General features: G+C 41.8%; 1 protein-coding gene across 1 annotated transcript; it reads right to left on the reverse strand.

Annotated features, from left to right (window-relative positions):
- Nucleotides 1–983: 983 nt before the first annotated feature.
- LOC124620045 lies at nt 984–25,595 on the reverse strand. Its single transcript, XM_047146712.1, has 3 exons — nt 25,449–25,595; nt 14,113–14,320; nt 984–1,273 (listed from the first exon to the last, which is right to left on the reverse strand). The coding sequence occupies exons 1-3, from the start codon at nt 25,593–25,595 to the stop codon at nt 984–986; spliced, it is 645 nt and encodes a 214-aa protein (XP_047002668.1).
- Nucleotides 25,596–72,089: the final 46,494 nt, after the last annotated feature.

Below are 72,089 nucleotides of genomic sequence, written 5' to 3' on the forward strand. Positions count from 1 at the left end.
TCTTTGTTTTCTGCTCAGTTCCACGCGTTATTTTCAGCCGCCATCTAGAAGGGTGTTCGTCCTCTGCAGTCACTGGCCATTTTCCATGCGGATGTGTTTACGTCAGGTGACAATGACGACGAGAGAAGGGAGAGGTTGAAACTCTGTCAAGGCTCATAGCCAGCTCTTCCCGAATGGCACCTAAGGGGCCACCTGCTTCAAAGTCCCCGTACGACGGACGCATTACCATCAACACACAGTGTCACATACTTTCTCTTCATAAGACTCTGCCGAGAGGTTTGGGATGTAACCCAGAACACTCGCGAATCGACTGGTGAACATTAACTTTATCCAGTCCTTGGCGGTGTGATACACCAATCAGTGGTAACAATATGAAAGAAGAAACAATCTGGGTTACAAAACCGCTGTGTTCAGAATTTGATATTGATATCGATTTTAAGCACATGAGAAAGCCCACCTAAAACACGGCTTACCTCCTTGTCGAGCTCCATCATACATGCGTGCGTTAGCGACCCTCGTCTACAGAGGCGAGTTGTCTTTCCGAATCCTCTAATCGTCGTGTCCTTACCAGATACGCGGCGACATCCTCATCCATCCTTACCAGATATGCGGTGACATCCTCATCCACTAAAACGGAATCGAGCCTACATAGATGCATCTCACAGTGTAAATACCTTGGAGGCGCAAATGGAACGCTATAGTTTTGCAACCAAGATTGTTTTTGCTCTTTCATACTGATGATCAGGAACTTAACGCCACCACCAACCCCTTCCCTTTGCCGGCCAGATACTAACGGTGAACCGGCTTATCTCCGAGGTGAGTTCCCCCATACATCCGTGCGTTAGCGACCTCGAGTACAGTGGTGAGTTGTCTTTCCTAATCCTTAAGTTGTCGAGCTACATACAGCAATCATAACACAACATGTCTAGCTCACTGGCATGACTACCAACAATCAAAGCTGCTCATGTGTATGGTTAGTCGCCTTACTTGAGAATGTGGATTATTAGAGCAATATTGCGACGAGGAATCCGGATGACCTTGGGGTGTCCCGTGGTCCCAGACGTGAGGAGTGCGACCGCGGGGCTCGTGTTGTCTCCCTGCAGCCCCTGGGCACTCCTCAGCAGCAGCTGTTGGGCATCCGGTACGGCCTTGGCAGTCCCCAGCACCAGAAGTGGGCAACCAGTCGGCCTGGCGGCTGAAGCGGACTTGGTAGTCGGTGGTTCGCACATCACTGCTGCGGGGTTCAGCTCCTGTAGCACTCGGCGCAGGCTCTCTACCACAAAAAGGAAACTGTTACACCACAGATATTCACGGTAATGTCAAGAAGCAAGAGGAATCTACTAGACTGAGTAAAAAAAGTTGCCCTTAATTTAGAAAAAGTTTGATGTTCAGCTATCTATACAAAGGTGAAATATGAACACAACTAATCTTTGGCAGTAGCATGCATAGTACCACAAAGATTTTGATTTGATTTAGCACTCTTAGGAAAATGGCTTTCATTAGAATGCATGGACCAGAAGGGGGAAAGGGACGAATATTTGCGTTTATCTTACATCGACGATAAGTACCTCGAGAATGGCAAGGAGCACAGTATACCGTTCTGGGCCCAAAGAAGCCTAGGCATCACTGTGATACTTGAAAGGGCTATTAGACAATTTCAGTAGAGATGAATATTAATAATTTTCTTTGTTTCTTTGATCTTTAATTGAATGTAGTAGTGTGCGTGATGACATTATTTAAGAGCCCATACAAGGAATCACCACAATCGACCTTAGGTAAAAAAAGTGCCTTAGATTAGCATCGCACGACATCTGATTTTTGAAATAGTAGAGTACGAAACTGGCATATATGACCATTTCAGAAGGAACACAAATACAATAGTTGTTTCAGTAGATGTATGGGTGACACATGAAGTTGGAAGGTTGGATGCACTGGTTACTTGCACTACACAGCGCAATGTCGTTTCAATAGACTTTTAGTAGCGAACTGACAAGGAGTAAACGACAAAATTGTTGAAAAACTGAACATTAGTCATGGCTCTACCCACCACATCATTCAAAATATGCTGCGATGTCACAGATATTCTCCAAGCTGGATAACACATCACGTTACCCCTTCTAATAACCCTACCACAACAAAGGTCAGCATTTTAATAGCGATTGTGGCGTTGCTCACGCTGCTAAATACTGCATTTTCGGGCAACAACAGTCATATTATGTGGCAGGTGTCATTAGAGCACAGTTAATATAGTCATTTCATGTTATAATCAAAAAACTAGGCACTCATCTTTTTGTGTTTCCCACGCTGGTCTCGTCGTAAAATCATGGCTCAATCGTTGAAAACCTAAGTGGCTATGATTCCAAGCTCGGATGCAAAGAGGCCTAGGTTTTATTCTGCTATATTCAAAAGTTTTGAAGATGCGCTTCACAAACCATTCTTGAAGATAACACTTTTGCTGGACAATGGTGATGTAATAAAATAGTCAACACTCCGAAATTAAATTTCACTTCCTCTTAATTGCTTTTATTGCAATATCACGTAAACACAAAACATCACTTCACAATACAAAACATACTTGAAAACATCTTCCTCACAGTCACTGTTAAAGTTTAAATTTTATAAGTGGACTACAATACACGTCTTTCCAACATGACGTCCAAGACTTGACCTTCTCAAGGTCCGACTCTCTAGCAACTTAACAACTAAATAACTACCGCTTACGCGCCCAAAAATCAGAGTTACAAGTACGTCAAAGATCATAGTGACAAAAGAAAGAAGACACATAGGAATAATATTATTGGAATATAAACATATCGATGTATCACAAATGAAATCAAATCTGAATGTTGTCTCGTAAATATGTCACCTACTTTGCAGAAACACAGTAGAATATTACTGGTATCGAGAGGTTCAGGAGAGGTGCCGTAATGGTTACGTAATTCAAGTACCATTACACCCTGAAGTAAAAGGACATCATTTGGAGAATCATTAGGATGTCTGCGAAAACAAGTCCAACTTTATAAGACTAAAGACGATGACTTGAAAAATTGTCACAGGGGATATGTTCTGGTATGCAGTACTTTCAGTCGAAGATCACAGAAAGGTTAATAGCATTTATTATCACTGAGATTCAAGAAAAATCTTACAGCTTAGTCTCATTTGGGCCTAGAATAGTACACTGTGATTTATATGGAGAGGCCGGAAAACGTGCAGGTTGTAGTGTTCTGGCATTCCGTTATATTATAAGATTGTGGAACAACGCACAGTCGTATTAAGTTAGCGACCTTCCATTTCAGTATCTAACATGTCCTCCTTATTCAAGTGAGCTATCACAAAATAACAAAGGTGTACTGGGAATCTTGAAAAAGATTTGGAGTCTTGCGAAAGAGCAATAGGTGGTCCATAAGTCGTTATGCAATCAGCCTGAAAATTTTACATACGTTTGGAAGCCAGTAATCGAACTTCGGTACGCTAACTTTGATCACGTACGACTCAGCTTCAATGCAAGACCTGATCACTTTCAAAGCCTCACTTCAATTAGAGAATACCCATAAGCATGGAAAATAACTTTAGTTGCAGCTGTTTAGCTACATATTCCACCTTTATTTAACATTCGTTTAGTGTTCGTTCTTGTTTATCGCTATCATTGTAATCCATAACATTCCTATTTTCAGTTATTTCTATAGTTTTATACTGAATCAGTTTTTAGTGTTACCTCTACGAATGCACTTGCTTTCTGGAGTTTAAATTTTTAATAATCAATGGCTATGTGAATCTCAAAAACGACAAAAGTATCCAAAAGCGCAATTTTATTTTAGCGTAGGAAAGTAAATAAAAATGTTTGATTTCACCTTATTGGTAACCTCATAATTGATGGCTGACACATTCAGTGTTTTTAGCTATATAAGTGTTGGTGAAGTGAACCCAGCCACTGCATAGTTTAATCTGCTAATAACTATTCTCATTATTAAATAATAACACCCAGTATATAATGGTCCATTTCTACGAAAATACCACTGCACTATGGGCGAAATTTTTTGATATAAATTATATTAATTTATTTCTAGTACTTACGTGTCAAGCTGTCTGTATATACAAACATCAAAAACCATTTTACACCACCCCTGTTTCTAGAACTCCCGAAGACAGACGTTGTCTGTGGATATTGTTTCACAGAGACAGTCCCTTTGACTGTTCAGAGATGTCACTAAACCCACCGAAACATATAAACAACCACGCATGAGCTGAGCCTATTAGACGGAGGATGTCCTACAGCCGATCAGTTACAGTCATTCCTACAGGAAGGAGGTACACGACCCGTGTTGTCTGTAGTTCAATCATCCCTAGACAGTCAATGCTGCGGGTTGATTGCGTCCGCATTGTTACTTTGTGCCAGGAACGGCTATCAGCAAGGAAAGTGTCCAGGCGTCTCGGAGTGAACCAAAGCGCTGTTGTTCGGTCTTGGAAGAAATACAGAGAAACAGGAACTGTCATGAGATACCTCGCTCAAGCCGCCCAAGGGCTACTACTGCAGTGGATGACTGCTAACTACGGATTATGGCTTGGAAGCTGGAAATCTTATTGAGCCCAAACTGAGCAGAGCCCGTCCAGCATCCCGCCATTAGAGTGAGCGGCAGGCCTTTCCTAACGATAAACTGCGCAAGGGAAAGAAGGAAAGCAGGTAGAAGTTGGGAATGATCGATTGCATGTGGGCTGAACTCTGCGAAAGAGGCGCCATCTCTTTTGTGTTCCAAATGACGGAAAACCGTTGTATAGTGTGTTTGAAGTGGGAAGTCTGTTGGTGCTGTAAGAATACAATGGGGAGGTGCATGTTTCGCAGTGCCTCCCGTATGCAGGAAGCCTTAATTCTCGGAAACGTTAGGAGGAAAGTAGTGCAATGATATGAAAGTGGTGCAGTGAGATGGGAGGCCAGCCGGAGCGGTTTTTGTTTTAGAAGGGGGAATGTTTCACTACTAGAAAGTGCCTTATTGCTCACTACTCAGAACAATCACTGCCATTGGTGCTCACAACCATACAATAGGATTACACGCATCGTACAGCCTTCTATTTCCTGCACAGATCTTGAATAGTGCTGTTCGTGGGAAGTTTCCTACCAGGAGAGACAACTAGCCTCTATAGCCGAGGTCGCTAACACACGCATGTGTGATCGAGCTCGGAGATAAGCAGTGAACCGGCACACGCAAAAAATTCTGTTTCTTGCTGGGAATACTCTGTGGAACTTCTTTCCATCCAAGTCTTATCAGGGGACTTTCAGCTGAGAGAAGGACTTCATCTCTGAGCTCTAAGGGAGAAGAGCCTTAAGGGCGGATCAGATGACGTGGAATGTTCAGGCATCACAGCTGCCACTCGCAGGAAATAGCAACGCTAAGTACGACGAGCAATTGCAACATTCGCAAACAATATGATAGGAGCTGCAAGGAGTTTTCAGATTGTCATTAAAGCTTTCATGTTTCTGACTGAAGGATGTTTGTTATCTGAAACTCAGTGTGTGCTCAATCAAGACGGTGGGTGCTTGCCTGATTCTTTCTTTTTTCTTTCTGATAAATATCTGGCAATCGCTGAGCGATTTCATCTTGCCCCCCAAATGATATGTAGACTTTAACGCATTTACGTCATCTTATTACCCAACCATTGCCAAGGAGCTGGCATTTTAAGTCCGCTGCGAACTTGCATAAAACTATGTCAATGTAAAACTCTCGTTTTGTTGGTACTGGTATTAGTTGTGGTTTCTTAGTATTAATAAAAGTAGTTGCTTTCTTATTAGAGAGAGATTATCGAGATCGCTGTTGTTAGTTCTATAAGTAGTTCTACTTGTGTAACTGTATTAAACGAGGACGTTTAATTTTTTTCAGTAACTGTAAAATTTTACCGTGAGTGAAAAGTGGGGGCTCTGTCGTAGGTCTGTGAGCAGTGGCTTACAGTGTGGTGGATTTGTTCAAAGTATTTCCATTGGGGGAGGGGGGATGCAGTGGGGAAGGCAGTGAGCATTCTAGGGAGATCCCCTCCTGGGAATGCATAAAATGCAGTAGAAACAAGTTGAAAGAGGAGCAGGAGCGTAAAATCTGTGCCCTTCAGGTGCAGTTACAATACGTGAAAGAGGAACTAGATATGTTTAGGATGGTGAAGATGGTGGGGAATGGGAACCGGCAGTTGGAAAGAAGGCAGCTAAGAGGAGCAGGTATTCAGACAGTTGTATTTTGCGTATATGCAATAGATTTGACCAATTTTCAGAGTTCAGTGGAGAAGATCTTCTAGCTGTAGGTATAGGAAACATGCAGCAGTCCTCAGTATTTAGAAGGTCTAGGTCAATTGCAAAGTCTAACAGAAAAAAGAAGGTTCTGCTGCAAGGTAGTTAGCATGGTAGAAGCGTGGGCCAGCAGATGCAGGAAGTGTTGGGGGGAGGGGGGGGAGGGGGTGAGTACAAGGTCACCAGCATTTTGAAGCCTAGTGCAGGGTTGGCTCAGGAATAGTCTTGATAGAGACGGGGAATATGATGTAGGTGGTGACCTGGTAAAGATACATACTCAAACTGGTAGGACTAACGTGCATTTCGTGCAAATGTTTCAGTGCCATGATCGGCCTCATCTATGCAGCTGTTGGGGTCGTTTACGTAGGGCTGGAGAGGGCACTGATGGCAGAGGGCATGGTCATATTTTAGTGGTTCCAGCTGAGTCGGTTAGTTGATGTTTCGTTAGGCATGACCTGCACATCAATTGGTATGGGAAGGAGAGGCTGTCAAAGCTTATAGGTGACAGTGTAGAGGGTGGTGGTGGGATCAGTCATGGAAATATTCCTGTAGTAGTTGGTGTTAGAGCTGCACTTTTTTAGACTGAAGTCAGATGATAGGTATACCTGCTTAAAGGAAGTTCCTCTAACTAAGAGGTCACGTTAAGAGGACGTCATGTTTCATGGTAGAGAAGGAATTAGCTTACTTCATTAAAATATAAGCGGTATTGGAGATAAAGTTAGTGAACTGCTTATAGATGTTGACTCTCAAATTGTTGGCATATCGGAGCATCGCTTAAACACTTTGACAATTCGGAGACTTCTTTTATCAGGATACAGAATAGGTGGCCGTTTTTCAAGGAGTTCCTAGCAGAGGGGGCGAGAGGTCATGTATGTAAAAAACAGTATTCCATTTGAGCCCATAGACGTATCACGGCATGGCACTAAACAGGAATGTTGTGCAGGGGCAGTGGAATTAAGTGAAACTAAACCTCTAATTTTTGTTGTTTACAGGTCCCATAACTCTGACTTCAGAGCGTTTTTTATCATGCATGATAGGGTTCTTGATTCACTTTATACACTCCTGGAAATGGAAAAAAGAACACATTGACACCGGTGTGTCAGACCCACCATACTTGCTCCGGACACTGCGAGAGGGCTGTACAAGCAATGATCACACGCACGGCACGGCGGACACACCAGGAACCGCGGTGTTGGCCGTCGAATGGCGCTAGCTGCGCAGCATTTGTGCACCGTCGCCGTCAGTGTCAGCCAGTTTGCCGTGGCATACGGAGCTCCATCGCAGTCTTTAACACTGGTAGCATGCCGCGACAGCGTGGACGTGAACCGTATGTGCAGTTGACGGACTTTGAGCGAGGGCGTATAGTGGGCATGCGGGAGGCCGGGTGGACGTACCGCCGAATTGCTCAACACGTGGGGCGTGAGGTCTCCACAGTACATCGATGTTGTCGCCAGAGGTCGGCGGAAGGTGCACGTGCCCGTCGACCTGGGACCGGACCGCAGCGACGCACGGATGCACGCCAAGACCGTAGGATCCTACGCAGTGCCGTAGGGGACCGCACCGCCACTTCCCAGCAAATTAGGGACACTGTTGCTCCTGGGGTATCGGCGAGGACCATTCGCAACCGTCTCCATGAAGCTGGGCTACGGTCCCGCACACCGTTAGGCCGTCTTCCGCTCACGCCCCAACATCGTGCAGCCCGCCTCCAGTGGTGTCGCGACAGGCGTGAATGGAGGGACGAATGGAGACTTGTCGTCTTCAGCGATGAGAGTCGCTTCTGCCTTGGTGCCAATGATGGTCGTATGCGTGTTTGGCGCCGTGCAGGTGAGCGCCACAATCAGGACTGCATACGACCGAGGCACACAGGGCCAACACCCGGCATCATGGTGTGGGGAGCGATCTCCTACACTGGCCGTGCACCACTGGTGATCGTCGAGGGGACACTGAATAGTGCACTGTACATCCAAACCGTCATCGAACCCATCGTTCTACCATTCCTAGACCGGCAAGGGAACTTGCTGTTCCAACAGGACAATGCACGTCCGCATGTATCCCGTGCCACCCAACGTGCTCTAGAAGGTGTAAGTCAACTACCCTGGCCAGCAAGATCTTCGGATCTGTCCCCCATTGAGCATGTTTGGGACTGGATGAAGCGTCGTCTCACGCGGTCTGCACGTCCAGCACGAACGCTGGTCCAACTGAGGCGCCAGGTGGAAATGGCATGGCAAGCCGTTCCACAGGACTACATCCAGCATCTCTACGATCGTCTCCATGGGAGAATAGCAGCCTGCATTGCTGCGAAAGGCGGATATACACTGTACTAGTGCCGACATTGTGCATGCTCTGTTGCCTGTGTCTATGTGCCTGTGGTTCTGTCAGTGTGATCATGTGATGTATCTGACCCCAGGAATGTGTCAATAGAGTTTCCCCTTCCTGGGACAATGAATTCACGGTGTTCTTATTTCAATTTCCAGGAGTGTAGAATGTGCGAGAAATTTGTTATATGTGGTGACTTCCGTATTAATTTTGTATATGATGGTGGAAGGAAAAGAAAGTTGGTAGATCTTCTAAATTCATATGATCTGATGCAGACCGTTTTTCTTTTCAGCTAGGGTGCAGGGGAACAGTAGCACAGCCGTAGACAATACTTTTATTCATTCTTCATAACTAGATGGGCTTTCTGTTAGTAAAACGGTTAATGGCTTTTCAGACCGTGACGCACAAATTGTAGCACTAAAAGGCTTTTGTACTCATTCAAATGTCACATATAATTACAAACTATGTAGGAAATTTAATCCAATGGCAAAAGCTAGTTTTTTAAGCCTCTTCTAGGAGCAAGAGTAGCAGGATGTTTATAGTGCTGATAATATAAATGACAAACGTAATACTTTCCTTAACATATTCTCTTTGAGAGTTGTTTTCTATTTGAAGGGTATTAGCAGTACAAGGCAGCCTGTGTGGATGACTAGTGGGATAAGAATATCGTGTAGAACAAAGCAGGCATTATATCTAAACGTAAGATGTAGTAACAATCAAGCTACAGTAGCCCATTACAAACAGTACTGTAAGGTGCTTAAAATGTTATTAGGAAGGGTACGCAAATAGAATAACTAATTCACGGGATAAAATTAAAACCATACGGTCAGTTGTGAAGCAAGTGTCTGGTCAGCAGCACAAGATTGACGATATAAAGTAAGTTTGTAGTAAAAATATTTCTGTTACTGAAAAATCAGATATATTTACAGTATTTAACAATCTTTTTCTGAACATTGCTGGTGAATTAAATAAAAATTTATTCTGTACAGGGAATCATACAACTGTCTTGACAAATGCCTTTCGGAGATTGATCTCTGAAATATTCTTCTGTGATACTGATAAGGATGAGACTTAATCAATAATTAAATCACTGAAGACTAAGGACTCTCATGGATATAATGGAGTGCCTATCGAAATATGAAAGTATTGCCCTGCACATGTGAGGCCTGTGTGTAGCCATATTTGTAGTTTCTTTCTTTAGGAATGGTCAGTTTCCTGAACGATTAAAGTAGTGAGTAGTAAAGCCGCTTTATAAAAAGGGAGGAAGGGATAAAGTAGACAATTTTAGACCCATTTCTGTGCCATCAGTGTTTATTCAAGTTATTGAAAAGGTTGTGTGTGTATGGATAATTCATCGTTTTATATCACACAGTTTGCTATCAAATGTACAAGTCGGCTTTAGAAGTCATTTAACAACAGAAAATGCCATAGTCTCTTTTCTTTATGAGGTACTGGATGGGGTAAGCAAAAGGTTTCGAGCCCTAGGCATATTTTTAGATTTAACTGAGGTGTTTGTGTTGATCACAAAGTTTTGCTCCAGAAGTTGGACTATTACGGAATACGAGGAGTAGCTAACAATTGGTTCACCTCTTACTTTAGCAACAGACAGCAAAAGGTCATTATTCACAGTGTTGAGAATGGATGTTACGTGGGGTATGAGTAGGGTACAGTGAAATGTGGGGTGCCCCAGGGATCAGTGTTGGGGACACACCTATTCCTTATTTATATAAATGATATGCACTCTCTTATTATGGGTAACTCTAAAATATTTCTCTTTGTAGATGACACTAGCTTGGTAGTGAAGGATGTTGTGTGCAACATCGGCTCGGTTTCAAATAGTGCAATTCATGACACAAGTTCATGACTTGTAGAAAATAAACTAACTCTAAATCACAGTAAAATTACGGTTTTTACGGTTTCTAAAACACAGTTCAACAAAACCCGACTCCTTAATTTCACAGAATGGATATATGATTAGAGAAACTGAACAATTCAAAATACTAGGTGTTCACACAGTAAATTGTCATGGAAAGCCCAGATTCAGGATCTTGTTCAAAGTTTTAATGCTTCCATTCTTAGTATTCTAACGGTATCCGAGTGATAGCTCTGAACGAAATTTAGTCTACTTTGCTTATTTTCATTCGCTTATGTCGTATAATATTATATTTTGGGGTAACTCTTCCCATTCTAAAAGTATATTTTTGGCTCTGAAACGGGAGGTTGGGGCTATAAATGGTGTAAGTTCGCGGACCTCTTGTCAACCACTGTTCACTATCTGGTTATTTTTACATTGGCCTCTCAATACATATATTCCTTCTGTCATTTCTTGGTAACAATATCAGCTTATTCCCAAGAATAAGAAATTTTTACTCAGCTAATACTCAGCAGAAATCCAACCTGCATTTGGATCGGACTTCCTCAATTCCTGTGCAGAAAATTGTGCAGTATACTGCTGCATCCATTTCCAACAAAATACCACAAGAATTCAAAAGTCTTAGCCTTAATCCACGCGCTTTCAAATCGAATCTGAACAGTTTCCTCGTGGGTTACTCCATCTATTCTGTCGAGGAGTTCCTTGAAATATTAAGCTGATTCTTGTTATATTTTTGCTTGCGTTTACTTAAACTTATGGCGTGACATTTTTGGGACCATAGTCATTTTATTTTTATTTGTTGTTACTTTTACGTTGTAATTTCATGTACTGACACGTTCCATCACCTTGGAGGATTGCTCCTCAAGTTGTTCCTACGGAACTTGACGTTTAAATAAATAACTAAATGCAACAGTCCATAATATTGCTGCCACTGTTGGTCTGTCGTTCGGCAATCCTGCTGCTGACCCAGCAGCAGAGGAACAGAAGTCTGCCAAGAACTCCGTCAGTGTGCCGTGGATGACAGGGCTTTAATGTCGAGGATCATTGCCTGTGACTAAACGTAAGTGTACAGGCACGACCCTGAGACAAAGTAACAAACAGTTTTCACAGTTGAGGGGTCGATCATCTCCAAGACCGAATACTCGAAGCTGGTTCGCAGTGCGGCCAAATGAATGCTCATCGTCTTTTTGGTCATTCACAGTGTTGTGCATCAGGAAGTCGTCCCCACGGGCCAAACCATCACTACCGAGTTTTGCTACCGCCTTTTATTGTGTCTGAGGCAGGACTTTCGGCGAAAGCGCCTGGATCTTTGGCACGCGAAGAATTGGCTGCTCTATTGCGCCAATGCGCCCGTTCTCTGCATTCTTTCCAAATGTGTGTTTCTCACCTGAAATCAGATTATCGCACTTCCGCATACACCCTACTCGCCAGATTATGCCCCTGCGGACTTCACCATCTCCAGCCCGATGATCGCCGTTTCGGCGCCATTAAGGAGATCCAGCACGAATCGCAAAGTTGCCTAACACACAGCGGAAAAAAGATTTCGAGGACGCGTGTCAGCAGTGGCTAAAACGCTGGGAGTGGTGAAGTGCTTTACGAGGTGACTATTTCGAAGGTTACGGTGTGTTAATGTAGAAACATAAACCAAGTACATTCCCGTAAAGAGAACTATTTTGCATGTTCTTGACATGTGTCCGTTGTGCTCTAGTAATAGCTGTCAGCTGATCTCTATGGCTCCGCTTCACTGCGTAACCCTCAGCCTCAAATGAAAGACTGCTCCAGCCACGACTTATCGTCGAACATCTATAAAATCCCTTTTCATGTCTATATAAAAACTTCGTTTCCCCTGCCACTCCTCACGTAAAATCAGGACTATGTTTAGAATCATCGCAAATTGATGGAGTTCAATAGTCCGCCAAAATAATATCTTGAACCGTTAATCGTATGGTTCTTTTTACTGATGCCTAATGTTTTTGATCTGGAGATTTAAAGTCTGAAATTACTTTTGCTTTTAATGCTCTGGTTTCCATGCAATTTTGCTGTTAGATTAATTACTTAGAAAGACTATGGGACAAATAAATGAAAGCAGGTTGTTGCTGAAGTATTAAATGAGATTTTCCTGAAGTAGTGCACGAACGAAAGAGCGTGAGACGAATTTATGGTCTCTTTCCAAACTTGCTGGTGAAAGCCTCCAGATTGCAAGAAAAGTGTGCGATGAATCATAGTGTAATAGTGTCATATTACCGAAAGGCGGAAGAAGTCTTTCTCGATATTTTACAGAAGAAAATAAGTTTTTTTGTTTCTAAGATGTCTCAGGTCTTCTCCAGAAAACAGGCGTTTTATCGTACAGTCCAAATCACTGGCGCTTATATGTAGGCAGTTCAAAATGCAGTCCAAAGTGTGCCCTATTACATAATAGAAATGTCATGCACCGGGATCGAGATTGTCATAATGCGTATTTATGAGAGGAGCATAATGACATCAAGACTGTGGTTAAAATACTAAAATACCACAAGCTGAATGGTAATATGAGTAGATCCCAAAATGTTTAACTTACTGTTAGTCAACAGAGAAGATTTACAAAAATGGTTCAAATGGCTCTGAGCACTATGGGACTTAACATCTTAGGTCATCAGTCCCGTAAAACTAAGAACTACTTAAACCTAACTAACCTAAGGACATCACACACATCCATGCCCGAGGCAGGATTCGAACCTGCGACCGTAGCAGTCCCGCGGTTCCGGACTGCAGCGCCAAGAACCGCACGGCCACCGCGGCCGGCTGAAGATTTACAACTTATCCCTAGTTCATGTGCATATGGGGCAGCCGAGCCGGAGATATTCACTGGGACAGGGGGGAATGGCCCATACGTGAGACTCTTGAAGCTGGTATGACAAATGTTGTCAGTGAACCAACTTTCAGCCGAAGGAAAATACATTTATCTCTACTCCATATCAAACTGGGTTTTACTGTACGGTTTGACAAACATTACGTAAAGATGGTGAATCCTTCCAACATATAATCAGTGCTCTTCCTGCATTGCCGCTTGAGACTATCAAGGCAGCAGTAAGTGATAAACAATTTGTCACAAATATGTACATCAAGCAAAGTGCTGAATGTGAGTCTTCCGTGGTGGTAATCTGAAATTATCCGTCTGTTTCTTTTATAGATTTCCCCTTTTGGCTTTTGCCGTCAATTTGGAATGAAAGCGTCCCACATTTAGGGTACGTCAAAACTACAATTCATCCTCAAACCCCAGTCGCAATGTAACGAATTCAGTAGGAATTATATCAGCTCTTTCTATATGCCACACAGTACTATTTGCCTGAAACTGCACTCGAATACATTCCATTGTGGTTGAGGAGAGCACCACGCCTTCCCGTAGTGTGTCACTTGAACTTGCGAGTCGCCAGATGCGTAAAGAACTGTTTCAGGTGGTCTTCCTGAAATAGTGCCCCAGCCAGTAGGGGGGCTGGCGGCACTTGGGAATTCTGGAGACTCTGAAGAAGGCTTGTGTTCATCTCTTACAAAACAAAGGATGAATGAAAAGGGATTTGTTCCTATTCCTGTATGTGTAGCACACTTATGTAGCGCGTAATAGGCGATTGTGTGAGACCGAGTTGGCTGAGAGAAGCAGTTGAGGTGACGTGCTCACCGAGAGGGAGGTCGGCGTTGACGACTGCGCAGACGGCTCCCGAGCACAGTGTGGCAACCATGGCGGGCAGGAAGAGCGCCGACCTCCTGGAGCAGATGGCGACCGTGTGGCCCTCCCGCAGGCTGGGGACGGCTTTCTGCAGTGCCGAAAGCTCAGCCGCCGCCTGCCGCAGCACCCAGTCTGCCCGCGACTCCTGGGCCACCACCACCTGCACCAGAACATGTACACAAACGCAGTCACAGACCTCCCACCCACTAAACTCACTGGAATAATTTGTAAATTGATGAGTGAGAAGCGCTTGTGGTGCGAGAAGCGCCTTGCCAGGATGAATGTTACAGCTGGCGAAAAGGATGGCAAGGAATCAGCAAAATAATCTAGCAGTGTTATCCAGCGAGCGGTATTTGTCGAAGACTGTGTTTAAGTGTGTTCCTCCCACTTGTTATACAATACGTCGTCGAACATATTATAAAGTTACAGTCTCTCCTCCGAGATTCCTATCCACATGTGCAGACAAATCTCGGAATTTCCTTTAGGGATCTTATACAGTTTTCACTAATGAACAAAATTATTCATGGACAATGTTTGTGTATATACAGTCTGAAAACAGGAAAAAATTGGAATTATCCGAATAGAACAGAGATGAGTAGGTGTGATGTAAATGGACAAACTAATGATCATAATTCCAGAAAAATTACATAATTTCTTATGATTTATTCCAGAGAAAGAGCTCAAAAATTGAGCTACTCAGTAACGCAATGGTCCACTTCTGTCTATTATGCAACGGACTGATTCACTTATATAATTTATTACGGCAAGGCCAGACAAGTACACTTATTCCCACCCTTGAGAAGCTGACGCAGTTAGTTAATAATGCTGCATTACATATCATGCTAAAACATTCAATGGAAAGTAATCACTCTCTGGGAGACACGGATCTTAGGGAGGATCATGGGTGTCATGGCCCTTTTTCAGGAAATGTTTATCTAAAAGTGTTTCAGATTTTTTATGTGTTAGTAACCAAATTTATCAGCCAAGGCAGAGAAGGCTTTTCACTTTATCCATTATGGATGAGAACTGCAACTGTGATTTCAATCGGCGATTTATTGGGGAAAAATACCTAATGAGTTGCTTATTTCGATTTTTTCATAAGATTTATTTTCTGTACCATCAACTAGTTTTCGAGCCACTGGAAGCTCCGTCGTTTGATCCAGAGCCACGACTAAGAGGTCCTGCTGCATGTCATGCACATGAAGCTCTTGCAACACACACCTCAATTGGTGAGCTTCCAGTGCCTTTAAAAAACAGTTAATAACAAAAAAAACCAAAAGAAAACGAAGTGGTAGAGTATTTATACCCTAGTATACAGTTGTTCGGAAATTTCCATTACAAACTTCTAGGACGTGTAGAAAGGGTTGAGTGAATAATATTTCGAGTAGGAAACCGTGTCCGAAAACATCACTCAACGACGCTACAGAGTCTCAAATTTATAGGCGCCTGCGCCTGTAAATATATGTATATACAAGATGACTCGGTGATCATGTTACAGACCTTCCAGCATGGTGGAGAAGGATAACTGTATCAATATGAGGTAAGTGTCCCTCTACGGGAAACAAACGAGTCGAAAGTTATAATCGAAAACCGGTCCGATACCTCTCACAGTGGTATACATGTACTGGTGCTGTTGTTGCTAAGATTGTAGGATAGTCAACTTTTAGAAGTGATAGTATATACTTAAATAAGGAAAAGGTATGAGCAGTTGTTCAATGTGTTTCACAACAGCGAAGACGAACAAGTGCTCATATCTTTTAAGGTATACATTTTAGAGCCCATATTTACTAGGGTTTTTTCTGTCTTGCTCCATGCTACCACCCGTGGAATTTGCATACCCTACTTTCTTAGCAACAACAGAATTGGTACATGTATTTCAAATGTCAGAGGTAGCAGAATGATTTTGCTTGTTACTTTCGATTCGTTTGTTTCAAAACCAGGAATCCTTACGTCTCATTCATACATTTATCCGTCTCCATCTTTCTAGAAAGTTTGTAATATCATCGAGGTATAACTATACCTATGCATACATTTATAGGCGCTGGCGCGTATAACTTGTCACTCTGAAGCATTGCTGGATAACGTTTCCAGACGTGGGTTCTTATTCAAAATATTATGCGCTCACTACCCTCTACAAGTCCTAAATATTTGTAATGGGAATTTCCGAATAACCTGTATAGCTGAAGAAAGAAAAATGAAAACAAAACAAAGCGCGGGGCTCAGGTGGAGTGTTCGAATTCAAATCACACTGGACTCGCATTCGGAAGGACGACGGTTCAATCCCGTCTCCGGCCATCCTGATTTAGGTTTTCCGTGATTTCCCTAAATCCTTTCAGGCAAATGCCGGGATGGTTCCTTTGAAGGGGCACGGCCGATTTCCTTCCCCGTCCTTCCCTAACCCGAGCTTGTGCTCCGTCTCTAACGACCTCGTTGTCGACGGGACGTTAAACACTAATCTCCTCCTCCTCCAAATTCAAATGGCTCTGTGCATTTGAGGTCATCAGTCCCCTAGAACTACTTAAACCTAACTAACCTAAGGACATCACACACATCCATGTCCGAGGCAGGATTCGAACCTGCGACCGTAGCAGTCGCGCGGTTCCGCACTGAAGCGCCTATAACCGCTCGGCCACACCGGCCGGCAGGTGGAGTGTGGTTCCTACTGGGATTTCTGCGGCCATGGAGTTCAGTTTCACAATAGTTTATTCAACATCTACAGATTAACAAATACACTTCCAGCAAACAAAATATTGTGTAGCCTTGAAAGAACCTTAAGCAGGGCTCCACGCAATCAATACAACCAAGTTTCTTCAATTAAAGTGAAACATTTATAATAAAATCTTTGCCCTAATTAACGTAACAGGGCAATAGCATTAACTATTTACAGAGCTTGATTCTTGGCAAAAATCAGTTAATATATCTGGCACCCCTTCAGTAGTAAAATATGAGGTGGCAAACAACTGTCAACTTGGATCGTAACACACGACACGCCTTGGTATACTACTGCAAATGTTACCAGATAGCTATCAACACGAACTATACACAGTTCTCTACCAAACTACTTATGCATATGCTTAATAATTCTTATGCGATACCACGAATATGAGATTCCTCACAGAAAATAAATAACAAGATCAATTTATAGCAGAATGTCTCAGTAACTGAGTTCGATCACAGTGTATCTTAAGCAAAACGCTTTAGGATTCACTCAGTGGTGCTCACAGGTCGTATTACCAAATTTGAGCTGTCCCGCTCACCTCGCGCTCAACTATACTCTGTCTGCCATCCGTATGGACCCTAGCTTGTCATACGACAACTATGGACCTCTGTGCAGTAATTCTTGCTAGCACACACATGTTCGTATATCCCACAGTGCAGTGTATCAACCTTGAAACTACCTGTGTGCACACGTCAGCTGCAAAAGCAATTGGGTAGTGCTTACTATACGTGACATGCAGACCCCCTTCTCCGCATCGACTGAAGTCGCTGTCCACCCGACGGGAGCGAGACGCCATCCCCTACTCCAGGCTGCTGTGTTCACACAGCAGTCACGCCCGATGCCGACTTTAGAGAGGTCTGGCTGAGAGCGCGGCAGTGCACCAGCTTTCTCAGGCCCTCGCCGACGGTTCCGCCCAAACCTTAGATTGTTCGTCTCCGTCCAGCAACAGGCTACTACACATTCAGGTTCAGTTCGCCGTTTCATACATCTAGGCCGCCTCGCAAATTCGAACCCTGGAGACATGCCGCAGGTCTGTCCACCACTTCCACCACGGCGACGGCGCTGGGCTCAGAGGGTGTTGCTGCTTCTACGTTCTGCAGCTACCTGACCTCTCCGCCAGCGTCCTTACCACTAACTCAGCCACTGTGCCGCTCAAGCAATCATGTGTCCTCCCCATCCGCCCTCTCGTAGCCGCACCGTGAAAAATGATTCTCTGGGGGTAGGAGAAATAAATCGTGTAACTCGTTACTTAGAAGAAATTAGAAACACTAACTTCCCCGAATATAAGTGGAAACCACTGGAAAAAGTAGCATTCCCCACAACATACACATCGCACAGCCATGGTCTGCAGACGTGTGCTGAATGTCATTGAGCGAAGCAAAATTCTAATAGTAATTTTTATCAGGAAAACTCTACCACTGTCTAATTTCTGATAGTTCGTTGCGTTTGGTTGTTTTTGTGGCCTTCACTCCGAAGACTGATTTCACGCAGCTCCGCACGCTACTCAATCCTGTACCAACCTCACCATCTGCGAATAACTATTGCAGACTCCATTTTAAACGACTCTCTTGGTCTCCTTCTACAATTTAACCCCTCCACACTTTCCTTCAGTGGTAAAATAAAGATTCTTTCATGCTTCAGCATTTGTCTCATTAACCGATGTTTTATTTTAGTGAAGGTGTGCCACAAGTTTCTTATAACCATGATTCTATTCAGTTCCTCCTCATTAAATACGCGATCTACCCATCTTATCTTCAGCATACTTCTGTAGCACCACATTTCAAAAGCTTTTATTCTCTTCTTGTCAGTCTATCATCCAAGTTACACTTCGATAGAAGGCTAGACTCCAAACAAATACCTTCAGAGAGGAGTTGATAATATTTAAATTAATATTCTCGTTAAGAAATTTCTCTTCTTTCGATACGTTTTCTTGCCGTTGCCAGTCTACCTTTTATACAAGCTATAATTCGGTCATCATCAGTTATTTTGCTACTCAAATACGTAATGTCATCAACTAATTTTAGCGTCTCATTTCCACTTACATCTCCCTCGGCATAACCTAATTTCGTTCGACTACATTCCATTACCCTTCCTTAACTTTTTATCATGTACTGTCTTACACCCTCTTCTCAAGACGCTGCTCATTTTGTTCAACTGCCGGTCGCGGTGGGCTAGCTGATCTAGGCGCTTCAGTCTGGAACCGTGTGACTGCTGCGGTCGCAGGTTCGAAACCTCCGTCGGGCATGGATGTGTGTGATGTCCATAGGTTAGTTAGGTTTAAGAAATTCTAAGTTCTAGGGGACTAATGACCTCAGATGTTAAGTCCCATAGTGCTCAGAGCCATCTGAACCATTTTCGTTCAACTACTGATTCAAATTCGTCGCTGTCTCTCAGAGAATTATAATATTATCGGCAAACCCTAAAGTTTTTATGCCTTGTTCCTGGCCTTTAATTGCTTCTCCAAAATTTCCCTTTGTTTTCTTTACTGCTTGCTCATTGTACAGTTTGAATGTGATAAGCTAGAACACTGTCTCGCTCTCTTCTCAACCATGCTTCCTTTCATGTCGTCCAACACTTACGACAGCCGTCTGGTTTCTGTACAAGCTGCAACTAATCCTACCGCTACCTTCCACAGATCTACCTTCAGATTTTCAGAGAATTACTCCAGTCAACATTGCCAAGGGCTTTCTGTAATTCTTGAAATGCTATAAACTTACGTTCTCTTTCCCTTAGTCTATTTTCTAAGAGAGGTCATAGCGCGATTGTTGCTTCGGGTGTTTCGACATTTCTTCGGAACCCAAACTGATCTTCCCCGAGGTCAGCTTTTATCTATTTTTCCGTCCTTATTTCGATATAATGGTCTACTCCTGCTGTAAAAGTAAGACATTTTTTAACGAGAAGTGTTTGTCAAAACATTTTTGTCTTGTACTGGACACAGGTACTGTCGCTTCACTTGAATCTCTCGAAACGTCGCATTTACAAAGAGAGGTAAGCTGTTCAGTTGTGAATTCTCGCAAATACTCTAATCATTTAACGTTCCTCATTCTACTCCCTGCTACTGATATTAGCAGCACCATGGCTCGCAGTCACTCAATTGCTATCTTTAATTTTTCAAGATTACCTCTGACCGAGACAAGTTCAGATCGCCCCGGTTCTGTCGCCTCCGATAATGTTCGCTCCACCAGAACTATCACTTTTTGACTCGATGAAGTATTTGTTTATTCTCTCTTCTGCACACTTTGTGATAGTAAACTATTAGCTTCCTCTGCCTTCCGCAGTCTTGATTCCAGCTGTACCAGCCGGGCCACGACGCTTTACTCAGTTTTAGAAAGCAATTATCCATCTGCCCATTGATTTCAACTCTGAAAAACATTTCAATCTATTTATGTCAGTATTTTTTTCCAAAATTGGTTGTGTCTTCGTGGTTATTGTGCTGTCTGCTTCGTCTTTGTTATCGCTCTCCCGTTGTTCTATCCGCTCTGATTCTTCTTTACCTATCTCTCTCATGGGCTTTTCTATCTCTCTCCTGTGCTTCTTTCAATATTTTTTAAGCCAGGGAGGACCGTCCACCATATATCCTTAACTTGAGCTCCTCTACACTAAATTTGACTCCGTTACGCCAACAATGCCACTTCCACACTGCTTGGTTTTCGGTACGTTTTACTGGGTTTCAGGTAATGGAACAGCTGCTAACGCCTCTCCCTCAAAAGGTATCAACATAACATGTAACTAAACTGTTAAATCCGTTTGCCTAGTGATTCCTCAAGCTTCTCTAGAGTGCACTCTATCCGTTTTAAACAGCGCAGTTATGAAATCTGCTAATTTAGTGAACATGGGCAAGTACAAATCAGATATAAATTAACACCCCTTACAAATAAACAAATCATCCCACACAAGAAAGACAAAACTTCAACGCAACTCGTAAGAGTGAAATCCCACAAAATGCAATCACATAAGTAAAATAGAACACACTTTGTGTTAACGATGCTGTGCTTTCTGAACAGTGTGCAAGTGAGACAAAACTGGGACGATAAATGATCGCTGCAACTGACTTCTCATCCTAAAATGTGCCTCACTGTACCGTTCTGATTGCAAAACAAGAAACGGTTCCAGACGGAAGATCCTTAATAAGGGTCGCCAAAAACAACAGCTGCCTAGTAATGACTGTCATGGATCAGGGTCGACATGACCAATAATTGTCTGCCTACATTTACTTGGTCCTCGCAATGACCTGACTTTATGACTTCTAAGATGTACTCAGTGCGCAATGTTTTTAAATCATTATTGAGGATCACATTTCCATACACATCCATTTTCAATAATTAAACCAGTGGGTGGCACCTGCTTTGCAATGGGACACCTTCACATTGAGGAAAACAGATCAGGAATGCAGGAGCTATAATTGTCAATAACGTGTTGATCCAGATCTGTCCCGCATGCAAGCGTTTATTCTGGTTGGCATTGATTGAAGACTTGCTGGATGTCTCCCTGACGGATATCGTGCCAGATTCTGTCCCGTTGAAGAATAAACCGTAAAAATCCAGAGATGGTTGGAGGCACTTGCCCATATTGCTCCAAACATTCTCAGCCTACAAGATATCTAGCGACCTTGCAGGCTAAGGTAGTGTTTGACAAAAATGAAGACCAGCAGTGACAATGTTGCCGTGTGTGGGCGGGCAGTACGCTGCTGAGATGTGAGCCCGGGATGGCTTGCGATTTAGGGAACAAAACGGGGCGTAGAATAACGTCGGCGTACCGCTGTGGTGCAAGGTTGTCGACCAAAGAGCTCCTGCGATGAAAAGGAAAGACACCTCAGGTTATCACTCCTGGTTGTTGTTATCACTCCTGGTTGTTGGCCCGTATGATGCTAAAGAACATTTTCCATTGAACACACTGTTTTGTAGTTACGGCCACCACAGCTTAGATTATGAATTGTTAGTGTAAATATTTTTCTTAAAATTCTCCGAAGAATGTTAAGAAAGCTTTAAAAATTATTTTTAAAATAAATGAAAATTCTTCAATGCAATGTCATTACTGCCTTAGCATAGTTTTAGTGGTGACCAACACGAACTACGGTTCTATCCTCGTGACGGAGATGTTGTGCGTGTTAACTGCACTCCTCTTTTAATGGGAACTGCATTTTACCAGCAGTCTATTTTTAAACCCTGTGTCTGTTATAAGACAACTTTGGCACCGGCTTTGCTTACTTCTGCGGAATCCACTATCTTGGGATATGCTTAAACTACCGACGGAAGACAGCATCTTCACTGCCGAAGATTTTGCATTTCAGGAAGCCCTTCAATATGCGGCAAATCGGTTCGACAACATCCTTGTTGTCACGGACCCGTGGAGTACACTAGAAACTTAACAATGGGTCCCCAACAGTAACTACCATGTGCTCGATGCAACTAAGTTAATCTATCAGTGTGAAAATCGACATAAACTTCTTCAGTTATTATGGATCAAGGGACACTCTGGTACCTATGTCACGAGGTGGCGGACCACAAGGCCAAACAAAGTGTTATTAATGGCCAACCTTATTACATGTGCCTTCAGACACAGATTTTGTTCCTGAAGTAAAGAAGAAGATCCATCACACAGACATGGGAGGTCTTAAAAATGTTTAAAGCAAGATACTACGCCGCAGTACAGCCGAGTATGCCACTAAGCTATCTAGACGTTATATCACAACTATAATGCGCATCCGGTTGAGTCATGGTTTTTCACATCATTATGGGATGAAAGTTCAGCCATCTGTATACTGCGAAGGTCAGCGAACTGAGATCGTAGGCCTCGCCATGTGATACTAGAGTGTCCACGCTATGAAAAAGGCGTAAGTTGCCTAAGGCCTTGACCAAAGCATAATTTCGTCAGTCTACATCTATGACGGACCTGATTCGACAGCTGACAACACTGACTATCTTAACGTGGCCCAGTTTCTGTAAGATGCTGATATTCAATTATAATTTTTACGCAAATGTTCCAGCGTAAGAAGTTTTGACGTACTGACTGTTGTGTGTGTGTGAGTGAGCGTGTAGAGTGTATCATGACGTTTACCTGCAATTAATGTAATTTGTAATGTTTACGTCGTACGTGTTACATTTTATACCAAATCTGTGGTTACTCACTTCTCTGGCTAATGATTAATGCCAAAAGTCAATAAATTATACTAACAAATTAAGCAGTTTTGCGGTATTTTTCGAGCATGAATTTCGACGCTTCCGACGTCGTTCGCCTTACGATGTATAACTCCGACTTTAGCCTTTCAGTGATTATCGATTTAAGAGGTTACGCAACTAATCAGTTTACAACTTGTATGTTAGATTCTCTCTAGCCCTTTAAAGTGAACAGTGAATGTCACCTGAAGCCGCAGCTATAACGGTGTGCAATTGTAGCGGTGCCTAATAAAGGAGCCTCTAAACATCTAATGCGACGCTGATGAATTTGCATTCACTTCAAAGAAAAACTTTAAACAATTTTTCTTAAATTTTTTGGAAATTTTTTTTGACATTTCCTTACAGCATCAATGTCTTTTCTTTAACCGTATTATAAAACAGCAAATTATTTTGAAAATGAAGACTTGTAAACCCCTTACATGATACATAATCTTTCTTCTGCAAAGTTGTGATTAGTTAACGTATAAAAAAAAGTTTCATTACGATGTTACCTTCTTCCCGTTTTGGCAGCGTCATGATACAAAAATAAGTGCATTCGTTGCTCCGTTTTCCCAGAGGCAGTTGGGCCATTTTAATTTAATCTTTCTTTTATTTTGCAAAATGACAAACTCACATTTTCCTGTTTTAATTATATAACGCAAGTCCTTTGTGGCCTTTTAAATTAGGTTATAAGTGACTTGCTTAGAGACGCAAAGGTCGAGCGTCATCGGCGCGCTATCGTTAGTTAATTTATGGAAACAGCTTCTAAACTGGAAGCCCAGCTAGCGTATTGCAACGTGGTATCTCTTACATGAACATCAGCTACGTATGCAGTCATTCGTCACCAAGCACGTTCTCCACTAACAATGACCATCTTTGCTTGAATTTAATTTTGGTTGAAGCTAGTAAAGCCATTGAACCTGATTTGGAAAATAATGAGTATTAAAAGCAACTTCAATTGAAAATGAGGATAACAGCACCTTTTTTGGCGCCTTTGAAGGGGGCCCTTTTCTTTCTGACCTTACGGTACACTAGGGCACGGTACTTATTAAGCTGATACGAAAAGAACCACTTCATGCACCGTAAAAGCAACATAAGAGAAGTTAGATCTCGTGCGGAAGCATGTAGATAGTCGCTTTTCCCTCCATCCATTTGCGAGTGGAACAGCAAAGCAAACAATGGTACTGAGAAGTACAATTGTCATGATACATTGTTGTGTCAATTTTATTAAATATTTCTTGTAAGAACTGTAAATAAACAAATTAAACTCTGAGCGCATGCACTAAGATCACAATACTCGTGTTAACTGCCAGACAAACATTGTCAACTGCAAGAAAGAAGCTCTCTGCAATGTGAAGAATTGAGAGACGTTGTTGGGACGAGAAGAAGTGTAACGGAGACTGTAGCTATTGTGTTCATGTGATGGCGTGAACAGACGTGGAGACTTACGCGAAAATATTCCTTACTTTTTTAAAAGGTAGAAGCCTATTAGGCCCTGGGGCGTATAAAAATCTGCTTAAATGCGTTTAAATGTTAGTAAAGGATACAAGAAGATTAAATTAATAAAAGTTTGTGAAAAGGTGAGCTATTTTTCATTCGAAACGAACTTCACTGGAATGTGTGATTGTTGACATGTATTCGCACAGACAGTCGTCTCTCTTGCTGAAAGAGTGCCGCTTCGAAACGGCGCACGGAACAATTCCGTCGGAACAGGCCTCCTATCATCGAAACAGTTTTCATTTTGTCAAATAATTTTCCCTCAATCTGTCGTCAGCATTAAAGAATCATCGGAGTGTATTACTGCACCTACCCCGTAGTCAAGTCTGCCTATAGTGAAGCTGTGTGTACTAACATACACATAGAACTTTTAGTGAACGACGGAGTCTAGCAGCATCAACGGCGGGGAGCAGGAGAGAGCTGAAACTTTCCAGGTCACTTCTCTTTCATATTACAGTGACTGTGAAGATTCAATTAATGTAGATATACGTCCCGGTGAAGGATACTTCGGCATTAAAGAAGATTTTTAGTATTAATCATACCATACAAAAAAATGTTTAAAACTGTATTAATTTATGAACAGTAAGTAAATCTACAACCATTAAACTACCCCCCACCAAAACACCAAACGATGGATTGCAGAGTATATCTGTACACCACGTAGATGTACCTATAAATGTAGATTCACCTGGAATGTTTAAAATGGCTCATGGAGTCGCATGTGAACCGTCTACTTCCCGAGAACAAATGCGGTACCTCAGCCATTGTGAAGGCTCCAGTTCACAACCATTATAATTATGTTTTGATAGAAACGTTGGATGCTTCTGAAGCTTCTGTATTGTTGTTAGAAGTCCCCTGTACTCGCTCACTGTAAATGCTGGATAAGCAAGTGCTTGTGTAATCGCCCGTACACCAACCTGCAGAAGGCGGTCTCCGTAGGCGGCCAGCTTCTGGACGAGGGAGGGCGCCAGGGGCAGCTCCGCCCCCGCCTCCTCCGCCTCCGTCAGCGGCGGACCTCTCAGGAGCTGCAGTCTCTCCTGCGAGCCGCTCCCGACCGTGGTCATGCTGCACTACTAGCGATAGCGAGACTCTCCGGTCGCTGCAGCTGTGTTCTTATCTCGTGGACTTCGCTCTTATTTGGATAACGCAACAGCCTCCCACTAGCGGGAGTCGCTCATCCGTTAATTGCAGCACAGTAGTTATTACCTTGAAAGTCCTGTGCAGCGAAGAAGGCATCGGTGGAGAAAGATATTACAATTATACCACGTGAAGCGTCATTCCGCCAGTCCCACGATACTGAGCTTTGCCGGTTTGTTGGTTATTTCCACTTTAGTGCACATTTGTTGACAGCTATCTTATTCTGGAAGTACTGAGTGGTTATAATTAAACTTTCGCTAGTTGAGCCAGCCAGTATTGAATGAAAGCTACACTGTAAGTCAAAAAACCGACACACCACGAAGCAATGACTGGAATGGCACGGGAATTGGTAGATATGATGTACATGTACAGGCAAACAAATGACTACAATTTCAGAAAAAAAGGAAGAGTTATTCCAGAGGAAGAGCTTAAAAAGGCGAGCAAGTCAATAACGCATTGGCCGATACCTGTCCCTTATACAAGCAGCTATTCGGATTAGCATTGATTAATAGTCGGCCGGTGTGGCCGTGCGGTCCTAGGCGCTTCAGTCTGGATCCGCGTGACCGCTACGGTCGCAGGTTCGAACCCTGCCTCTGGCATGGATGTGTGTGATGTCCTTAGGTTAGTTAGGTTTAAGTAGTTCTAAGTTTTAGGGGGCTGATGGCCACAGATTTTAAGTCCCATAGTGCTCAGAGCCATTTGAACCATTGATTCATAGTTGTAGGATGTCCTCCTGTGGGATATCGTACTAAATTTAGTCCCATTAGCGCATTACGTCGTCAAACTGCCGAGTTAGTTGGAGAGCCCTGCCCGTATTGCTCCAAAATTTCTCCATTGCGGAGAGATCCGGCGAGCTTGCTGCCCAAGGTATGGTTTGGCAAGTATGCAGACAATGACTTGAAACTCTCTCCATGTGCGAGCGAGCATTATACTGCTAAAATATAAGACCGAAATGGCCCTCCGTGAAGGGCAGCAGAAAGGGGAGTAGAATATCGTCGACGTACCACTGTCCTGAAAGGATGCAGCGAATGACAACTACAGGGGTGCTCCTATGAAACGAAATGGCACCCCAGAACATCGCTTCTGCTTGTCGGGCTGTTATACCATTGCTGTCCGAGGCGTCTCGAAACATGTCGTCGCGGGACTCATCAAAAAGGCAATTCTATTCCTGTAAGTGAGATTCCAGGCCGAAGACGTGTCCGAAGACGCCCCGTACAGCGTTGGGGTACCTACCTCACTGTTTCCCGCCATCCAACCCGACAACCAGGAGTCTGGGGTGTCATTTCTTTCCATAGCAGGACACATTTCGTTGTCATCTACGGCACTCTTAAAAAACAGTGGAATGTCGATGATACTGTACGCCCCGTTTCGTAGCCCTTCGTGGCAAGTCATCCAAGACTTACATTTCAGCAAGATAATGCTTGCCCACTCAAGGCGATTGTTTATTCTGCTCGTCTTCGTGCTTTTCAAACCCCACCTTGGCCACCAAGTTTGCCAGACCTCTCCCCAACTGAGAATGCTTGGAGCGTTAAGGGCTAGGTTCTCTGACCGCCTCGGGATTTTTAACGATGTGACTCGCTGATAGGACAGAATTTTGGCACTATATCTCTCAGCATGACATACAACTACGCCATCAGCCAAAACTAACTGCTTGCGTAAGAGTCAGAGGTTTACAAACGCGTTATTGACTTGCTCAATTTGGGAGCTCTTTACCTTGAATAAGTCATCCAGTTGTTCTGAAACTGTAATCGCTTGTATGTCTGTACATAAACATCACGATTGCTGATTTCCGTATCATTCGGAGAATTCCGTTGTGGTGCGTCATCTACTTTCCTTAGAGTGTGTCTTTCACATTACGTAATATATAATGTAAATGTTCAGCCTTTGACTCACCTTCGAAGGACAAGCAGATTACCTTAGTCTACCTTTCTCGTACATATTTGGAAAAAATTTCACATACAGTGGACTGCTTGCTGCAGTTTGAATTTGAGCACATCGGCACATTAATCAACGTTCAACGCATTCTTGTCTATTGGCACCAGTTTTTCCCCCAAAAAAATGGCTCTGAGCACTATGGGACTTAACATCTCAGGTCATCACTCATCACTCATAAATTAATACAGTTTTAAACATATTTTTGTATGGTATGATTAATACTAAAAATCTTCTTCAGTGACGAAGTATCCTTCATCGGGAAGTATATCTACATTAATTGAATCTTCACAGTCACTGTAATATGAAAGAGAAGTGACCTGGAACGTTTCAGCTCTCTTCTGCTCCCCGCCGTTGATACTGCTAGACTCCGCCGTTCACTAAAAGTTCTATGTGTGTGTTAGTACACACACCTACTTATACCAAACTATCCTAAGGACATCACACACATCCAAGCCAGAGGCAGGATTAGGATCTGCGAGCGTAGTAGTCGCGTGGTTCCGGACTGAACCGCCTAGAACTGCTAGGCCACCGCGGCCGGCGTACTCTCATAGCTAGATAAAGTGTTGTTATTTCATTATATACAACAACAACTGTTTACACTTAGGGCAACGTAGTAGATTAGTATTAGTAGATTAGTAACCACTTCGTGATTTCCTTCTGAAATTCAGGTGCTGTAACCTTATTCCCACAGTTTGTGAAGGATATATCAGTTTAGGGCAGACACATTTCCCAAATGAAGAAATGGCCATCTTCTCGTTCTTCTGAAAACGCTGTAACAGTTCCATAACTGATCAGAAGTGTCTTAATCTCACTTTATATGATTTTAATAAGTTACAGTTTCTGGTTTTTTCCTTGCAAATTCTATAACTTTATGGATCTTTCCTTCTTTATGCATCAACGATGTAAATACATTTGATTACAATTTAGCAGTAACCCTTGACGCCGATATTACAAGTTTTTTAAAACTGCACATGCTTCATGATTCTGAGCTTTGTTTGCTGAACAAAAATTGTGGGGAAATATCTGGTTTGATACAGCAGAAATATTCCGTCAAGTGTCAAATGTTCTTCCAGTACAATTGTAGCAAATGACGCGCTGTTACACCAGTTGTCAGTAGTATCATTTTTGGCACTACTGGCTAAAGGGGAGGCAAGATGTTGCATTATTTCTCAAGGGCTGTTTGGTGTGTTGAAAGAACCGCCAAGCTGTATGCCTACATATGTTTCAAAGTTAATATTAGAAAATTTCGTGCTGTCTACCAAAGCAATAATCATTACATTGTATTTCTTGGGTTCATTGGCGGATATTTCTGGAAGGAACATGGTCTTAGAAAACGAACGACCTACTCGTAAATTCCCACTTACTCAGCAGGAGTAAACAACCTAAAAAATTTATCTTGCAATGGTGCAATACGATGACCCACAGCTGATCTAGCACCGAACAGGGCAGCGTAGTGGATAGCACACTGGACTCGCATTTGGGAGGACGACGGTTTAGACCCCGGTCCGGACAACATGGTCCACGTTTTCCTTGATTTCCTTAAACGGCAAATGCCGGGATGGTTTCTTCTAAAGGGCACGACCGTTTTCCTTCTTCACCCTTCCCTAATCCGAGCTTGCGCTTCGTCTCTAATAACCGCGCTGTCGACGGGTCCCTCGTTGCCGACGAGACGTTAAACAGTAACCTCCTCCACTTCGCCTCTAGCGCTTTTATGGTCCTGGGAAAATTCGTAAGTTCCTGCGTATAACAAGAGACACAAAATAGCATTCATCTTCACAATGTCTGTGTCTTGTATGTAATAAGAGCTATCTTACTGTCCACGTATGCTCATGATGTGTATAAAGCGTTAATATGAAAGTCATCCATCAGTTTACCATGAGAGTAGAGAAAAAATCACGTTTGGAGTCATTGCAACTTTAGCGAGCGCTAAGGTGCCAGGCTTATCACATGTGGTTGTTATGCCTTTGCCGGCCGAAGTGGCCGAGCGGTTCTAGGTGCTTCAGTCTGGAACCGCGCTACCGCTACGGTCGGAGGTTCGAATCCTGCCTTGGGCATGGATGTTTGTGATGTCCTTAGGTTAGTCAGGTTTAAGTATTTCTAAGTTCTAGGGGACTGATGACCTCAGATGTTAAGTCCCATAGTGCTCAGAGCCATTTGAACCATTTTTGTTATGCGTTTTGCTTCTTCTCCAGTGACTAAGGTTTATCTGCCATTAACACTACCTAACAAAAAACTGAAGCACCCAGAAGTCATAGTCGGATGACATTGTAATTCGTACTCATACACACCATCGGCGAGTAGGTAAATTATTACAAATGGCTCTGAGCACTATGGGACTCAACTTCTGAGGTTATTAGTCCCCTAGAACTTAGAACTAGTTAAACCTAACTAACCTAAGGACATCACACACATCCATACCCTAGGCAGGACTCGAACCTGCGACCGTAGCGGTCTCGCGGTTCCAGACTGCAGCGCCTAGAACCGCACGGCCACTTCGGCCGACTAAATTATTACAGTGCAGATCTCTGTGGCAAGTAGAACGGCCACTAGAATACGTTAGTGTTGTTCGTCTGTAGTGTTGGTCCCATGGCTGATAGGGCAATAAGCGGTGTGAATAGAGTCAGACGTTGAGTGATCACTGAGCAGCACATGGAGGTGTTTTGTACACGCGTAAGCTTTATCGGAATCTGGCGTAGGCTGAAAGGCTCCCCGTTGTGGATTACCATTAGTTCGGCTGGTCTAATCGTGCAGCATCCATATTTGTAGGAAATTCACTCATTTTAGTAACTGGTGGACTACACGAGATCTTGATGGGAGGCATACTCGTCATGGAGCTTCCAGTCAACCACGTCCTGGCCAACACGAGGGACGATAATCATATTGTGCACCAAGCACATGTTCACCCATTCGCATCTGTGACTGACATCCGAGAAAACGTAATGGAACCCAACTGCATCGTACTGTGTAGTCCAGAACCCTTACTCGGAGACCAGCAGCAGCTGTATTGGGGTACTACTCTTCCAAGCGTAGACTGCCGTTAAGACAACAACACTGAGCTGCGATTGGTATGGTATAGTGACATTGAAGCATGGACTTCTAATGAGTGGCATTGTACTGTGCTCGTGGATGAATTGGGGTTAGGCTCTACCTCGAATGACCATTGTAAAGGGAGATGCCCAATTCTTCCAAAGTTTTTATGAGGACCGGTGGTGTTACTGCGGCCTTATGGTGCAGGGAGCCATTAAGTATGATTTCAGGTCCACATATTTATTATTGAGGGAACTCTGACGGCATACAATTACGTCTCAGATACACTGTGTCCTTCTTGCGTTACCTCCCAAGCGACAGAATAGTTGTCCTGTTTCGCAACAGGACCATGCTCGTGCAGGCAAGGCGCGAATCTCTATGAGCTTACTGCGTGATATTAAGGATCTTCCAGCGCTAGCAAGATTCCTTGATCTGTCACCAGTAGAATACATGTAGGACCAGTTAGGACGCTAGTATCAGTATCCAGGATCCCAAACACCAGTTACATCAGCAGTGGTCCAGCTTGCCTCAGGGAGAATACAATCGCTTTAAAACACACTTCCCGAACGAATCGGTGCACCCATCAAGATGCATACAGATAAGAAGGTTCATACTGTCAAATTCTTTGTAATTTCGACTGAAATAACAACACGTAGATTTTCAGTTAGTGAATCTATATTTCTTTTCCTCCTCCCTTTCTGAGATTTTCAACTTTTTTTGTCAGGAAACGTAGTTGGCCCGGGTTCACACGCACTGCACTCTTCAGTAACAAATGAACTGAAAGATTCATCACTTGAAGAGACAAGCATATCTCATTCAGCATCGTGCTCACTTACTTCAATACTATCCTCTGCGTCTTCAGAAGTTTCCTGAGGCAGAGACTGATCACCGTTACTTCGTGGCAGCTCTGACTTCAATATGCCACGTATGGACTAGCATCACGAGAACATCAGCCCGGATGTGACACAGATGAAGACAAATTTAGCGAAAACCAGTCCCACAGCTACATCACGGCTCGAACTAGCGATCATTTCCTTATCTTGATTCACCTTGACGAGCATAATTTAGAGGCACACAATATTTGTCGTATCTGTATTGTGATATATGAAATTCGCTTAGTAATGTAGTGCAAAAGAATTGATAGTGGATGTTGACACCATTGCAGCTTAGAGCAGATGTCTAGTTTGTATAATAAGACTGAAACAGTATATCAAACGAGATTTTTTCCACAACAGTCTTCATTATGTTTCTATTGTCATGACCCCTACACGGAATTCTTCGTCAACTAAAGCTCGCAACACTCTTGTGCCATATGTGTAATGAGAAGAAAACTATCGTTCGGTACTATAATTTTCGGTGAGCGACATCTGCAGCCGCTGAGGTGTTGCATGTCAACCAATAATATTAATTAATGTGTTGAGAGGACTGCAGTATAAGCCGGTCATTGTGATAGTTGGAAAAAAGCGTATGTGAATTTAACCTTCGCGACACCTCTGTGTCACAAAGAGCCCATTTAGCAGCCTTGTTTACGCTGCCACGTACCTGTCATGTGAAGATTAATAACCGGAGGCCTCATGAGTCACGTGAATACAGTCTAGGAGAACGAACAAGAAAAGCACCACAACTGCATAACTACGTGCATTACCGATGTCATAGAAGCATTATTTTGCAGTGCCTTTCGACTCGAAGGATGCTATTTAGAATCCTCATTAGTGAAGAAAACATTATCAACAAGATTTGGCTTTGAAAAGGAGAAGACTTGTGATCTACAAATTTTAACTGGTTACGTGAAACGCATTCAGAGTTGCGAATACGAGCAACCACCAGCAGTGTAGTTGAATGACGACAGTGAAAATTTGTGCAGAATCGTGACTCGTACCAGAATTTCCCGTTTTAAGCGAGCAGTCGGCTTAACTCCTCTGGTTGTCCATGCGAGTCCATGTGAGTCACAGCTTGACCCAAACTTCCGTATGTCATTGATCCTGCGCCACAGCCTGGGCCCACACACACATTACGCAATTTTAATTGAAATTCGTTGCCTGGTACTGACAGATAAATATGATACTGAGGTGCCTCTGCTGTTTAAACAAAATTCCTTCAGACATGCAGCCGCGCGGAGTGGTCGAGCGGTTTTGAGGCGCCATGTCACGGACTGCGCGGCACCTCCCGCCGGAGGTTCGAGTCCTCCCTGGGGCATGAGTGTCTGTGTGGTTCTTAGCATATGTTAGTTTAAGTAATGTGTCCAATAGGACTTCACACACATTTGTTCAGTTGAACATTCGAACACGCATCTATGTCTGAAGGAACATTCAGTCGTTCCTTTTAACAACACAGGCTCTGCAACATCGTACTTAATTACATAATGTACTCCAGAGTCCTGAGATGCTTCAATAGTTACCAGTTGACCCCAGTCCCCTTCAGTGCTATTTCAGAGGAACAGTGACATGCTGATACGAAGAATCAAGTTCGATCATTCGATAGCCGCTGAGCCAAACCGTGCACCAATACTATTCAGTTTCATGCACTCTTCACAGACAGATCAGAGGGAAATGGCTGATTGTCTCCGCTGAGAAGTTGCTCAGAACAGTAAAACACGATTTCTCTAATGCCACCAGTGAGATTTTGCGACTTCATATTTGATGATGATGGTGGTGGTGATCTGTAACACTAGAAGGGCGGAAGTGGGCAAATGACCCCTGTCACACTTTTTTCGTTCGTAATCATATCCAGTTTATTTACTTCGTTAATGAACTCATATGACTGCTACTAATTATCTCTCCTCTTTATGATGATGTATCAAAATTTACGAAATATTTACATTTTCTTCAACACTTCATTCGATATACCTATAGCTGGAGGGTCGGAGGAGGTCAATTTGGCCCCGCTGTAATTTCTCTCCTGAATGTATGTAAATTATCCAACAACGAAACGGCAACAGTCAGCTGTCTTGCTGGGTGGTTGCAGTCCGTTGTTGCAACTTGGCGCTTGTAAATTTCAAACTACCACACATTATATCGTGTCGTTCAGATAATAGTCTTTGTCCGCGAAACACGTTTTCGAACATGTATCGTCAGCGTGAACTTTCTGATGAAGAAGTGTTACATCTCTTAGAGAATTCCGATGCTGTATCAGAAACTGGCTTGACTTGTCTGATGATTATATAGCTGAGACTAGTGAAGATGAAGACTTTTTGAAAGACGAGCGATTATGATAGAGGATTCATATGCTGATCTACGTCAGTCTTCACCTCTTTCATCACAGCAAGCGCAGTTGGTAGCGTCTACAAAGGTGATTTCTAGGGACGGAACCGTTTGGGAGAGTGCCAATTTTTCATCTTCTGGAGAAAGGTTGGCTATGGACTTTCTGAAGGAGAGGAGGTTGCATTGCTTACGCTTGCCAATGAGTGGACGACCCTATCTCGGGCCCCACCGTCGTATTTTTGTCGAAGCATTGCTACGTCGCGTGAAGAAATACACAGCACAAAATGCTTGAAAAGTACTAAAAGGCAATGACTAGACTGTGTCTCTTGAGGAACTGGAGAAACTGATAGGCATTAGGTGTGCTCGGGGTTATCATTTGTACAAAAAATATGGCTGCGAATTATCTCTGGTCGCCCTCTTGGGAGGGGGGGGGGGGCTACTTTTATCAAGGACATTATGCCAAGAAACAGAATTCAGGAGATTCTCAGATTTCTCCATTTCGATGAAAAATCAACTCAAGCTGAACGCCTGGCAGACAACAATTTCGCTCTGGTAACTGAAATTTGGAAGAAGGTAATTGAAAACAATATTCGTTCTTACCGTCCAGGGGAAATATAGCCATGGAACAGTAACTATTACCAAGCAAAACAAGATGTTCGTTCACTCAATTCATTTCCAACAAATCAAAAAAATATGGTCTCAAATTCTGATTGGCTTTCGATGTAGCGACAAAGTATATATGTAATGCTTTCCCATACGTCGGCAAAGAGGACAAGCATCGGGAGAAGCAACCACTTGGAGAGTACGTCATTCCGTGTCTCATGAAACCATCTGTAAATCAAGGAAGAAATCTGACGACCGACAACTTCTTTACGTCTCGTTAAGACTCAAAGAAAAGAAAACTTCATTAAATGTTACAATGAGCAAGATCCGTCGTAAAATACCAGATGAATTGAGAAAACGAAATGCTAAAATACACTCCATCACCATCCTGCAACATAATGGCAACACAGACTGCACCATGACTGTATACCAAAGAAAGAAGAATAAAAATGTCAATCCTCTGAGTAAACTGCGTGCTGAAGTAGCAATAAGCGAGGAAGGAAATAAGAAACCTGAAACCATAATATTCTGCGCATGCAACCAAGTATGGGGTGGACGTGGTTGATCAAATGACCCGTAAATATACTACAAAGGTTGCATGTAGGAGTTGGCCAATGCATTTCTTCAACAACATCTTGCACATGGCGGCAATAAATGCGTGGGCCATCTACAACATAGTAACAAACAACAGAATGGAAAGAAAGAAGTTCATGCCTCAGCTGGCGAACGAAAGAGGAAGAACAATAAGCAAAGGAAGAGGATACATGATTGAAATCACCTAGAAATCGGAGGCAGTGCCAAATCAGTCCCTGCAAAGGCAACAAGACCAGCGAAAACTGTGTAAAGTGCCTCAAAGGCAGATGCAGAAAATGTGCGCATAAAACAGGAATCATCTGTGCTAAGTGCGCCTAGCAGACTTAAGTGAAAAATAATACAAACTTTTTTGTAGAACTCAAGCGAGAATATTATGGACCAAATATACTAAATGTACCTATAAAGGTGCACAAATAATTAAAAAATAAAAATCTGAAATTTACGAAACTTGTTAGTATTAGCAACAATAAATTGGTAAGATATTTTGTTGTTGAAATGAATAAGTAACCATTCATTATCGTGTTAAATAATTACTGTGCTTAGTAGAAAAATGAATGCATTGATAAACACTAAAAGAAATACGAAAATATTTTATGTGAATTCAAAATTACCTCTTTCCACCGGTTTAGGAATGTTAAAAACTTCGACGTTCTAGTGTTAAGCGTCTGGCAACATGATTGATCACCAAAATACTGTAGTGCTAGGCACGTCTGAATAAAAAATTCGTTCAATTAACTAAAACTTTCCCGTACAGCATTGTCGAATGAAATATGCGACTGAAACATCGAAAATTGCACGTTGCCAATATTATTTTTCGTGGTGAACAACAGAAGTGTGTCAACAAAAAACAGCTAAAAGCAATAAGAGTGAATCAAATCAATTTAATGAACAAAACAGCGTAGACCACTTTTTATTAGGTACCTGCTGTTCCGAGTCATTTGCTTCTGTGGTTTAGTGTGGTTAAATGGAATAAAAGTACACGTTTATAATATGTAATAAAAATACGTCCTAATCGCCTTCTCCGCCCTGTCTCTGTCTGTCTTGCCCTCCCCCTCTATTTCTCCACCTTCTCCCTTCTTTCTCTCTTAGTGATTCACCTCCGCCACCCTCTGTATTACCATCTTCCTCCAACACCCTCTTTCCCCCACTCTCTCTATATCCATTACCTCGTCCCCACATTCCCTATCCATCTTCGCCTGTCCCTATCTCTCCCTATCCTGTCCTGCCCAAGTCTCTCCCCCTTTCTCTGTCCATGGCCTTCTTCCCACTTTCCTTATCCATCATATACATCTTCTTCTCCAATACTCCATCTTCCTCCTGCCTCTTGTCTCTGTCCCTCTCCTCCTTTTCACTTTCTATATCCGTCCACCCCCCCCCCCCCCCCCACCTCTCTGTACCTCATATCCCCACTCACTCTGACTTTGTGCCATTTTTCTTGTTACTGCAAATGCAAATTCTGTAGTAGTACTCTAACCGTAAGCCAATAAACCATAAATGCAACTTTCCTGTTTGCTAACATAATTTCACTATTCACTATTACATACTTCATAAAACACATTAAAAATATATAGCTTGTAAGTCTGCATAAATTGATTGTAGTAATGTGTAATAATTTGAAATAAGTCGATGAAGTACTCTTAGAGATATTTGGTAACATTGTTTCCCACTTATATACATGGATAAACTGCATGCACTAAAATGTATAGCTTATGTCAGTGTGAACTTTCATCACAGTGTCATGTAAAGATTTGAAAAAAGTCGGTCCCGAACTTTTTGAGATTTTTGGCAATAATAGTTCTCATTTATTTAGTATATATTTATTTATATATTATATATATTAAACATAGCTATATGAAAACACATACATGTACAAACGTAACGTTGTGTCAAAATTTTGATGTAACCGGTAAAGAACTTTCTGACATATATATCGGATTTTGAAGAAAAGAACTTCTACATTCTCGTTAAGTTTTCCCCTATATATTTATACTCTGTATGTTACGCTCCAGTAGATATATAAAAGCACGCCCGTACTCGAATGCAATGTTGTGTCACAATTTAGAAGCAGTCGGTGAAGAACGTTTGGAGATTGAAGATTTTGAACAAACTAAAATTTACATTTTTATTTATGTTCTTGTAAATGTTAATTTGTTCAAAATTTTAAGTCTTCCAGAGTTCTTCACTCTCTGATTAAAAATTGTGGCGCAAAATAGAATTACGTTGTTGGCAAATATCTCATGTTCGTCTGTTAAAAATGTTAAATCTCCGAAATCTCTTGACCGAATTCTTTGAAATTTTGCAACAACATTGAATCTGAATCCACGAATAGGCGCATGTTTTTGTATACTTAGGTCAGATCCATTTGTATACCGTACAGCGCTCCAGTGGGTATATAAACACAAGCTAGAATTCGAATGACTTTGTGCCAAAATTTCAAAATAATCAGTGAAGAACTTTCGGGTGTGTATGATTTTGAAGAAACGAACATTTAAATTGTCATTTGTGAAGATTATGGCCGAAATACGCCATCTTTGGATATAATACTAAAATACTGGAGAGCGGTTGCTATCACCAGCGCCAGATGTTGTGTGTTTCAACAGTAATCCTGTATTTAGTGTTAACGTATAAGATTATGTAATTCGTCCGAGACGAGACATAACCGTTAGTAAAAAAATTATCTACACTGCTTAGTTCGTTAAGTAATATATCACCGACGTTTACTGTGAGCAGAGGTACGGTTTTCTGCAGATCACTTTACTATTAAATACATCGTTTCTCTCTTCCCATCAGCAGCATACTGTCTTCAGTATTCTGAATTTGAACTCTCCTTGTGTATGCTTTTGGGCACATCAGTGATTGTAGGGGTGTATCCCAGATGATGATATAAACTTTCAGGGACGATAGCGAAGGACAAGCGTAACAATTTCAGTTTAAGTTATAACCGATGATGACACAATTTCGCTTTAACTTTCAATAGTGATCAACTAAGGATAGAAATCTACTTCTCCGCCCTGTCTCTGTCTGTCTTGCCCTCCCCCTCTATTTCTCCACCTTCTCCCTTCTTTCTCTCTTAGTGATTCACCTCCGCCACCCTCTGTATTACCATCTTCCCCCACTCTCTCTATATCCATCACCTCGTCCCCACATTCCCTATCCATCTTCACCTCTCCCTATCTCTCCCTATCCTGTCCTGCCTAATTCTCTCCCCCTTTCTCTGTCCATGGCCTTCTTCCCACTTTCCATATCCATCATATACATCTTCTTCTCCAATACTCCATCTTCCTCCTGCCTCCTGTCTCTGTCCCTCTCCTCCTTTTCACTTTCTATATCCGTCCCCACCCCCCCCCCCCCCCCCACCTCTCTGTACCTCATATCCCCACTCACTCTGACTTTGTGACTTTTTTCTTGTTACTCCAAATGCAAATTCTGTAGTAGTACTCTAACCGTAAGCCAATAAACCATAAATGCAACTTTCCTGTTTGCTAACATAACTTCACTATTCACTATTACATACTTCATAAAACACATTACAAATATATAGCTTGTAAGTCTGCATAAATTGATTGTAGTAATGTGTAATAATTTGAAATAAGTCGATGAAGTACTCTTAGAGATATTTGGTAACATTGTTTCCCACTTATATACATGGATAAACTGCATGCATTAAAATGTATAGCTTATGTCAGTGTGAACTTTCATCACAGTCTCATGTAAAGATTTGAAGTAAATCGGTCCAGAACTTTTTCAGATTTTTGGCAGTAAAAGTTCTCATTTATTTAGTATATACTTATTTATATATTATATATATTAAACATAGCTATATGAAAACACATACATGTACAAACGTAACGTTGTGTCAAAATTTTGATGTAACCGGTAAAGAACTTTCTGACATATATATCGGATTTTGAAGAAAAGAACTTCTACATTCTCGTTAAGTTTTCCCCTATATATTTATACTCTGTATGTTATGCTCCAGTAGATATATAAAAGCACGCCCGTACTCGAATGCAATGTTGTGTCACAATTTAGAAGCAGTCGGTGAAGAACGTTTGGAGATTGAAGATTTTGAACAAACTAAAATTTACATTTTTATTTATGTTCTTGTAAATGTTGATTTGTTCAAAATTTTAAGTCTTCCAGAGTTCTTCACTCTCTGATTAAAAATTGTGGCGCAAAATAGAATTACGTTGTTGGCAAATATCTCATGTTCGTCTGTCAAAAATCTTAAATCTCCGAAATCTCTTGACCGAATTCTTTGAAATTTTGTAACAACATTGAATCTGAATCCACGAATAGGCGCATGTTTTTGTATACTTAGGTCAGATCCATTTGTATACCGTACGGCGCTCCAGTGGGTATATAAACACAAGCTAGAAGTCGAATGACTTTGTGTCAAAATTTCAAAATAGTCAGTGAAGAACTTTCGGGTGTGTATGATTTTGAAGAAACGAACATTTAAATTGTCATTTGTGAAGATTATGGCCGAAATACGCCATCTTTGGATATAATACTAAAATACTGGAGAGCGGTTGCTATCACCAGCGCCAGATGTTGTGTGTTTCAACAGTAATCCTGTATTTAGTGTTAACGTATAAGATTACGTAATTCGTCCGAGACGAGACATAACCGTTAGTAAAAAAATTATCTACACTGCTTAGTTCGTTAAGTAATATATCACCGCCGTTTACTGTGAGCAGAGGTACGGTTTTCTGCAGATCACTTTACTATTAAATACATCGTTTCTCTCTTCCCATCAGCAGCATACTGTCTTCAGTATTCTGAATTTGAACTCTCCTTGTGTATGCTTTTGGGAACATCAGTGATTGTAGGGGTGTATCCCAGATGATGATATAAACTTTCAGGGACGATAGCGAAGGACAAGCGTAGCAATTTCAGTTTAAGTCATAACCGATGATGACACAATTTCGCTTTAACTTTCATTAGTGATCAACTAAGGATAGAAATCTACTTCTCCGCCCTGTCTCTGTCTGTCTTGCCCTCCCCCTCTATTTCTCCACCTTCTCCCTTCCTTCTCTCTTAGTGATTCACCTCCGCCACCCTCTGTATTACCATCTTCCTCCAACACCCTCTTTCCCCCACTCTCTCTATATCCATCACCTCGTCCCCACATTCCCTATCCATCTTCACCACTCCCCATCTCTCCCTATCCTGTCCTGCCTAATTCTCTCCCCCTTCCTCTGTCCATGGCCTTCTTCCCACTTTCCATATCCATCATATACATCTTCTTCTCCAATACTCCATCTTCCTCCTTCCTCCTGTCTCTGTCCCTCTCCTCCTATTCACTTTCTATATCCGTCCAACCCCCCCCCCCCCCCCCTCTCTGTACCTCATATCCCCACTCACCCTGACTTTGTGCCTTTTTTCTTGTTACTGCAAATGCAAATTCTGTAGTAGTAATCTAACCATAAGCCAATAAACCATAAATGCAACTTTCCTGTTTGCTAACATAATTTCACTATTCACTATTACATACTTCATAAAACACATTACAAATATATAGCTTGTAAGTCTGCATAAATTGATTGTAGTAATGCGTAATAATTTGAAATAAGTCGATGAAGTACTCTTAGAGGTATTTGGTAACATTGTTTCCCACTTATATACATGGATAAACTGCATGCATTAAAATGTATAGCTTATGTCAGTGTGAACTTTCATCACAGTGTCATGTAAAGATTTGAAAAAAATCGGTCCAGAAATTTTCGAGATTTTTGGCAATAAAAGTTCTCATTTATTTAGTATATACTTATTTATATATTATATATATTAAACATAGCTATATGAAAACACATACATGTACAAACGTAACGTTGTGTCAAAATTTTGATGTAACCGGTAAAGAACTTTCTGACATATATATCGGATTTTGAAGAAAAGAACTTCTACATTCTCGTTAAGTTTTCCCCTATATATTTATACTCTGTATGTTACGCTCCAGTAGATATATAAAAGCACGCCCGTACTCGAATGCAATGTTGTGTCACAATTTAGAAGCAGTCGGTGAAGAACGTTTGGAGATTGAAGATTTTGAACAAACTAAAATTTACGTTTTTATTTATGTTCTTGTAAATGTTGATTTGTTCAAAATTTTAAGTCTTCCAGAGTTCTTCACTCTCTGATTAAAAATTGTGGCGCAAAATAGAATTACGTTGTTGGCAAATATCTCATGTTCGTCTGTTAAAAATCTTAAATCTCCGAAATCTCTTGACCGAATTCTTTGAAATTTTGCAACAACATTGAATCTGAATCCACGAATAGGCGCATGTTTTTGTATACTTAGGTCAGATCCATTTGTATACCGTATGGCGCTCCAGTGAGTATATAAACACAAGCTAGAATTCGAATGACTTTGTGTCAAAATTTCAAAATAATCAGTGAAGAACTTTCGGGTGTGTAAGATTTTGAAGAAACGAACATTTAAATTGTCATTTGTGAAGATTATGGCCGAAATACGCCATCTTTGGATATAATACTAAAATACTGGAGAGCGGTTGCTATCACCAGCGCCAGATGTTGTGTGTTTGAACAATAATCCTGTAATTAGTGTTAACGTATAAGATTATGTAATTCGTCCGAGACGAGACATAACCGTTATTAAAAAAATTATCTACACTGCTTAGTTCGTTATGTAATATATCACCGACGTTTACTGTGAGCAGAGGTACGGTTTTCTGTAGATCACTTTACTATTAAATACATCGTTTCTCTCTTCCCATCAGCAGCATACTGTCTTCAGTATTCTGAATTTGAACTCTCCTTGTGTATGCTTTTGGGCACATCAGTGATTGTAGGGGTGTATCCCAGATGATGATATAAACTTTCAGGGACGATAGCGAAGGACAAGCGTAGCAATTTCAGTTTAAGTTATAAGCGATGATGACACAATTTCGCTTTAACTTTCAATAGTGATCAACTAAGGATAGAAATCATTCACAGAAGCTTTTCAGTGGCGTCCCCCATTTTCTATGCAAGGGCAATATCGACACTACGGTGCAACAAACCTGTTGAGTATAAAAACCAGGCAGTTTAACGCCAGCAGCAGCGAATCTGTTCAAATATGCATGGCTGGCCAGTAGGGTGGTGATGAAGACACCAGTGGAGGGTCAGGCAGAGTTTTGGGTATAATCGCTGGCTTCTGGACTTTCGGCGTTAGCATTCCCAAAATTTTGAAATCTTATGACCATGTTCACCAAGGTCCTGACGTCATCTCTCCTGGAACTCCGACATTATCTTGCCATTATTTTCTATGAAGGGAACTTCCGCTCCGCACGCTCACTCACTCCACCGCCTGCACCCCCCCCCCTCCCCCCCCCCAGTGCCCACTGGTCCCTACATTTCCACGCCCTACGAACAATTTTTATAATCTGATCCTGTGTGTCCAGTATGACGCGCTGCCAGCAGCAGTGAACAGCTGTTAAGCAGAATACTGTCGTCTCTAATTATTATTATTACTATTATTATTATTACTGTTATTATTGTATATACATGTATGTCATTGTACTTAGGGCTTTCTTGTTATTGTTACACATCAGGAGATAGAGGCGATGCTCATGTCATAGCAGTAGTCACAGTAAAGAGAATGTCTCCCTATCAACGTTCGTTCTCCTATACAGTAGCACAGCTGCAGCGCTACAAAGGTGTGCACTGGATGTTGACACACAGATGTCTGCAGCTGAACCGCAGCAGGAGCAGCACTTGCAGTACTCACCCTCCATTGGAACTCTTCCCAACTCAACGCCGTCAGATGATGGAAAGAACGAATACTTGCGCCGCTCAAAGGCATAGAACACGTCTCACATTTGGCTTGAACGCACCCTAAGACCATTATCAATTGCTTCAAGCGTGTTCCTGGCGGGGAACCGTATTTATAGAAATATATTCCGATACAAGCGCTGAGCATCACTTCTATTACAGTCTACTAACCCCTCCCCTACCCGCCCCCCAACCCCTACCCTCCAATTAATAGGGATATATCAACTCCGCATTACATTACAGTTCCATTAATCTGTACCAGAAACCAAGTGTGTGACTAACACTGAACTCTTGATACTATGGGTTCACACCGTCCGTGATGAACAATAAACAGCTGACACTACGTGTTTGACTTTTGCAGAGGAATTATATTAGTTGCATGTCAACGCGAGTAATAAAGTGAGTCACATATTGACGTTACATTCGTCCATTTGGCCCAAGAAGCACTGGTGGTGAAACCAAGAATTTCAGCTTACTGTTATTTGTAATCTAACTAACCAACAGGATAATTCTAACATTTATGTAAGATAATGTTTCAGGCAATGCTGATAAGTTTTCTCTCTGTGTGTTTTCCCTCATCAATACGATTATGAAGAGTAGAAAATGTACTCAAACATGGAAATAAAGCATTTATGGACCTATGTCCATACAACTAATTTCATTCCTCTGTGCTTGTGCAATGTCTCCTGAAAGTTTGGTCGTAACTTTTTGTTACTCCCCGTAATCTGAGGTGACAAAAGTCATGGTATACCTACTAATACCGTGTCTGACCTCGTTTTGCCCGGCATACTGCAGAAACTCGTCGTGGCACAGACTCAAGAAGTCGTTGGAAGACCCCTGGAGAAATATTGAGCCCTGAAGTGATAATGAGTGTTGCTATCCCTACAGTCATCCTTAATTGCGAAACTGTTTCGGTCCAGGATTTTGTGTACGAACTTGACCTCCTGATTGTATCCTACAAATGAGCGATGGGATTAATGTCGGTGATCAGGCTTGCAAGATCATTCGCTCAAACTGTCCAGAATGTTCTTCAATAGCGAACAGTTGTGACCCGGTGATATGGCGCATTGTCATCCGCAAAAATTCCATCGTTATTGGGGATCAAGAAGTCTCTAAATTGTTGCAAATGGTTTCCAAGTAGCCGAACATAGCAATTTACTGTCAATGTTCGCTTCAGTTTGATCAGAGTACGCAGTCCATACCATGTGAACACAGCCCACACCATCACGGAGTCAGCACCAGCTTGCACATTGCCTTATTGGCAAGTTGGATCCATGGGTTCGTGGGTTCTGCGTCAAACTCGAACCCAACCATCAGTTCTTACAAACTGAAATCAGGACCCATCTGACCAGTTCACGGTTTTCTAGTCGTTTAGGCTCCAACCGATATGGTCACGAGCCCAGGAGAGGTGGTGCAGGCGACGTCGTGCTGCTAGCAAATACAGTCACCTCGGTCGTCTGCTGCCATAGCCCTTTAACACCATATTTCGCCTCCCTGACATACCGGATACTTTCGTCGTATGTCATACATTGATTTCTGCGGTAATATCATGCAGTGTCTCTTGTATGGTAGTACTGACAACTCTACGCAAATGACGCTGTTCTCGGTCGTTAAATAAAGACCATCGGCAACTGAATTGTCCGTGGTGAGAGGTAATGCCTGAGATTTGGTATTCTCGGCTCTGGATTGCGAAATGTTAAATTCCTTAATGATTTCCGAATTGGAAAGTCCCATACTTGTGGTTCCAACTAGCGTTCCACGTTGATAATCTCTTAATTCCCATAGTGCCGCCATAATCACCTTGAGTAGAGATGACACCTCCACCAATGCACTGTCCTTTCATACCCTGTGTACGCGATACCACTGCCATCTGTGTTAAAAGCTTCTTTCCCATGATTTTTGTCATGTACCGGGTGATCAAAAAGTCAGTATAAATTTGAAAACTGAATAAATCACGGAATAATGTGGATAGAGAGGAACAAATTGACACACATGCTTGGAATGACATGGGGTTTTATTAGAAGCAAAAAAAAAGCACAAACGTTAAAAAATATCCGGCAGAAGGCGCTTCATCTGATCAGAATAACACTAATTAGCATAACACAGTAAGACAAAGCAAAGATAATGTTCTTTACAGGAAATGCTCAATAAGTCCACCATCATTTCTCAACAATAGCTGTAGTCGAGGAGTAATGTTGTGAACAGCACTGTAAGGCTTGTCCGAAGTTATGGTGAGGCATTGGCATCGGATGATGTCTTTCAGCATCCCTAGAGATGTCGGTCGAGCACGATACACTTGTGACGTCGGGTAACCCCAAAGCCAATAATCGCACGGACTGAGGTCTCGGGACCTGGGAGGCCAAGCATGACGAAAGTGGCGGCTGAGCACACGATCATCACCAATCGACGCGCGCAAAGATCTTCCACGCGTCCAGCCATATGGGGCTTTTTTGGTTCTAATAAACCCCCTTGTCATTCCAAGCATGTGTGTCAATTTTTACCTCTCTATGTACAATATTCCGTGGTTTATTAAATTTTAAAATTTATACTGACATTTTGATCATCCTGTATATTTCCTGTATTGACTCAAGTCTCTTACTGTCTAGTATTTTGCAAAGGCTCCTGAAGTTAGAGAACACCTGCCGATATTTAGGCAGATGGAGTAGTGCCACTCGGCGCTTTGTGTAGTAACTGCGGCATACACAAGTGTCTCCCACGCCTCGGCGCCGCTCCTCGAATGAAGCCGTCGCGAGTTGCGCGCCCCGCAGACAGCCACCCTAAGCACATTAGCGAGCGGTAGTGCTCGCGCCGCCGCGTGTGTCAGCCCAGGGCCTCGATACGGCGCGCCCTCGCCGCTTGTTACCCTGCGGCAGGTGTGGAGTGCTGCGGCGCCTCTCTCAGGTGTGTGGTCGCGGTTTCGCCCTGAGGGCAGAGAGCAGCCCTAGGGGTGCGCGTCTGCACTGCCTCAGCATTACGTCCTGCTAGTCCGCGCCGCGAATTCTGCCAGGCTCCCAGCAATGGCACAAACGGCACACCTCTACTGTGCTGTCCAAATCTCTCTCCAAGAGGAGAGTTCATGTTCTGGGCTTTCTCTATGTGATAGTGCTATTGTTTGTAACGTAAGGTTGCTGTACCGACGCGGCTGTACATCTTACCTCTCCTACAGTTTCTGTTATAACTGGAACCCAAGCAGGGTGATTCCGTCCGTGTAGTCACGAAAGCATCATTCTCGCAGTACCTACGTGGGTGAGTCAAGCAGTGAATTGCTTCAACGATAAATCTATATGTCGTGGTGAGCGGGGGTGGGGATACAATGTACCCATCCCAAAAAAAATTTAAAAAACTTAAATTGTTGTTGAATTGAATTATTTTAACAACACACTTTATGAAGAGTGAGTGGTGTGTAAGTAGCGTCCAGAACTCGAAAATATCTTTTCTTCCCCTGTTACTAACATCAGCGCACCTTCAATAACATGTACTACCGTCTTTATGACCAAAACAAAAACAAAAATACGAAAATAAAACATACAAGTTTCGTTCATTTTTTTAAAATTTTTTCTCTCAATATACTTATGTGAAATAAGGCCCCGATCATAGAAATACTGAACATGAAATTTATTGGTTAAAGCGACTTTTGCCGGCCCGGGGTGGCCGAGCGGTTATAGGTGCTTCAATCTGGAACTCCGCGACCACTACAGTCGCAGGTTCGAATCCTGCCTCGGGCATGGATGAGTTTGATGTCCTTAGGTTAGTTAGGTTCAAGTGGTTCTAAGTTCTAGGGGACTGTTGACCTCAGATGTTAAGTCCCATAGTGCTCAGAGCCATTTGAACCGTTTTGAAAGCGATTTTTACTAGTGAGACCTCAATTTTTGGGTTAAGTTTAACTTAAAAATTTAAAACATGTGTGGAATCTGGTGGATAAATTTATTAATAATATAAATATATATCTTTAATTTTTTTACAGTACTTTCAAAAGGTTGACGTGAAATACCTCCGGGTCTTGCGAGGGTTAATCATGGTTATGTTGGAGAACAGAAAGAGCTAGACTCTGACTTGGTAGCTGAAATAGAGTCTTCACAAATATTTCTATTTACATCAGCTATATAACGTACTTTGCCTCGAAATTGGGAGTATGTTAATCTTGATGCTTCACAAGTTGACAACAAGTTGACAAAGAACCTCAGTTAGAGACTTCAACAAAATTAATATCGTGTCACATGCAGAAAAGCGCTAACGGATATAGGCGCGTCAGAAGACAATCAAGAGCAAAGAGAAGCATCAGTGTATCATTACAATGTTTTCACTGGATAGTGGGGGTAGCCTTTAGAGTTATGGCTGCAGAGTGCGGGCCATTGTTACATCTTACCTCAGTGTAAGTTGTCAAAGTAAATAAATTACCTCGTATGGCCTAAATCATGATTCCTCCACGTTAACGTTGTTCCATGGTAAAATTTCGTTGATCCACTGCACACTGTGCCGAGTGCCAGCTGAATTGATGTCTCATTGGAGGATTGTATCGATACAGAAGTGGGATTAAAGTTCATTGTGAAAGCATATCAGTGATAAGATTCGTGAATGACATTGCCATCCTCTTTGAAAGTGAAGAAAAATTATGTAATTTGTTCAATGGTACGAACAGTCTAATGACGCAGTATATGGCCTGAGAATAAGTCGAGGAAAGACGAAAGTAAAGGAAAGTAGCAGAAATGAGAAAAGCAACAAACTTTGCATAATAACTTACGGTCACGAAATATATGAGGTTAAGGAATTACGTTAGCTAGGCAGCAAAATAACCCATAACGGACAAGCAAGGAGGACATATAAAGTAGACTGTCACCGGCAGAGAGGAACTTTCTGGCCAAGAGAAGTCTACTTGCACCAGATATAGGCCTTACTTTAAGAAAGAAGCTTCTGAGAAAGAACGTCCGGAGCACAGAAGGGGTATGGCAGAGAGACATAGACTGTGGGGGAAATCAGAACGGATGATAATCGTAGCATTTGAGATTTGATGCTACAGAAAGGTGTTGAAAATTTAGTAGACTGCTAAGGTAAGGAAAAGGAGATTCCACACAGAATCGACGAGGAAAGGAATATGTGGGAAATAATGAAAAGAAAAGTAAACGAGCGTAAGCCATGTGTTAAGACATCAGGCAATAATTTCCATGCTGCCGGCGGGAGCTGTACAGGGTAAAATCAGTAGTGGAAAACAGAGATTGGAATACATCCAGCAAATAACTGAGTACGTAGGTTGCAGCTCCCGTTCACAGATGAAAGGAATTTGTGGTGGGCTGTCTCAAACCAATCGGAAGACTGATGACTTAAAAAGAAAAGAAATATATCGGGGCTGGCTTGAATGTCTAGGGAGGATGACCGGCTGCGAGAGGTCAGCACAGTAGTACAGTGGGCCGAGAAGGAGATTTTAAGTATGGCTGACCGACAGAGGGCATTTTTAAATGGACCGCAGGTACGCTGTGAGTGTAAGCAGTTGAAGTTTCACGTGACCATGTGTGCAAGACCGTGCCAGTATATCTATATCCCTTCGGCTGTGCAGTGTCTACGGCGGCAGCTGAATTGGGAAGTGTGCGATGTTTTGTGGTTCTCAGATTAGAATTAACCCTTTCAGACACTCTGGCTACAATTGTGCACACCAAATCTTACTGTGTCGTAGCTTCAACACAAGCAGTTTTTCCCAATTGAAACCTAAGGTACACGTTTTGGAATGTCCATTCTTTTCATCATGCACAGGTGTTGCCAACTGTTCGGCATCACAATGAAAATATAGCAGATCAATGCAACAAGCGCGCAGCAGCTTTCGATGCCACAATGCACGGATGTGGTTGGTTCGTTGTATTCCACAGTATAACTGAATATTCATATTTTCATTTTGCATAGTAATTAGTGAATGCTCGCTTTTCTACTTATTTCAATAAAGACATTTCTAATTCACTTATTTTAGTCTATAAAAAAAATCCAACAGTAAAAATTACGTTTCCCAAAGGGGTACATAATTTTGTATAAATCTTGCATCTAAAATCATTAAAATTATGCTCTCAGAGTACTGTCACATTAAGAAAAATTCACCTTCCTCCACAAAAAAAAAAAAAAAAAAAAAAAAAAAATCCGCTCTGAAAGGGTTAAGACCTGCAGAGAGGACGCACAGTTGATTCGCTGATGAGTGCACGTTTTGGTGAATACGTCCTCGTGAATGACAGAACTGCGAATTTAGTCACTCTCTAATGATTCAGCATTCTGTTCACAGAGTGTCATTATTGTGTGGACTGAATACGGAAGCTGTTAGCCCTTAGTAGATTTCCAAGATTTGTTAAATTGTTTTGCTGCTATAATATTCTCGTCCAGGAAGAAACGTTAAGAATGGAAGACCAAGAAAAACATGCTCGCAGTAAAAAGTATGTTAGGCATGGAATGTAGACTTAAGTCCCTGCTGTTCGACCTACACATCGAAGAAGCAATGACGGAAATAAAAGAAAGAATCTAGAGTGAAATTAAATACAAGTTTAGAGGGTATCAAACAATTATAAACTTAACACCAGAGATCACGAAGTAGACCAAGTTAAGGAATTCTGGCACCTACGCAGCAAAGTAACCCATGATTGACGGAGCGAGGCGGACATAAAAAGCATAGCAGCTCTGGAAGAAAGGGCATTCCTGGTCATGAATAGTCTACTCGTATTAAACATAGGCCTTAATTTGGGGAAGAAATTTCTGATAATGTATGTCTGTAGCACAGCATTGTATGGTAGTGATGCACGGACTATAGGAAAACTGGAAGGGAAGAGAACTGAAGTATTTGAGATGGGATGCTACAGGAGAATGTTGAAAATTTGGTAGACTGCTACGGTATGAATGAGAAGGATGTGTGCAGAACTGAGGAGGAAAGTGATACGTCGAGAACACTGGCAAGAAGAAGGAGCAGGATGTTTCCACATCCTTTAAGACATCAGGTAATAACTTTCATGGTACGAGAGGCAGCAGTAGAGGCAAAAAATTGTGGAGGAAGTCAGAGATTGGAATACATCCAGCACCTAATTGAGGGCGTAGGTTGCAACAGTTCCTCTGAGATAGGGAAAAGTTGCCACAGAGAATAAATTAGAGGCGGGCGGTATGTAAAGTGCAAATGTATGTGACAATTATACCGTTAGGTACAGTCAATTTCTATTCATTCTGTGTTTCTGATTTCGTGTCTGTAATTCGTGTCATAAGTTTCAATCACTCAGGACTTTAAGTTTATGAGCCAACGAAACCTTGATTTCGGCAATTTGTAGTTACACCACTGACCTAACCCTTTGCTGTGGATATCATAAACGAGTGGTCTTGTTGACTGTACGTTTGCGATTATGAGGGTTATTAAGAAAGTAATTTCCGATCGGTCCCTAAATGGAAACCAAACAGAAATATTTTATTTCCGAGAGTTATCTACACTTTCCTGATACTTGTCTACATAGTTGCCGCTAAGACTTAGACAACTGTCGGAACGTAATACCAAATTTCCAACTCCATCGTCATAGAACGCAGCCGCCCGACGTTCTGGTAGTTCTCTATGCTGGTCTATAGCCTGCACCCAAGTGAGGACTTCGTATCCAGGGTTTCAAGTGAACAGAGATGATACTCAGGACGAGTCAATTAGGGCTGTGTTGTGGGTGATCGAACTCTTCCCATCGAAAAGGCTGCAGGAGCGTCTTCACTGCCCCTGCAGAGTGCGGCTGAGAATTGCCATGAAGAAGGAAGTGCGTGGCAGTCGTGTTAGGTGGGTTGCATTCATTTAGGCGAAGCCTCTCAGCGGGCCCTCCTACTTGGCGGGAGACATCGTTCTTCTAGGCACCTTTACTCGCTCACAGCGCGCTCACAACTGAAAAGAGCGTCTTAATGCGATCGACGGTCATATTAGAGACACTACCCAACACACCCATGCAAAGCTTCATTGGGTTTTCACTGTGGTGTCCATTTCGCAACTGATCGATCGGAACTTACTTTCTGGGCCGGCCGGTGTGGCCGTGCGGTTCTAGGCGCTTCAGTCTGGAACCGCGTGACCGCTACGGTCGCAGGTTCGAATCCTGCCTCGGGCATGGATGGGTGTGACGTCCTTAGGTTAGTTAGGTTTAATTAGTTCTAAGTTCTAGGCGACTGATGACCTCAGAAGTTAAGTCGCATAGTGCTCAGAACCATTTGAACCATTTTTCTTACTTTCTGGACAACCCTCATATATACCAGTAGCGGCTGCTGCTGTCTCAAAAAAAGTATGTTTTCATACCATTTACTGTTATTTAATCTTGTATTGTTAGTGTGCTTAGGGTAGAGCTTAGGTAAGTTTTAAGGGAAATTACTAAGTGATGTAAGTGACTAAACTGTGTGACACTCATGGGCTGTGTTCTCACACACAGGCGTCATACTATTTTTATTATTATTGTTATTAAATGTGTCTTACTATTTGAGTCATTAGTAGTTATCCGTTACTTTATGGCAGTAACCGATCCTATTGTTAGTTCTAAAGCACGATTAATTCTTAGTTAAATTCCTAAGAATTTTTTAGTTTACTAGTGCCACAATTTTAATGCAGACCGCCTGGCCGTGGCAACAGCGGAGTAGCTGCGTAATGCCGACTAGTCATTCTCTACTAGCTCGAATCTATTTACGGTTAATTGTCATGATTACTATATTTAAAACTTGCTAAGGATCTGTCGATCTAAGGACAGAGTTGTGTGACCGTCTGTGTTGAAAAAAAAAATGCTTTCTTTAATCTGTATCTTAACATTGTAATTAAACTTTTGCCTAATGAGTTAGGTAATACTTGCCTCCAAGATTTCGGTACTGATACAGGTTATATACTATATTTTGACAATATTACGAGAAGGAAAGTTGCTACTCAGCGTATAGTGGTTTCAGTTGCCTGAGACTGCAGTCATGTATGTGAGTTGCGTTTGCTTGAATGTGTGTGTGTGTGTGTGTGTTGGCAAATGTGTGTCTGTCGTTGACCAAGGCCATTGACCGAAAGCTTTATGTGTGAAAGTCTTTTTGTTGTGCCTATCTGCGACTCAACATCTCCGCTGTATGGTGGGTAGAAACTTTCCTTCTCATAATATTGTTACATTCCGTCCAGGATTTTCCATTATTTAATTGTTTTAATTTCTCGTTTTCATTAATCCTGTATTGTTCTGGGTCAAGTTTACTTTTAATTTATACTTTAATAAAGTTTGCTAAATTATAGTTTGGGATTTAATGTGCCTTGCACCCTACCACTCACGTCACCCGGTGGCTAGAAGATCGTATTTGACGATGCCGTACGTAACGTACTGTTCGTCTGTTGCTTATAAACGCTGGTGCCTTACAAGCACTGCACACTCTCGTCAGATCTGCCATAAATCGCCTCCTGTCCTGCTTTACTAGCCGGTCGTGGTGGCCGAGCGGTTCTAGGCGCTTCAGTCCAGAGCCGCGATGTGGCTACGGTCGCAGGTTCGAATCCCGCCACGGGCATGGATGTGAGTGATGTCCTTAGGTAAGTTAGGTTTAAGTAGTTCTACGTCTAGGGAACTGATGAGCTCAGATGTTCCGTGCGAAAGTGCTCAGAGCCATTTGACCCATTTTAACCTGTTTTACAGGGCAGCCAGGCATCTCAGCGCCACGTTCGGTGATGAGGCGTGGACCTCAACACAATGTCTCCCACTCGCGGATTTCTTCAACTACTTTCCGTACATGCTCACGACGGTAGTACACTAACAGTCGACCGGCTTCAACATCCTGAGATGCTCTTTCACGGGCGTCAGGCCACAGCAATGTAGCGTTTATCAAAGCTGATTACGTCAGTGGATTTCCCCATCTGAGACTTGTATCGCCGCAACAATTACTCTCCGTGCGTCTACGCTACCCTCATAGGATGCGCCAAGGGTATCAAGGTTTTGTTTTCGTAACAAGGTTGGCACAACTCTTTCTCACTGAATTATTTACTTCTGCTTCATTTGATGTTGTAATAAGTTTTTATGGCTAATACTTATTTATTTCAGGTAAACAGGGATTAATGATGATTTAAATTAAACTTATGATGGGAAATCGTCGTTTACATGTCTGTGAGTGGATGTGACATAGGTGGCAGGTTTTGTGCGACACTGTCGAGGATGCAACCCCAGAAAGAACCAAGTTCATTATGAAAGGGAAGTTTTTAAATGCTTGACTTTTAAATTAGAGAAGATATGTAGTTTTTAAAAATACCCTTGTAAGCATGATGCTTAGACGGTTGTTAATCTCCTTTAATTCTCAACAAAAGGTGTCATTTTTCTTGTGAACTTTATTTTCACAACTTCCTCTGTTTACTTGAGCTCAGGTGAGTAGCATTTATGATTTAAGTAATGGAAAATTGCACCATTTGCTTACTTTTCCATGCTTAGTACAACGCGTTTCGAAAATTTATTCTCATTTTGAAGTTTATTTCTTAACAAGAATATTTCTGTACTGTTTCCATGTCTGATCTTTTGCCTCTCTTGCATTTTTGATGCCTTGTAAAAGGAATACTGCCATCAGAATTTGGAGTGATTTCATAAGCTAATGCTAGAAACAGTATTTCTGCTTGTGTACGTATAGGTATCATGCCATTTCCATATGTATGCCTGTTATACAACAGCTACAACTGCGTACAAACTTTTGGTGGAACCATAGTGTCTTAATGTCCTTGTAGGCTATTACGTTTACTAAAATAAACAGTGTACGTGTCAATTTAGATGTGTGCGACATCTTGTATAATGGAGGGGGCATAATACCTGTACATACACAAGGGAAAACACTGTTTCTAGCATTAGCTTATAAAATCACTCCAAGACTCACCTTGTCCCAATTTCTGATTGCAGAATACCGTTAACAACATATCTACAATCTAAGAGAGGCAAAAGACCACATATGGAAACGTTAAAAAATATAAAATGAGAATAAATTTTCGAAACGCGTTGTGCTGAGCATGGAAAAGTAAGTAACTGGTGCAGTTCTTCATTATTTAAATCATAAATACCTCACACTTGAGTTCAAACAAACAGAGGCAGTTGTGAAAAAGTTGTGAAAATATAGTTCACACGAAAAATAACGCCTTCTGTTTGAGAATTTATATATATATATATATATATATATATATATATATACTAAGCCGTGCTGCGGCTCGCGTTAGTGCCATTGCTAGGTTGGCATAGTTTAGTTGGTATTTTTACAGTTGTCGTCTTCTTCTTGTGTTCATTGGCGCCACTCCATTTGCAAGTGTTGTCTGTCCGCTAGTGGCAGCAGTGACGTTTATCGATATCTAGTAACGGTGGTACTATCTTTGGGGTGACGTTGTGGCGTTTCCGTGTCGTGTGAGACGGCAGTTCGGTTGGGGGCGGACGAGCAGCCAGGTCCGTGTAGGGCAAGAACACGCCGGGACCACTGACTTCATACATGCCGGATGGAAGGGCTGTAGTCACCAGCGGTACAACCTCGTTGTCAACCGGACCCAGGAAGTTTAAGTTGAGTGGGCCTTAATTCAATTAGTGAAACCTTCACCATTGTGAGATCTAGCCATTTGCTTGCGTGTTGCTGCTCGTAGTGTCGCCGAGACAAAGAGGAGCGAGTGGAGCATTTGGAAAGGTGAACCTAATTAGCTTTCCTCAACTTCTTATTATTAATTTTTGCATTCTATATGTTATTATTTGTGAAGTTCAACCAATTTTTTTTTCTGCGTAGTGGCCGCTAACGCCTCAGTTACCTGCCCTGGAACTTAGTGTATGTTACGGCTTGCCGCTGCTGACCGGTAAGGCATGTAGTTCGACAGTTTCCTTGATTTGTGGGCCGGCTGTTTCTCTTTTATGTAGTGCTGACCTCCGGTTCCGGCTTGGGTGTCTTATTCCATCATTGCATTGGTCATCGCACGTTAGGTAAATTCAGCAAATGATTATTGGTCATGCGTTTAAACAGCCACCAGTCTGAGTTACCATATCATGAAGTGAATGCAACTCTTGGCTGCCTGTCTCATTGCTTGCAAAGTTTTGAGGGAGTTTCCCAGGTCGATACGCGGAGCAATGTCTGCGGCTCCACCCACCCCCCGTCCCTTCCCCCTTGGTTTGATCAGATTTGATGATTGTTTTCGAAAAAAAAATATTTTTATGGCAGTTATTTCACGTTTGAAGATGTTTAACTGGTTCTTAAAAGGATTGCTGGTCAGGCCTTCAGCCATGAAACAGTTTTAAATTAGTACTAATGGAGCATGCAGCTGAGAAGTAGTTTGAATTTGTTGTCATTAAGGGCTTCAGCCGTGAGTGTTACATGTCTTAAAATTTTAATTAGACAATTATATTCTAGCAGTGAGATACTGGTAATTGTTCCTTAAACATATTTTAATAACTCTATCTGCAAGTTGAAGAAGTTAACTGGTTCATAAAAGATTTCTATTCAGGCTTTCAGCCGTGAAACAGGTTTTTAAATTATTACTATTGGGGCCTTCAGCCGAGAAATAGTATTAATTTGTTGTCATTAAGGCATTCAGTAGGGGAACACTTATTAATTTACTATCGACTTTTATTTGCTTTTGTTTTCTAGTAAAGTGTACGTGATTGAAAAATAAACTAACCGACACTAACTGATTACGGCCCCGTCCACAATCGCAACCCAATCCTGCCTTCCTTGATACCAGGTCTCATGTACACTATGTCATCAAAAGTATTCGGAGACTTGGCTGAAAATGACTTACAAGTTCATGGCGCCCTCCACAGGTAATTCAGTATGGTGTTGGCCCACCCTTAGCCTTCGTGGCAGATTTCACTCTCGCTCACTTACTTTCAATTAGGTGCTGGAAGGTTTCTTGGGGAATGGCAGCACATTCCTCACGTAGTGCTGCGCTGAGGAGAGGTATCGATGTCGGTCGATGAGGCCTGGCACGAAGTCGGCGTTCCAAATCATCCTAAAGGTGTTCTATAGGTTTCAGGTCAGGACTCTGTGCAGGCCATTCCGTTACAGGGATGTTTTTGTCGATTAACGACTACGTCACCGGCCGTGCATTATGAACAGGTGCTCGATCGTGTTGAAAGATACAGTCGCCATCCACGAATTGCTCTTCAACAGTGGGAAACAATGAGGTGCTTAAAACATAAGTGTAGACCTGTGCTGTGTCAGTGCCACGCAAAACAACAAGGGATGCAAGCCCCCTCCATGAAAAACACGACCACCCCATAACACAATCACCTTCGAATTTTACTGTTGGCACTACACACGCTGGCAGATGACGTTCACCGGGCATTCGCATTACCCACGCCCTGCCATTGGATCGCCACATTGTGTACCGTGATTCGTCACTCCACACAACGTTTTTCCACTGTTCAATCGTCCAATGATTACGCTACTTACACCAAGCGAGGCGTTGTTTGGCATTTACCGGCGCGATGTGTGCCTTGAGAGCAGCCGCTCGACTATGGAATCCAAGTTTTCTCACCTCCTGCCCTACTGTCATAGTACTTGCAGTGGATCGTGATGCAGTTTGGAATTCTTGTGAGATGGTCTGGATAGATGTCTGCCTGTTACACATTACGACCCCCTTCAACTGTCGGCGGTCTCTGTCAGGCAACAGACGAGGTCGGCCTGTACGTTTTTGTGGTGTTCATGTACCTTCAAGTTTCCACTTCACTATCACATCGGAAAGAGTGGACCTAGGGATGTTTAGGAGTGTGTAAACCTCGCGTACAGACGTATGATTCAAATGACACCCAGTCACCTGACCACGTTAGAAGTCCGTGAATTGCGCAGAGCGCCTCATTCTGCCCTCTTACGATGTCTAAAGACTACTGAAGTCACTGATATGGAGTACCTGGCAGTAGATGGCAGCACACTGCACCTATTATGAAAACTGTATGTTCTTGGGGTTTCCCGTGTACTTTCGATTACTACAGTCATTATATGCAGGAGAAACATTTGAAAAAGGTAACTGATTTACTATCTAGTTACTCACTGACAATTCCTACTTCTTGCTATTACCGGTGTACAAAAATTTCAAGCTCCTCCATTAAATCCACAACATGAGAAGTGGTGGAGTATCTTAAGATCTTCTATATTACCGAATGGGTGTCTAGTGTCTTTTATGCGTGTTGCTGTTGGTGATATTGTAAATTGGTTATATGTGTAACAGTTGATGTGTTCGGCGTATGTGTCTTGAAAATTATTGCTAGTTTGCCGATGTAGTAACTGAAGCAACCGTAGTGTAGTAATATCTTAGCCGAATCTTTTAATCACTGCAACAAACAGTGTAAGTGATTATCTGTGTGTGTGCGACATTCTGTGTATAGCAGAAGGCACGCTACTTGTATATAGACGAACAAAAATACCATTTCCAACATAAGCATATAAAATCACTCCAAGACTCACTTTGTCCTAATTTTCGATTGTAGTATACCCTCAAAGAGATATCTACAGTCCAAGAGAGGAAGAAAATCACATGTCAAAATATCACAAAATATATTCATGTTAACAAATGCACTTGAAAATGTCAATAAATTCTCGAAACTCGTTCTGCTATGTAAAAATAAGCAGCTGGTACAGTTTTCACTATTTACACGATCAATGACACGCGTACAGGCTTCCCTAAACATCGAATATGATGGATGAAATTAAGCTACATGAAAGATGTTTGCTTTGATACTCCATGGCGTGATCCAGATTCATTTGTCACGTATGTATTCAAAAGTAGTGATTTAATAAATTTATAAAATTTCTTACTACAAATTCAACTCACTCAATCGGCCATCTTTCATCCTACTATCCAGTACCGCCCACAACGCTACTTTCTGCGTCATGTAGACAGTGGTTATAATGTTTTGGCTCCTCAACGTATATTTGTAGCGTGCTGCCTAGAATGCAATACACACGGTGATATCCGTTCGTCAGGTCCTGCCCAGCTTTGTAGAATATAGGTCACTGATCAACATTGCATTTATTACTGGATCATTACCATAAACACAAACTGACCTTCGGTGCAGATCTATAACATTAGTAAATGTCATTTTCAGGTAATTTGTGAAGAAACTGCCGAGAAAATTCGTAGTAAACTGATTTTATTTTGACATAGGCTACCACCAAGGGCCCACGGTACAATTTTCTTTCCATTGCCATATGTTCCTTCTCGTCGTTTCCATCACAATCGCGGTTAAAGGGGCTGTGCTGTTATTATGTGTTATTTGTATGGGTCCTTTACTTCTGAGTCTTTTCAGCTTCTAGTTATGTCAAGACACTTTCATTACAATAGACGACCTGGAAAAAGTGATCAGCAACATAAAATGGTGCAAAATAATCGAAATTCTGAGAAAAATGGGGGTAGCTACAGGGAAAGACGAATAGTACAACTATTACGAGAACCAAGAGAGCACAATAACAATGGAAGACCAAGAAATAAGTGTTCATATTGAAAAAGTGTAAGACAGGGGTGTAGTCTTTCGCCCCTATAGTTCAGTTTATACAAGGAACAACCAATGATGAAAGTAACAGAAAGGTTCAAGAATGGAATTCGAATTCAGCATAAAAGGTTATCAACGATAATATTCGCTGGTGTCATTGCTGTACCCAGTGGAATTGAAGAAGAATTACAGGATCTGTTGAATGGAATGAACAGTCTAATGAATAAAGAGTATGATTTGAGAGTAAATCGAAGAATTACGAAAGTAATGGGGAAGTGGCAGAAATGAGAAGTGACAGAAAAGAGTCCCAAAAAACTGGGAGGTAACAGCCAAGTAGCCACTGTCAGTTCCTCATTATATCACGATGATGAATTGACAGTGGATATGTGGCTGCTATCTTCCAGGTGTTGGGGACTCTTCGTCACGTTTGACGACTCCTTTACGATTAGCAAGAACTTTATCGCTGACGTACGGAACCATTGACGGTAGTTATTGGGCTGTTACCATCCGGTTCTATGGGACGCTTAATCAAGTTTGACGCCTCGGTTACGATTAGTTGAAATTTACATCGGTAAACTCACGTATGGTGGAATATTTTATGAGTTGGAATTTATACCCCTACCACTCCATGAAACTTAAATGTGACCCTTTGCTCCATAATCCAATCGGTGTACGTCTTCCTCTTCTGATGATGCCTAGAGCTGGCGAAAGGCGTCACATGTGAAGATTAAATAAACCTATCTTGTATAACCAAGACTGTTTTTATGTTCTTTTGTAAGAAGACACTCATGGCGGGCAAAACGTGAAAATAGTGTTGAACACCACAACTGCCGATGTATGCGTTATATCTGAAAGCGGGGTAAGAAGAAACTTTAAACCCTATACACTTTCCTATATCCGTTCGTAGAATATACGAGCTTCTTACACCTGAATTTTGCGACTGTGATATAATAAGATGAACTCCACTCTGTACTACGTAGCAAATCAGGTAAGTGCGTAATCATTGTGGAGTGCAATAATTTAACGGAAAGGCATCATGCTGACACGTCGCGTGAACTAGACGATACTTTCATGTCAGGTACATGTCATGTCGTCAAATATTTACGTCGTAGCTGTGTAACTGAAGGCAGCGTGTTCTGAAAGCCACGTCCCCTTTTTGTAATCAACAGTGTATCATTTAGTGTTTAGTTATTCCATTCCAGTAGGCTGCTCGGATGTTTACATACTGTAGAAATTCGTAGAAACTTCTGGTATTATAAGATGAGTCCAACCAAAGTTCACTGTTCACGTAATGGAAAGGTTAGCGTCACTGCCGTCTGCACGGAAGGTCCAAGGTGCGATTCCTCCTAATTCCTCAGATTGTCTGAGGTAAGTGGTCTAGAACGGGGTCCATTCAGCCTCGTGGGGTAAAATGAGGAGTTACTTGAATGAGGAAGTTGGGGAATCACCAGCGTTCATCTACTGAGATAAAGACTGGTGGCTGTAAATGGCTCTTAGCACTATGGGACTTAACATCTGTGGTCATCAGTCCCCTAGACTTAGAACTACTTAAACCTAACTAACCTAAGGACATCACACACATCGATGCCCGAGGCAGGATTCGAAACTGCGACCGCAGCAGCCGCGTGGTTCCGGACTGAAGCGCCAAGAAACGCTCGGCCACAGCGGCCGGCCCTAATGGTGGCAGGGTGGCATAGGTGACATACTGCTCACATGTCCTACGACCATACATGACTCTTCGTACTGTCTTGCAGGTAAATGTTTGTCAGTGGGAACAGGCCTAACCATGAGTGGCGTTAGCTGACCAAAGAAATGCAATGTTCTGGTGTCACATTAAGAAGCATTATACAGGGGGTCCAAAAAAATGTATCCACTGTTTAAAAGTCCGTAACTGGCAAGCTAATTGACACAGTTGTCTCATCTTTGGTAGTGTAATCTTTTGTAGTTCCGGCAATTGCCGCACATGCGTTGTATTGCGTTGGTTGGTTTTGTCAGATGACGGTCGCTAGATAGTCAGTGTTTTGTTCTTAGATGCACCTAGTTACTCGAGTAAACATGGCTGGCGCAAGGCTTACGTTCGATGAAAGGAAGTCAGTTTTGAAGTGGTATTTTAAATACGAAAACATTACTGAGGTTCAACGGCAATGGCGAAATTAGTGTCAAACAGAGCCAACGACACGTTTAACGATTCGTCGCATTCGAGACAAATTTGAAGCTGACGGCTCTGTTAAAGATGTACACAAACAACGATCGTGATGACCTGTAACAGTAGCAAATCCCGCTAACTCCCGTCGTGTGTTACAACAATTCATTCGCTCACCACAGAAGTCTGTGAGACAGTGTGCCCGTGAAACTGGAGTAAGTCGCTCAAGTGTTCGGCGAATTTTGAAGACAGCAAAGTGGAAGTGCTACATCACACGATTGCTACACGCAATGAACGAGGACGTCCCAGATCGTAGAATGGAGTACTGCGAGTGGTTTAGTAACATGGTGCGCAACGAAGAAGAGTTTGCAGAGATGATTATGTGGTCTGATGAGGCACAGTTGAAACTCAATGGTACAGTAAATCACCACAGTTGTATCTACGGGGCTGCCGAAAATCCGAACGTCCATGTAGACAAAGCCGTGAATTTTCCAGGAGCGAATGTGTGGTGTGGGTTGCCGTGCCGGGGCATGATTGTGCGATTCCTCTTTGACGGCACAGTTACCGGTGAGGTGCACCTTCAGAAGCTTCAGCCATCCATTTTACCTGCCATCCGAGACTTGTATGGAGACGGAAGAGTTTACTTTCAACAAGATGGTGCCCCAGCCCACTACCAAAATCGTGTTAGGGCGTATGTCGACGAAAATCTACCAGGAAGATGGATAGGCTGTAGAGGTGCTGTGATCCACCACGTTCCCCAGACCTAACTCCTCTGGACTTTTACCTGTGGGGAACACTAAAGGACGTAGTTTATCGACAAAAGCCAGGCACATTGGATGAACTTCGAGAATCCATCGTTCACTCATGTACAAATATCCAACTGAACACTTTGCAGTCAGTAGATAGTGCTGCAGTTCGGCGGCATCGTTTGTATGTGGATGTTAAGGGTGACCATTTCGAACACCTACAGTCATATCATTAAGTTGGACTTTAAGCTACACTTTCACCAAAAATGAGACAACTCTGTCAATTAGTTTGCAAAGTTATGGACTTTTAAACAGTGGATACATTTTTTGAAACCCTCTGTGTTGTGCACTGATGTGAAGAAAGTCATGCAGCGATGTGAACATGAAACGGCGGCAGTATTATCGCGTACACAAGATATGAAAGGGCAGTGCATTGAAAATCTCTCATTTGTACTCTGGTGATTCATGTGAAAACACTTTCGACCTGATTATGGCCGTAAGACGGGAATTAACAAACTCAGAACGCAAAATGGTGGTTGGACCCACACGCATGAGAAACTCCATTTTTAAAATCGCTAAGTAATTCGTATTCTGAGATTCACAGTGTCAAGAGTATGCCGAGAATACCATATTTCAGGCATTACCCATCAACATGAACAACGCAATGAACGACTTACCTCCACTTAACGAGATCAGTTCCGTTTGCGTAACGTTGTCGCAAACAGACGAGCAAAACAGTATGAAATAACCACAGAAATCAATGTGGGACGTAAGACGAACGCATCTGTTAGAACAATACGGCGAAATATGGCATTAATGAGCAATGGCAGCAGACGACAGACGCGAATGCTTTTGCTAACAGTTCTTCTCCGTCTCTAATGTCCTCGTTGCCGATGTGACGTTAACACTAATCTCCTGCATCCTCCTCCTTTGCTAACAGCATGACATCGCCTGCAGCTAATCTCTGGTTCGTGACCATATCGGCTGAAACCTAGCCGACTGTAAAACCGTGGCCTGATTACACGAGTCAAGGTTTCAGTTGGTAAGAGCTCACAGTAGAGCCAGAGTACACATACGTTGCCGACACTGCACTATGCAAGGTGGTGGCTCCAAAAAAAATGTTCAAATGTGTGTGAAATCTTATGGGACTTAACTGCTAAGGTCATCAGTACCTAAACTTACACACTACTTAACCTAAATTATCCTAAGGACAAACACACACATCCACGCCCCAGGAAGGACTCGAACCTCCACCGAGATCAGCCGCACAGTCCATGAGTGCAGCGCCTCAGACCGCTCGGCTAATCCCGCGCGGCTAATCCTGCGCGGCGTGGTGGCTCCGTAAAGGTGTGGCCTGTATTTACATGGACTAGACTGGGTCGTGTGTTCCAACTGCACCACTAACCGTAACGGTATGAACTGTATTTGCATGGACTAGACTGGGTCGTCTGTTCCAACTGAACCACTCATTGACAGGAAATTGTTATCTTCGGCTTGTTGGAGACCCAAACGACGATGTACTTTTCCTGATGATAGTGAACCATGACTCCGGGCCACAATTGTCGCGAGGGGTCTGAGGAACATTCCAGACAACCGGAGCGTGTGGTTTGGTGACCCAGATCTCCCGTCACGAATTGCATCTAACATGTATGGGACATAATAGAGAGGTCAGTTAGTACACAAAATCCTGCACCGGCAACACTCCAGCAATTATGGATCGTTATGGAGGCAACATGGCTGAATATTTCAGCACGGTAATTCCAACGATTTGTTGAGCCCATGCCACTTCAAGCTGCCATGCCAAAGAAGGTTCGACACGATATTAGGAGGTATCCCATAACTTTTGTTACTTTAGTATACATTGTTCCAGTTTTGATACAGTATATCCGTACTACGTAGTATGGTGCATTGAATTGGCACGAGGAAACAGCGAATCAAATCCCCATAGAGCATTTGTGATTTAGATTTTCCCTGGTTTCCCCAAAATCGCTTAAGACAAATAGCGCGATGATTCGTCAGAAACTGACACCCTCGATTTCCTTCTCAATCCTTCCGTAGAACAAGATTTTGCTCCATCTCTAAACTACTTTTTCGTCGACGGGATGTTAAATCACAATTTCCCTGTTGTTTATCACCGGAGCCGTTTTCAAGGTATTATGCTACTACTTTTGATGAGCGGGGACTTCTTGTAATTATTGGAACAAACTTTTTAACAACTTGCCTGCTTCGACATTCAATAAATCACTTTTCACCAGATGCAGAATATTGGTTCCTCGTTAATTCTAAATGTTTGGTTACAAAAGTTTTCCGCCGTGTCAGCTAAGCATGGGGTTGACAAAGGGTGCGGGGAGACTGACAGGGCTAGAGGTTTCCGATGCGACACATTGGTCCAGATTGTGACAGCCGTCTCGTATTCAGCGACGTCAATACACTTCGAATAGGTGGGTGAATTGGGGCACATATGAATGATAGACTGCAAATGCTTCTCGGCATGCAGAATCGCATGTCTTTTGTACAACTAAAGGTCTATTCAGAACGTGACGCCGCCTGCTAACTCATCGTGCCCCACGTCACGAAGGGTGAGATTTATCACAGTATTAAACCGAAATGACATTTCCGTAGGCGGAGGCCTTCACAGTGCGACATGTTGATGTACGGTTTTAGGGTTCAATGGCTAATGCTTCGATTTAGTGGGTAATGGGCCGATATGAAATCAGCTAGAGTTTCACGTCCTAATGCGGAATGGATGGTGGCTTTCAAAATAGCAGACTTTAGTAGGCTCCTTGTCGATCATAAATAAGAGCTCGTACGATAGTACGACTTGACGTGAAACACATATTTATTGTAAAGATGCTGTTGGAAATGAGAGTAAACAGAAAACAGACTTGTCAAGTACCAATTGTGTCTAAAGATAACACTGATCATATTTTATAAAACAATAAAGGAAGTGAGCAGACTGTGGCATCCGGATGCGTTCGAATCAACAAATAGCGGTGACCGGATTCGTAAGGTACAGAGCCAAAGCAGATTCAGACGTACAGACGAACAGACTAATCATAACTGCAGCTTTCGAGAATTTATTTAAGAACGGTGACGTACACTAACTAAAGTGACGAAGTAATGCAAATGTGGGTTATACAGTCATTCATGGGACAATTATTTAACATGGGGGCTTACGCAAACAGCAAATTAGTTGTAGGTACAAGCACACCAAAAGAAAATAAAATCTCAGCTGAAACTACGCAGCTATTAAAGAGAAGGCTTAAGTTTGAAGCAAACAACAATAAAGACTTAAGTGAATACGCAGAACTTAAAAACGGTATTAGCAGCATCCGCCTTGAGCAAACATTTTTTTTTTGTTAATCCTTTGTCCAGACACGTTCCACTGATCTTACAGCATTATTAGCAGGCTTTTATTTTCTCTCTATTAACAAGCAGCAAGAACGCTCTTCACTACGTTAATGTATATAATTTCCAGCTTTTAAGGATGTATTAACCAATTTGAAAACAGACCAGATATTTTATTTACACCCTGTTTCTTCGTGCAATGTTTCCTTTCATGTTTTGCGTTACAGTTGTTTCACCTGCAACCATAAAAATTCTCGTTTACAGCAACAGTCCCCCCAAAGAATAATAACTGACAGAAATTGACAAACATTGAAAGCCGTAGTCGAAGAAAAAGGAACAATAAACAAATACACACATCTCTGCTACTGAAATATATTCCATGCCCTCAAACAATTATCAGACGAGACTAATTCATAAACACACACACACAAATGCACATACACACAGAGTGTCAGATACTCCTCACAAAGATTCAAAACTTCCGCCCAGAAAACATTCAACTGTTGAACTTTAGCCATCTTGTCTTGTAAGGACTGTCCACCATCTTGTCTTCGTAATCTCGTAAAGAGTGACAGTGAAATTTTAAAAAGTGCAGTTTTCATAGTTAAGATAGTGGGGAAAACCGAAAAACTGAATGAAACATATTGCATACACAGACACAAAAACGCACTCATATAAACATAGAATTAATTCGTATGAGGTCTAACTTGATGTCACCAATCCTAAATTTTCGATGTAAACAACTATCTACAGTAAGTTCCAAATGGTTACAGATGACAGACTGCACAAGCAAAACAATTTTAACGTACAATATAAAAAAACTAAAAAACCGCTGCAACTGGCAATAACGTTTACATTAAAGAAAATTTTGTTTCCAAATTTGTGAATACTTTCCTAAGATCTCGAATGTATACATGTACAGTTAATAAAGCTTATTTTTCCTGCTGTCTAATAGAGATAAAACGAAAAGCCCACTGATGATGTTGGAACATGTGGGTAGATGTTGGAATATCTGGGTAGATAAAGAAAGAACTGTGCCATTTCAGAGGCACATCCCATATAATCACAAATTTGTTTGCCAGCAAATATGTACACAAAAGCTTCAGTCTCAATGAATACGGAAAATTGTGTTAAATTAACGCCACATTCCATTAGTTAATACAACATGTGGCACTTAACTAAAAGTACAGGTAAAATAGCAAAAGACCTTCAAAGTTTAATATTTTAAACCATTGTCGCATTCCTAGTAAGAGGATCGCAATAGAGCGCACAAATAATACAGTGTTGTCTCAGCGTTGCAAATAACTGCGTCAATAAAAATCGGAAAACAGAAGCATTTTTTAAGTTACAATAATTAAAATATCCACTCGCGAGTGTTAGTTGATTTCCTATCTGTTTGGAATGGATTGTGTGCTATTCATAAAAAAGTTTGACTCCCTATTATGCTGTCTGTCAGACAAAAAGAAGAAGTTATTAATCTGTGGTGATTTGAATGTTAACTTTCTAAGCAATTCTGATAGGAACAGTGAACTAGGAGTGTTGTTAACAACATATAAGAATCAGTGATCAATTTCCCTACACGTATAGTTCAGGACAGTAGTACTCTAATAGATAAAGTATTTGTACAGCAAGAGGATGTAGAACAAACATATTTTTTCCTGTGGTAAATGAATTATCTGACCATAATGCACAACTAATTAACTTACAATACCTAACAGGGTGTACACTTCAGAAACCATTAAGTAAAAGCGTGAGGGTGCTCAACCCAGTATCTATAGATCACTTCAGAGAAAGTTTAGGAAATGTAAACTGGGAAGATGTATATAATGAGCCAAATGCTAATGACAAATTCAGCCTATTTCTTGATAAATTTATATCCCTTTCTGAACATTGTTTTCCAAAGAAAATTACTAAATGTAACACCACAAACTTTCCAAAGAAACCTTGGATTACTACAGGTATTAAACTGTCTTGAGAAAGAAAAAGGAAACCGTATGACACAGCAAGAACTAGTAAATATCCAGAAGTAGTTTTACACAATACATATTATTGTAACATATTGAGAAAAGTTGTAAGGAAATCAGGAAGTATGTATGTTAGGGAAGACATTAACAACTTCAGCAATAAAATAAAATCAATTTGGTCTGTTGTTAAAAGGGTGACAGGAAAAGTAATCACTGGGCAGGTAGTATTACTGTTAAAGAGAATGAGACCTTCTTAACCAACAGGACACAGGTAGCCAATGTATTTAACAATCACTTCCTAAGTGCAGAAGAAAAAATTGGTGAGAATAGTTAAAAAGAAAAAGCCAGGCAGTACATAGAAGAGTCAGTTTTGAAAAAGTTTAGTCAGATTAAGTTTCATCTAATAACCTCTTGCAAAACAAAGAAAATTATTAAATCTTTGAAAAACAAAAGTTCTGTCGGAGTAGATAACATCTCTAACAAGTTATTAAAACAATGTTGAGCAATTAAAGCTGAGTATTTGAGTCACATATGTAATGCATCACTGGCTCAGGATATTTTTCCAGACAAGTTAAAATATGCCTTTGTCAGGACTCTCTACAAAAAGTGGGAAACCACAGATGTCAAAATTTACCGGTCGGTATCCTTGCTTAAAGCATTTTCAAAGATCTTTGAGAAAGTAATGTACTCAAGAGGGGTTAGCCACTCAACAGTAATGGGATACTTAGTAAATCACAGTTCAGATTTCAGAAATGCTGTTCCACAGAGACAGCAATATACAATTTCACTGTCCACATAATAGAGTCTTTAAATAGTAAAATGTCACAAGTAGGAATGTTCTCTGACTTATCCAAAGCATTTGACTGTGTGAACCATGACATTATGTTAGAGAAATTACAATTCTATGGCATAAAAGCAACAGCATGTGAGTGGTTTAAATCATATCTACAGAACAGGAAGCAGAAAGTCTCTTTATATGCTTCAAGTGATTCAAAGGAGTTTGCCACTTCATCTAACTGGGGTGAAATTACATTAGATGTTCCACAAGGTTCGATCATTGGTCCCCTCCAGTTCTTGATGTAAGTGAATGACCTCCCTTCTTATGTGAAACAAGATGCTGAACTGACACTGTTTTTTGATGATACAAACATAATTATTAATCCAGTAAAAGAAAGTTCGATAGAAAATGATACAAATAAGGTCTTTGGAAAAGTTATTAATTGGTTTTCTGCGAATGGGCTCGCTATGAAGTTTGGAAAAACACAGTACATCCAATTTTCTGCTGCAAAATGTATAATTCCTTCAATAAACATAACACATCAAAAGAAGTCAGTAGCCAGGGTAGAGCATACTAAGTTTTTGGGTGTACATATATATGAGAATCTTAATTCGAAAATTCTTATTTTGGATCTCCTAGAGCGACTAGGTTCAGCAACTTTTATAATCAGAATAATTGCCAACTTTGAGGCTGTAGAAAATAGTAAGCTAACATACTTTGCATAACTTCCACTCTCTGATGTCATACGGAATAATATTTTGGGGCAACTCAACACTTAGGCAGAAGATATTCACTGCTCAAACGAAGGTACTTAGAATAATGTGTGGGGTTCATAGTGGTACATCTTGTAGGAATCTGTTGAAAACGTTAGGAATTCTTACAACTGCTTCACAGTACATTTAATCAGTAATGAAATTTTTTCTCAACAACATGGACCAAATTAAATTCTAAAGCGACATTCATGATTACAGTACCAGAAAAAAGAAAGACCTACACTATCCATTACTTAACCTATCTTTGGCACGGAAAGAGGTAAAATATGTTGCTATAAGACTTTTTGATAAATTACCAAATGAAATAAAATGTCTGAGAGACAGCAGTAATAGTTTCAAAAACAAATTGAAAGCAAAGCTCCTTGACAACTCCTTCTATACCATAGATGAATTCTTGAATATGAGTAAATAAATCAGGAGATATAATACATACATTTTGTGCCATTTAAGTGAATGGGATACTTAATACAAATATTTAGGTATAACACTGTAATGTAAAAAAAACTTGTTTGCTGTGCGCATTACTTGTGCATTTGACACGTTCCTTATCATAACGGTTTTTCCGTGCTATTGATCAATGGAACAAGTAAATAACTAACTAACTAACTGCAAAAATAACGAAGCATTGTTAGATTTCCTCTAACCCTCGAATTATATAACAATGAAACACCGTATTTCGATGTGTAATGAACATTGGAATTACCACGTGAAGCGATAATTGGCTGTAAGTACCGGACACTCATTTATGGCCATAAAAGGAGAATTAAGGAGTGTGTTATACAGTACTTGTGTCACGTTCCTCCAAAACATTCAGTTTTTCGTCGTCCAGTATGAAAACGTGTGGTAAATGTCATTCGATTTTATCGCCTTAGTATGTATGCAGTGAACATTCATTAGCTCTCCGCACGTATTCATTTAATCTGCAACACAGTTTATCATAATCAGCACATCAATATGCTGAATTGTTTATTGAGGTTTTGCGACTCACGTTATTTTTGTAAGCACCATCCCATGTTCTGTAAGACCTACAGGTCCTAACCCAAACAAAGTTTTGTAGGTTGAGGCTATTCCTACATCCTGAGTGCGATGTTATTCGACTCTTTTCACCATTTCGTATAGCTTGAGACGAGAACGTAAAAGCCTGCACACCAGTTGTTTCCGGGGGTCTCATCAGTCATAACAGAGCGAACTCTACCTTAACGTCGTTTCCACGTGGGGTACTTATAGACTCTTGATGTTGTTTGCGATTGAGTAATTATTGTTATCAGACGTCATTGAAGTAAACAGGATGTGAGAAATGAGTTGCATTTGCACAAATATTTCATCGTGTATGATGGGGTCAATTTATCGAGACATCCCGTGTTTCAGGAGGACTTTCTAATCGAGCGATTTGGAGAACCTTGGTTATCGAGTGTTATCACATCTTGATTCCATTGTTAAATGGTAGACTGATGGTTAATTGCGTTAGATTAATGTGTAAGCCTCGTACCGTTGCCTTTGGTGTAGTCTTCTTACTGGCTCCTCTCCGGGAAAATGCAAGCAACTTTGTCCTGATTCACAATACTTAATTGTAATTCGTCTAAATGTGATCCAGTCTTTAGATAGGAAGTCCCAGAATTTTTTCTAAAAGTAGGAGTGTTGAGCAAAGTGTAAATCACAGTGCCAAACGCGCGTCACGAGACACATGTGTTGTTATATTAAATTCGACACGAACTGTATCCTTTCAAGATAATGAGATTCATTGAAATTCGTTCATCCAAGGCTCAAGACAATCGGATCAGGAAAATTTAAAATCCTTCCAACGAAATTATCTTTCCGTTCTCAATCTCAGTTTTACATTTCAATGCGTTTAATAATGCGAGAATTTGAAATCGTTTGGTAAACAGCTGCAGACAGAGGATGATAAAATTATACCGTAAATCCAATACGGCATGTGTCAGCTGTAGGGTGGAATTTCGTGCTGATGGTTTCGATCTGCTGTTGTAACTCTACAGGTCAATGAATACACTACTCCAGTGCTTGTTGCGTAGATCGATTTGTGGAATGTGGGAATCACTCGTCACTGAAATTTGTTAATTTATTTGAATGTGAATGACATTGCATTTAAGGGCAATTATTATTTTACGTACACGAGGAACAACTAACACACATGAATACGTGAATGTTAGCGAAACGCAGAGATCCCGAGTGTACTACGCTATAATTGAGAGAAAAGGCCAAGGAGTGCGAAAGCAGTCCAGTCAGCAAGGCTGGTGTCGCAGACAGTTTGACTGTTACTGAGCCCCGCTAGCCGATAACGAGCCCCCCTTGCAAATGAAGGCAACTAGCCAAAGTTTCTGCAGATAAAAGTATTAAATTTTTGATATAAGAAATGTCAGAATTCATATTTGGCTGCAAAGTGCTTACGTAATTCCGATTGGTGTCTCGGATCACCAAATCATTAAAAATACTAATGATGCTAGATTGACAATACAGTTTTCTTCACGTCTTCATATCACAGAGAGTGTACAATGACAGATCAGTGCACAACCCAAGTTACTGATGTACACTTACATCTGTACGCCGCAAGCCTCTAAACGTTGTATGACGGAGGATGCAGTTGAATCTCTTAAAGTATTTTATTACATCGACAACTGTGAGGCGTCTCTCTGGCAATGTGGGTATAGTAATAGACACTGTTACACTACCAAAAAGCTATGATTAAATTATATTATATTTTGCTAAGAGTTTCGACGTGAATGTCAACAGTCATAAATTTACTTTGCAGAAGCAGCCTGATGTGCTAGCTTCTACCTCAACGGAACTAGTTCCACTTTGCTGAAAGCTATCTTTGAATATGGGATTTATAGAACACTTCGTTTGACTGAGTGACTGAATTGATAAATGAATAAATGAATGAATGAACGATACCCAATTTACATATTCCTCCCTATAAAGCGTCCCCTCAACAAACGCCATAGTTGTAGGGTCGTTATAATCTATAGTTTCGCATACTATGATAACTCGATTAATGATACGCAGTTGGCTGTTGCGCTTCAGCTGTTGCTGCTATTGTAGCAACTTGCCATCACACATGCCCAGGTATTGGACAGATTTAACAGCTAAACAAATTGCAAGGGTAGTGAACGTGAGGTATGAATTATGAATTGCGAATGTACTATAGTTTCACAACGATGTTGTAAAACCTGGGAGGTTGACGGAATGTGACATAGGCTGATGCTGTGGATAACACGGAGATTTTTCCAGTTTCAGCGCTAGACTGGAGGACATTCTAGCCGTGGTGAAGTAAAGTACTGCAGCACATAGGCCTGAGTAATACTGAACAACTATGGCGGTACGTTTCACATTTTTGGAAGTAAAAGTTACGCTAATCAGAGGGATAATGGAGGATACCATCCATATGATTTTTATATGAACCATGTTATAATTCTTAATAAGTTTATAGCTTCTCACGCATCAGTTTAAACTTAAAATGTCATAATTTATGCCCTTCTCTTCCCCTTTCCATGTATACGGAAGATTTATAGCGTCAGTGGTGCACAGTACATTGAAAGATTAAGAAACTGCGTCCTTGGGAATGTGGAACGTAATATCAACAGAAAGTGTAAATGAAATCCGATCGGTGCTTCCTGCAAGTTGCCACTATTTCGATGGAGTTATCAGGATCGAACAAGTAATCTGGGTCAGAGGATTTGTGCACTCTCCTACCGGGTTAATGAACGGGCTTAGTGATTCCAGAGAGCTCCTTCCGTTGACCAAACAACTAGCAGCGCTTGTGGTTCTGGGAAAGTAGCACAGGACGACCAACTATCAGATTCCCGTCGAGTACCGGACTGTAGCGTGCACTGATCTACATGGATTGTGTTCGTGTGTGTTTCTTGCGTTATCAAATTGTTTACTTATCTCTGTAATCCGTATAGTATTAACGCAGAAAAGAACAGAATAAACATTCCGCGAGCGTGTCTCCACGTTCCTGATCGGCGGATTTAAGACACACGCTGTGAGGTGGTAGACATATTCCTCGGAAAAAGCTCATAGTTGTTTCTTGTAACGTAGCTAAGTAGATAGAGTGCGGTCTGGCACGCTCGGTCTTCTATTTATGAATTGTAACCTGATAGAAGGTAATCTAG

This window comes from Schistocerca americana, chromosome 6, assembly GCF_021461395.2.
Source record: "Schistocerca americana isolate TAMUIC-IGC-003095 chromosome 6, iqSchAmer2.1, whole genome shotgun sequence".
Lineage (NCBI taxonomy): Eukaryota > Metazoa > Arthropoda > Insecta > Orthoptera > Acrididae > Schistocerca > Schistocerca americana.

Bases quoted from the DNA above. Each gene is read 5' to 3' on its own strand.
- LOC124620045 (XM_047146712.1), bottom strand. From the start codon at position 25,595: ATGACCACGGTCGGGAGCGGCTCGCAGGAGAGACTGCAGCTCCTGAGA. The intron at 14,321-25,448 runs GTTGGTGTACGG...GTTCTGGTGCAG, and splicing joins ACGGAGACCGCCTTCTGCAG to GTGGTGGTGGCCCAGGAGTC. The intron at 1,274-14,112 runs GTGAGCACGTCA...TTTTTGTGGTAG, and splicing joins CAACGCCGACCTCCCTCTCG to AGAGCCTGCGCCGAGTGCTA.